We start from the raw sequence: 72,089 nt of genomic DNA on the forward strand, positions 1-72,089 counted from the left end.
TGCAATGAGTGGTCTCGGTAATTTTTAAAGACTTGCGGGGCTTTGGACTAAAACGAAAAGTCACGAAAGGTGTCGTGTCCACATGGAATTGGTACCTTTCTTTGTGGAATGGTGCCTTATAATTTGTTTCTTTTTTTTATGGAGTAAAACGATGGTTTATTGAAAACCTACAGTGATGATTTACCATATTGTAGTCAGTACACGATTCATTCGAATTATTCGTTTGAGCTATTTTCACGTCACTTTCAGAGCAGTACTCTTAAGAGAAGTTGAGACAAAAAAGCTGCGCAAGAATTAGAGGAAAAGTACAAAATTTGTTTATTTACAAGAAAAAACAGTATTCTCATATCGACAATACAAGAATATTTCTTACTGGACAAAGACTGAAAATAAACAGGGACCTTTTAAAGGTTACTCCTAACACACACCACAGACACTGTGGTCAGTTTTTGACCTTACCTATACATGGGTTTTGTTCACTATACCTTAATGCCGTTAAAATTTCATTGAGATTGCTCAATCTCAGATGATATTCTGCTACATTTACGCTGTCAAAATATCATCATAGGGACTGGTTTTCTGTGAGCATGCAACGATTTGATAATTTTACAACTACATCATCATTAGTTCATCACAGCGGGTTCGGCCCACATGGCAACTCGCTCGAAATGAAGGCTATCAAAATGGGACACTTTTGTATGTGTTACCGTATTACAGAGCATCTATTTTCTTTTTCAACGTTGTTCCTTTTTTATAAATTTGCCAGTTTTGTGTGTTGTACAGTCGTCTCTGAGTCATTCCAGCAACAATAAGAAGGGTTTGGTGTTATATGCTTGTTATGAGAGACACGGAACTGATTCTGAAAGGTATATTAATGAATGCCGACACTGAACATAGCTTATGTCACACTTATACCATTCATGTGTTTACAACTGGAAATAGTACTGTTTTGTTTGTTTGTTGTTCTCATGTTGAAATGTTTCGCATGACATTGCAACCGGAGCTAAAATGCTTTTCTACTTCGAGCCCTTCCACTATTCAAAGACATTTGATTTGTTACGACTCATGTTAAAATGTTGCTCTGGACAACGCCTACGTAGAACTGAAGTATTCAGCAATGAAACACAACACACCCAACAGAATACCGCGATGATGTAATATTTACAAATTGGTTTTCTTTTTTCTTTTTCTTGTTTCTTTTTTTTTACAAAAGGAGGAAGTATAAATTGTTGGCAGACATAACAAAGTAAAGCCAGCAATGACAACCACACTGTTGTGATTATTCATTTGTTCACACTATTTGCACTACCATAAATGACTGCCAATCAGCAACAACACAAAAATGACACTGATAAGCCATGACAATGACACTGAGCATCTCACGAGTTGTTACCACAAGAACACTATTTCATACTTTAATCAAGTAGCATATATACGCACAAAATTCATTAACACATACTACACTACTACTAGCCATTACTCCGTCATTGCATGTTAAATCGGTGGTATAGGCGAATGAATCAATAGAAAAACCAGCATAGGCGCCCTACTTCACGTCAATACAAACAGTCTCATTGAAATCATTTTCACTTTCTACAGTTTGGTCACGAATTGAACAGGTAAAGAGAATAGGCATAGAACATTGCAGACGTAGACGGAAAGGAATGCAAGCGAAGACATTCGGACACACTACATTATATTCTAAAAGCACGTAATACCTTGTTGACGAACAAACACACTTTCATAGTACCGACAGATATCACTGCAATAACAAATCTCGCTTTCGGCGAGCGTGTACAGTATCACGAATGCAACGTAAAAACTTGCACCACGTGATAGCGCGTCGCCCTATATACAATCACATGATTGCAGGAACGAGTTGTTGGTCTGTTCACTTTTCGAATTTAATGTACAACATATTTCAGTGCAGGTAATACTTTCCAAATCGAATCATTCGAAACGAATTTTTCTCGCAATTCATTTGTCATTGTGACCTCAGAGTCATTTGTGAAAAAAAAAACTTGCAAAGTATCTCAATCTATGAACAACGCGCACATGAGTGCACGCTGTTCACGTGGTGTTACTGATTGTCAAAAAAAAAAACAAAAACGCTGTGGATATTGGTACTGACATGCTTACATGTTGATACTGCTTCAATCAAGACGATTAAAGAAAGCATTTTCAAAAACAAGCAAAACAATTATGAAAACAACTTTATACGCTTGTCCACAAATACAAGGCAGACAATAAAAATGATGAAAGCTTTTCTTCGTCATTCAGAAACATTATATCACATGATCAGATACTATTGTTGCCAAAATGGATGCATAGTAGCTGTTATTGCTTTTGGTACATTGTACCAATAAGCACAATGTAAAAGTGCACTTCCAGACAAAATGCAATCACTAGATTGTTATATTTTAATCCACACAGATTGGTAAAAAAAAAAAAGATTGCATATTATCCACTAATCATGAGCGGTTTTCATGACTCACTAGTTTGTTTGGTTTTTTTTTTATCAAGAATTTGTCGACAACAAGATGAAAAAAAAAACAGTAATGATCAGATCTCTTGTCAATTCATATTCTTCGTTTTATGACTGGAAGTATGTTAAATGAAAGAGAAACTTCACTCCTTAATCAAGTTGACATTAATGAAAAGAGAGAAGTCAAACAGAACGATGTAAGTTTCATAAAACTCGATATGGTGTAGAAGACAGCATAAAAAACTATAAAAATTCAAAACTATTGCACATGTTTAACAAAACTGATATTAGTCCAAATCATATCGTAATACAAACCAAAACAGATGATAAAGTGTTCGACTCTCATTATTCACATTATTATAGGATATTAGATATTTCAGATATCATTTTAACTTAATATTTAGTACCTCCCCTTTAAAGCTCATCACTGCTTTCAATCTAAGACAACAACAACAACAACTCTGGAATAGTTTGGTATGGTGGATACTATATCTCCTTATTACAGTCACTTGCAACAACAACAAAAAATTATCAAAAATGTGAAAAAAAAGTCAGTATCACTATGACCGATATCACTCTTATATAGAAATATTTGAATCTGTCAGATTCAGTAGCTTTTTGACTTCTTTGTTCCAGTTTATCATTCTCTCTTTTTTTCACCATTCCGTTTGTCCGATTCCTACTATTCAATCAAGTCAACTTAATTACGTGGAGCGAAGTTTCACTTTGATACTTGATCTGGTCTGCCGCGGCCATACGCCAAATAGTGTAGGACAAATCGAGAAAGAAGTTTGTTTTGAAGTGTTGGACTGTCTGTAACCTGACGCTTACATAAAGTAATAGGGCAAGTTTGAAAACTTGCACATGCAGAGCCTCAAAGGAATGGAAACTGGTAGAAAGACTTCGTGGCCTGTCTCTCCGTTGTATCTGCTTCCAACCACACTTCCTCCAGTAATAGCCTCCGAAAATGAAGCAGAGAGTGCTCTATTTCCGCTTGACTTGGTGTAGAGCTCAATGTAAAGTAGATTGTTCTAGGAAAGTCGGCGCATTTCACGCTATCAGGTCAATTCGTTGAGAGTTCACCATGTCCCGGTATTTCCCCAGAAAAAAAAACAATAACGAAAACGACTTTCAAAATCAACCCTCCTGATTGCGTTGCCAACGAATGCGGAAAAACAACGAGTATAACAAAGTCGAAACAAAATGAGTGAACAAAAACATAGTTATCTTGTCGTAGAGATGAAATTCAATTCTTGTTTTAACAGGCGGTAAAACCGATGATGTCTCGTGCTCACAAAGCAAGAGTTCTGAATTCGGGATGTGCCTCTCCATATACTAGTACACGGTGTCCTTGAATAGGAAGCACAGTCCCACATCTCCAGGAAGAAATACGTTGAATTCACGATGGCCAAGAAATGGGCATGAAGGTCGGTGAGTCCAGGTCCTCCTCCGAGTTGTCTGCCGTGACTGGTCTTTCAGCCATCAGGACATCGGCTGTGACTCAAGACTGGAAGAGTGTAGATTGTTCGTCAGAGATGCCCATGACTTCACAGCTGATGGAATGTGTACGATGTCTGTTCGTACGGTGAACCTGAAATCCAACCACACAAAAAAAGGTTGAATTATGACACACGAAAATGCGGACTTGCACGAAGATGTCGCGACAGTAATCACATTCTACGTTCCCTTCGTAACCCTACAATATCTGTGATAAGAACTCCCCTTTTGCAACAACATCAGGCAGCTTTTCAGGAAATGTATGACCCGCTATAATTGCTGAATTCCTTTTACAGCCATGCACTTATAGATAAAGCCCACGCAATTGAGCTCTTTTCTTCCGCAGATAATGTCAGCAAATTTAGGTAAGACAGGATCTACAAACGAAACTTTTTCACTTAGTCTAATGTTCCTTTCAACAGGGGTCCAGAGTGAATGACCAAAACAGACTACCAAATGAAGAGAAACAAAGGCTCGTTTGGATGTTTTCTGTAACTGCACAGGCCATTTCGTGTGCTAGAATTACGTAACCATCCTTTCCTTATGATTAAACTTGAAACGCATTTTCAAAACACCTGATTTTATCAATTACGATTTGTATACGCACCTTGATCTTGGATTAACGGGTTCCCGACGTTCGTAGATAGGACGTAACTGTGACTCGCCATACTGTGGTTGCTTGGGCATGTCATGCTGCTCATAGAGTCGTAGGTACCTGGCTCAATTTTGATGTATTGGCTAGGTGATGGGCCGTACTCTACCGCTGAGTGTGTTCTATCTGTTGTCAGCCCTTGAGAGAAAGCAAGATGAGGAGTAGGTTATCTTTCAGTGAGTCCTGTCTTTAAAATCGACGCTATCATGATTATTTCTGCATAACGTTCTGACCTTCCTCAAGTGCAGCGCAATTTTTTATAAACTGTAATTTAGCATCAATAGTGACGTTATCGTCTTTTTATAGTACCTTTTCAAAAGGCCACGTTAAGTTATTGAAACGTTGGCATATGCTTGACCCACTCAAAAAACAACAACAACAAAACAAAAGGGATTCTTCCACATGATTAATGACACGACCTGACAAAAAAAAAAATCAGAAATAATCCGATATTGCTCATTTTCATCTGCTGGGGAAAACTACAACATGGCAAAAAGGTCTATTATTATTTGACTCAGGATGCGCAAAGGGGGAGGAAAGACTCTGAAAGGCCATCATACCACTGTCCTCTTATACTCACTGCTGTTCTGGTTCATCATGTCAAACTCGCTACAAAAGGACCTCCTCATTTGCATGTGCTTCTGCATCAAGAGGTAATCACGTGACGGGTCGGGCTCCATGTTGTTGTTTCCATCCAGCGGCGAGTCGCCGCGCGGGCTGTTGCCGGGGCTCTCATCGTGCATGTCAATGACCATCTACACGGATAACATCAAAGCCAAAATGGCGCCATGTTAGACTCAATCATTCATTTGTTGTTTATTGATTTACTTAGTTTCTGACTGATTTTTTTATCCTATTACAGCACAGTCACACTATAACGAAGTCCTCGGGACAGGCCATTTTCTTTTGTTATATCGAAATTTCGTCATCGTTGAACGGTTAACTGTATAAAAACAACCATTTTAATATTCAGGCTGAAGAGCACCACGCATCGGCATGTCTTACGCTATGTTTCAGACCACAATAATCACCAAACTACTTTCATGTTCGAATGAAAGAGCTTATTAGTTTTCATTTGGCATTCAGGAACTGATTTGTCTGTCATAAAGATAACTTTCACGTTCGGACGAAGTAGTTTATTGATTCATTTGTTCACAATTCCTCCGACATTTGTTTGATCTCGGTGTGGGGTTTTTTCCACAAACGTTTTTGCCATACGAGCTGAAAAGTGTGATGTGTTTACATGGTCCCTCGCTGTTCAGTAGAGAGAAATGTTATATTTTGTCCGTGAGCTTTCCATGCGGATCGATCGAAAGAATAGTGAAGGTATTTTGGACAATTTGAAACAAACACCTGGCAATTTAGAACCCTTAGTTTTTTGGTGATTGCTAAGCCTTTTCTGCCACTAGTCACAAGTGGATGTGCCGAACAAGTATTATGAAAACAGGCAGCTTTGTTTCAAAGCAAAACACGGTTTCAGGTGCAGCTTGGGAGATATTTTCTCTCACACGCATTTTGCACGCAATCTATTCATCACGACTGGTGTTCTACGCCTAAACCTGGTTTAAGTGGCCAATCAACTGGACAATTAATAGCGGGCTAGCCTAATTACGGTCCAAAGGTTTGTGTATGTTCGGATACTGCACCAGTCGCGTCCAAACAAGGCTCACCTACAACAACCTGTTTTCACTCTTATGGTGTCTCGCTAACCAGCGTTCACCATTAGACAACTTTCTCACCATTTGGCACCTGTGTTAGCGAGCCACTTCAAACTGTCTGGGTATTAATTACTCTTTCTTCCTCAAATGGGGTTTTCCTATTCCTAGCTGAGGCAAATGGCTAGTACGTTTGCTGCTACCACACATGGAGTAATTAGTATCAGATATCAGCTATAAAAAGTGTTGAACGGCATTAAGGAGCTCATGCAGCGCAGTAAAATACAGTGTACTGTTCACATAAGTACAGTTTCTGCGCTCAACAAATGATTCGTTATTGTTTGAGTCAATCAGATTTTAGATTCGTTACAGCTTAATATGTTTGTCATCTTTTTTTGTCTAATAGAAACAATAATAACAGTAATAGCAATAGTAATAATAATGATAATAATAATAATAATAATAATAATAATAATAATAACAATAATAATAACAATAATAATAATCATCATCATCATCATCACCATCATTATCATTATTATTACTATTATTATCATTACCATCATTATTATCATTCTTATCATCATCATCATCATCATCATCATCATCTTCATCATCATCATCATCATTATCATTATTCACTGCCGATATCCGTACCTGTGCGACTTCAGAAACCGTCATATTGCTGCAGTCACTGTCACTTAGATCCTCTGTATATAACAAAATTTTATAGAAGGGAGAAAGAAGAGAATACGTTGAGTAAGCGAAGGAGAGGGGTATGAGTTGGAGATCACCAATAAATAAACAGTCATGGAGGAAGCTACGGGGTAAAATTATGCTCGTGGGAAAATGCTTTGAAGTGGAAACGGTAGTGAACACCAAGGTGTCCGGGGATCCAACCAACACATGTGGATTGAACTTTCCGTGCTTGGCTGCTCCTCCTCTCACAGTATGAGGATTTGAGCTGACTCTGTTTGGATTGCCACTGCCAGTGTTATACGATTAGAGGAAGAGACGATGGGACTCGGCGAAAAGAAGCTTCCTTTTGGCGTGTTTGTCTAGGCCGGATCGCGGTCATGGGACAGGAAATTTCGGAGAAAAAAAAATCTGAAGCAATTGCTTTGCAAATTAACTATTCGAACTGTGGAAAGTCTGGGATTATTAAAATACCACAATGACCTGGAGTGACGAAAAATGGTCAGAAACAGATTTTCGACGACGCAGTATTTCATGTCAAAATGAAGTCGTGAGGGTAAGAAAAGCTCAGCACCGGAATGGGACTGGCATTATTCTCTTGCAGCCTAAAGAGAATGCTTCGTTTCCCAGTCATACTGACTCTATCAGTCGATGCTCGCCTTCCCATAATATTTGATGATATTAATTATAACATTCAACATTTTAATCCATGTTTCCCAAGCAGATGGTAATTAATCTTATCAAAACATTCCCTACATTCTAGGAGGAGCTACCTGACGACAAGTTGAAGCTCTCATTTTTTTCAATGTTTTTTTTTTCATTGTTTGGGAAAATAAGAGGCTCTTAACTAAGAAGCTTCTCACCTGAATATTGGTCGTATGTGGGGTGGATGTGGTGGTGATCATGGTGATGTGCCACGTTCAAACCCATGCCGCCCCAGCTGTTGCCGTGCCTCTGTCTCATGATTTCGGGGTAGGGTGGAGGCGGCGTCTGGGGCGTGGTGGCTGGGGTGGACGCTGTGGTACTGCATGGTGACGTGCACGCGCTGTGTTGAATCGTCGTGGTCAGCGCTTCCGAGGGTGATGGCAGGTACGGAAAGCCGTTCTGTGACGCCAGAGCCGGGTAGGGCGTGGTCGGCGAGGTGACTGACGACGGGGAAGAGATACCGGGCGGTGAGTGCGTCGTCATGGCGCTGCTTGACGTGGTTAATCCGTTCGGACTGATGACACACTGCACGTTTACGCTGAAATCTAAGAGATAAAACATTGACAAAAATTTTGCCTCAGAATTCTCCTTATACCAATAAAATTTAGAAAGATGTCTTAGTAGTCCACGAAACAAGATCATTAATCGTGAAAAAGAGATCTCTTTAAGAATATATAGAAAATATAGTATGCATCATTATAATTATTTTTTTTTTTTTGAGGGGGAGGGGTATGGAAATCAAGCTGTGCCGCATTGAACACATCCGCAATGATTTCGGAAGGTCAGCCAACAACTACCTTCCGCGAAATGCGAAAATCGGACATTCCCTGTTGCCATTTGGAAATTAATATGATGTCTCTCTAAACAAAGACCAAAGAAATATTCATTTGTTTTATTATCAAGGAAGTATCGCAACTTCCTACCCACATTGACCCTGTTCTAAATCAAGCCTTTGGGCCCAGACATGATTGCACGAAATCGGAGAGTTCTCTGAAAAAGGCCAGAAGTCAGCACAGTTCCGTTATCGGCACAGATCCGCTGTCTGCACCCTAGGAGCTGTGTCCATCCTGGCGGAAACAAACAAGAACCCGTTTCTAAACTTCATTACTATACCCTTTTATTACTCTATATATTTTCAGGATGGTTTTTGGACAAACCGACCGCATTCTAATCTTTGGTGCGACCTAGTTTACAAAGTTCGTCGAACCATGATGTCCTTGCTTTAGCCCTGTAACTTCATCTCAATTGGCCCATTACTTGATTAATATCATTAATATCATTCGCAGTGTGCCTCAACGAGTTTTAAGGAGATAGTACAAGCATATCATACCTGGTATTCTCTTTCGTAAAACATCATCGACAGAGGACTGGTTTGGGTTGTATGTCGTCGGAGTAAATTGAGAAGACCCTTTGGTTGCGCCCTAAAAAGAAATATTGAAAATAAATAGCAATGTGATTATGATGACGCAATGTCTCGGTGTTTGGAAGACATGGCAATGGAAATGTAATCATGTTTTTACGAATGTTATACGGCATTTCGATGGATATGCAGGAAGATAAGGTCGTAATAAAGGATATTTATACGCCGGAGGTTTGGTTGACATTCTCATATACGGCTAAAAACTGGATCTTTGATTGTTTGGCTGTCTCTTGTAGAGCTTCAACTTTTATGTCGACATGCATGGCTTACTCCAGAATTCCTGCAAGGATTCACAGATTTACAAAGAGAGTCAGTTTTCATGATGGTAAATATTGATTCCATGTATAGAGTAATGTCCTTCATAATTAAAAAGAAAACCTTTCATCCAAGTAAAACGAATATGAATATTCTTCTTACGTCATTTCCCGGTGGACAAATGACCAGGTTCTTCTTGCGTTGTCTCCGCTCCTGCCTGCTCGCTCTCGATTTTGAGGAGCTCCTTTGTCTCCTCGTTGCCTTGGAAACACAAGCTGGAGAGGGAAGTAGTTGTGAAAAATGCGGAGGAAACAATGAGAAATTAATAGTGGGAATATGACAGAGACAGAGAACATAGGAAACACAATAATACAGTCGAAAAGCGTTTAACACGGATTAAACGAGGACGTAAGATACAAATTATAATATCGAACAATGGATCAGGCTTGCAATAGATCATGTACTAAGGGAGAAAGTGTGGTTGTTTGGGAGATTATCTAAACCCCCTGATTTGATAAATTATTCAAAGGCAATCTCCCACCTGGGAGGATACCGCAGAAAATTATGCGAAGTGTCATATCTAACTATGTAATATCATAATGATATTCATGCACATTTTGCAAACTATGCATTAGTCAAACTTATCTGTTCTCATAAAATCATTTGATTTCTATATAACTTCACAAATCAAAGCAGGTAATTGGACATTTCTAGGTTACTACCTGCCTATATAGTACATGGAAAAGTACAATACACTGTTACAACACAATGGGAAAAGGCACAAAAATACGCAAACATTTATACAAAGATTATACATTTGATGAGCTGATTCAAAGCAAAAATAGAATAATGCTGTTCTGCCATATAATAATCTAATTTTACATCACATTCCGGTCACTCATTCCATTACATAAAACTATCAAAACACATTACAGATAAATTCATACATTTAATCTGTATAGTATTACATATTATATCATAATATTATGTCATATTATATCATATAATATAATATCAAATTATAGTATATTATATCATATCATATTATATCGTATTGAATGATATCATATTATATTGTACCTTACTTTATTATACAAATAGGGAAAAAACATTCCAATCTAAAAACTAAAAATAACAACAGACAAACAAGGAAGTTATCCCGGTTTTGTGACATGGCCGAATGTCTCACCATCGCGCATGTTTCTCCTGGACTTCTTGGGATGGAGTCGGTAGACCTTGTAGGCATCGTTACCCTTCGATTTCCCCTTCTCCCGGAGCTCCTCGATGTCCGGCAACGAGTTGATGGCGCACCGGAAGTTGGCCTTCCAGATCTTCGGGTTGGCGCGCGGCGAGTCCGTCGCGGGGTCGTACTTCTCTGTTATACAAGCAGACAGAAGCACGGATAACACACAATATTATTGAATGTGACCATTCCGATTAGATGTAGATAAAGCTAATATGTATAAACAAGAACACTGAAGAACACTTAAAGTTTCGGGAATAGAGTTGAAAATATTTTGATGATGTACGCGTCAATTTTCACGTCTTTCTTTTCCATACTAATCATGCACACATTCATGTACTGTGCATACAAAGCATTGTGTATGTGTACAGCTATCTCTTTTAGTCCTTCTGTCTCTCTTTCTTTTTCTTTCTTTACATACACGCACACACAGTCACATATGTATGTGATGTGTATTATGCATCAAACTGCATACATAACAATCATGTACTTATAGAGAATGTATGGTTGATCGTATACAGGGGCATACGCCCATTCCGAGATATTTATATACTTATATACTGTACTGAAATGTTCGTGCCCCTGTATGCTATGTCTACATGGAGTAAGTCTGTAAATTGCAAGATCTGTTCGTCTGCTTGCAGAACAAGAAGAAAAAATAAACATCAAAAAGCTCCATGTCGGCGGCACCTAGCATTGGCGTGGACTTAAAACTCGACTTTATAACAATTAGGGGTGGTCTTTTTCGGTCAGCTTATCTTACCACAGCCTTTTGTGTCGGGCTGGCAGTTTGTCGCATTTGTGCCCCGCCTAAAAACCATGGAGGTATGCGGTTAACTATCTAGGGTCCATTTTCTAAGAAACCTCGCCATGTGCCCATGAATAGTCAAAGGACCTTTTTGTTGCTTCATTTTTTGTTGCTTTATTGTTGTATATAATATACTTTCTCTTCGGGGAGAATTCAGAATTTGACGGACAATCATGTACTGGCAGATCCACTTCATCTGATGGAAGTATGATGAAAAATTGACGGTTAGAAGCAGCATGAAACTGACAGAACAATAATAGAAATGTACCACCGTCAGCATCAAAGGGACAAAAGAAAGAATTAGATAATACATGTGTATTTTGTATGTATGAATAATGACATTGCGGATATTTTATAATGTCTGGTCCTCCGATAGCGAGATTTGTGATACTTGTTTTGTTCGTTTTTCTGCATAGCATTATCTTGATGGAAATGCGTTTCACCTTTCTTTCTAAAAGTAAAAAAGGATATAATAAATGATAGGAATAGATAAGTACATTAATCCGTATCGCATAATATGTATGCACCTACGAATGCACAGCTCTGTCCGGTGACAGGCAGTACCCGGCGAGAGGTTCCCAAGAACGGTGTCCGCGAGCGGCGCGCCACCACTACCACTGTGTGACGTCGATCTGCACAGCTGCGCAATGATTCCGCTTAATTCGAATCTCTAGGAAAATGTCACGTCGGGTTAAGGACTTAAGCTGATTTCCGACATGTGGGTCAAAATTGTGTCTTTCAGGATCTTCTTGGTGTTTCTTTCTCTCCCTCAAACAAATACAAGTACAAATCAAATACTAAGATACATCTTAACCACTCTTTCCCCTCCATATGGCTTAAGCGTCAATCGACAATTTCCGTATAGTTTTCAAAGTGTACTGACATAATTGGAGCAAATTTGAATAAATTAATAAACGTACATTCTATAGTGATTTCCTGGTACGAGATGCGTTTATCTGCAATTACTTTTTATTGAAGGTTGATGACATTCTCAACTTCAAAAAAAAAAAAAAATCTAATGTACATCGCCAATGTAAAAAAAAAAAAAAAATCGCTACAAATCAGTTACGACGAACTGACGAATCAATATCCAGTCATGGTATACGGGTACATCGGGGTAAAGTGTTTTAGATCACATACATGCTGCCCCTCAGGTCTTATTTAAGATAGGCGGAAATGCAGTGTTTTTCTATATGCATGGATCTGTTGTTTTCGAAAAAAGAAATCTCTATGAATAATGTGTCGCCTATAGTCAGACACAGCTTATGTCTTACCCCAAAGCCCAAATTTAGCGCACTGGTGAAAACGTTTACATCTGCATGCCATACACACATACCTTATGTACGAGGATCGAGTTGACTGCTAGCTAATGTTTTGTAGTTCACACTAAAAAATAAAGGTTCAAATTTGCACCCTATTTGCCTCTATAGCAGCACCCTGGGCTCACAATTGCACCTTTTATTGTGCAAGTAGTAAATTAAATCTCTTAATATTTATATTCGTACCTACAAAGATGCAGACATATCCATCAGAGTGTAAGTTTGATCTTACGAGTAAAACCTTGGTACTCGTGGTCCAAATTTTTAATTCACAATGTATTAATGTTTATGGTGCATGTTTGCACCCTTGATTAGCACAAAACTGAGGGTGCAAATGTCGCACCCCTGCAGGTTCAAAATTCAGCGTATTGCACCTCCAAGGGTGCAAATTGCTTATTGGGGTGCAAAGTTGCACCCTATAGAATGGTTGTATAGGGACAATTTTGGGGGTTCAAATTTGAACCCGTATTTCTTAGTGCGTTCCATGCGCAATCACTTGCGTGAACACTTTCATTTCTATCAAAAGTGTAGGTCATAAATCGTCCATTTATATCCGTCTAGATTCAAAATTGTCAATGAATACAGTTTCTTGCTCCTTGGTTCAGGCGATAGGATGGCAATGAGGACAGTAAAGTCTTCTGATAAAAGGTCGGGAGTGATGTACGGAAAATCATGAATCCGCCACCTCCCTGCATGATCGGGCATTAGTATTTAGGGCCTACTGTGTTGTAAAAATGCGAACGGGGGTCTCTCGCACGTCGACAGTCTTCTGAGGGTGTGGGACTGTTGCGCGCACTTGGCTAATGTTTCTTTGTTCAGGAGGTAATTGTCAGCATACCACAACGTCACGGCAAATTGGGCAATGTCAATTTGCAGTGACTCGTTCGCATTCTTCCCGACAGAAGCGCTATTGTAGCTATATCTGCACCTTCAAGGACATCGTGTCCAAATCCACTTGGTTAATTTACTGCTTTGCCATGTTATGGTATTATAATATCGCAGGTAGCACTTAGTAAAGAGTCTCTGCCATCTTTCCCCGTATCTTTCTATGTAATATGTATATATATATATGTATATATATATATATATATATATATATATATATGCTTTCATTTCGCTTTCATAACGATCTGAAATATGTGTACCTGAAGTGCTCCTGTGTGTGCTTTACACACCATGCGGAGTATGTATTACCAAGGAGCTGAAGCTCCTTGGTATTACGTCCTCCTTGGTAGGCACAAACTTCCGCACGTACGAACTCCGCTCCACAGCACGGGCGGTAATAAATGATATTCCACCCACCTCGAGTCGTGCATGTGGCGACGTGCGCATCACAGAGGGTCTAGATTAGTCACACTTGACCATGCTCCATGATTCAACATTCTCCTCCTCTGACTCCCACTTTTCCTAAGAAAACAGGTGTGGTCGTCTTCCCTCCCCAGTGGATGCGGGAGTGAAGGAGAAGGGTGAGAGGGGAGAGCAAAAAGCATCTGTATCTGGTCTGAAAGTGATGCCATTTGAAAAAAAAAAAACCAAACAAACAAACAAATGGACGGTTCACTTCCATTTTTTTTTAATTGTCTCTTCCTTTATGATGGACGAGAAACTAATATATGATATCGAAGGTATAGAATGTGTTCGGAAGAACATGTAAGCATTATGATTTGTTAGAGAAAGATCCCCGCGAATTTCGAGGATGACACTAGATGCACTTCATGCAGCACCGCCCAAAAGTCAACTGACACATTTGTCAGCAATTTACCCTATGAGGCGCTATACCGAACTCGGGTCTCCATGATTATTGTATTCAGTCGTTCTATACCCCCCCCCCCCCCATCCCTCTACTCACGAAAGAATGCTACTTTGTTCGATACCAGTGCTGCAACAAAATCAGAATTCGCTGGAATATTTCGTCTGACCGCAGAATCAAACATGTGTGCGATATTCCAGCTGCTAAAATGGAATTTAGCACACACAAAGACAGACACAGAGTGAAAGAACACAATAAACTTCACTCTCAGACAAGTTTGTTCGGGATCGTCCATCCGTTACTTAGAAATTGGTCACGAGACCAGTAGCAAAGATCGCTGAGCTTTTGAAGACTAACGTCTCCTTGTGGTACAAATGACAAAAGCATAGCAGCGTATAGTCTTTATTACTCAGACTTTGATTTAAATTAGACCACTAATGTAGACCAAAAATTTACAGGCTGGAAATACTGCTCAAACGGAATTGAAAAGAAAAATACCCCATTAGAAAAAAAATAACTTTCTTCGTGTTTTGATGAATCTTCCCCTATTTACGAAAACATTTTTATGGTCGTCTATTAAGTGTTACTGCAATAGGGACTGCGGTTGGCAGACTGGTCGAGTCACATGACATGACCTAGCCACCCACGCACTCGCACACTTATATGAATGGAATGTCGAGCCGCGATCTCTCCCCAGCTCTGATTGGTCGATTATCGACGCATAATGATTTGTATGCTACAGTCAATGACAGACTACTTAGTGACAGCTGAAAAAGAAGGCGCAGAATCAAAGGAGAGTAATGACACAGTCTGTGAAGACCTTTCTTATGGCTTCACCATTATTGCAAGCATAGACCACAATCCAAGGGAAACCATCGATAAAGAACTACCGTTGTCATGATAAACCCCTCGTTGGCTACTACCAGAAAGAGATATGTTGGCAGAATTACCGGTAATATCAAAACGCCCAAATTGTTGTCTCATGGACGCATTACCGAGACAATTTCGTTGAAATTATTCCTGCGACAGTGCCCTTGTTAAATCGATAAGAACACACAAAAAAAGCAAAACAAACACACTTATGAATTATACAATTCATAGAAACTTGCCTTAAAATAGAGTAGTGACAAGTTACGTATATATGAAGGCATATTTCATGCAATTTTAATCAATGTTACAACTCAAGATAAAAAGACGGTATGCTCAGAATGAAAACAGCATCGCAAGAACTTTGCTGTTAGTATTACACGGCAAAACGATCGATCGACGATCAACCAAACAATAAAACTAGATGCATACTATTACGATGCTGCTAAATCATTTTACTTGCGTACCCCAATGTTTCCCTTCTAGCTATACTTGACTTCACTTTTTTTCTTTTTTTTCAATTTTTCAGTGATTTGAAGCAAGGAAAATATAGAATATGTCGAAAAATGAACATAACTCAAGATGGTGCTAAAAAAAACTCTAGGAAGTTTGTAGGCTTAGCTGCCTTTACATGATATACGACTTTCAGCAAGAGGTACTTTCTCTTTGACGCCAGGAATGTTGCTTTTCCAAAACGCTGAATTCCTAAATCGTGTCTAGTCAACGCCTATGGAAACGCCTGGAAAAATAACCATATACTATAGCGTTTAAGAAAGTAACGTTCAGTTCGGTGGGTGACTCAATTCTTCCCCACGTGGAGAAATATTGCGAACTGAGATAACCTTGGCTTCGATGCTTCCCGGCAAGATTATTATAATTACGTTAATGATAATAGGCGACGTCGTAGGTACACCGCAGCGAATTCTCTCGCCCACGCACTGATCTCGCACTGCAAGATCCTCGCGGGAATGAAAGGGGGCACAAAAGTTTGTTGCACCCGTTGCTGGGCAAACCCCTTTGAGCCGCTCTTTGTGTGCGTTCGCTGCATCTCGCTGCCCAGGGGATTTGCACAGTCATGTGATGAAGATTGCGTGGGCGAAAACACGTGCGTTTTCCCCAAGATGCTAAGAACGATGAAACTACAGTATACAGTGCCTCTTCTCCTAACTTCATATCCCCTCCGAGCTCATGAAGATTTTGTGCTATCACCATGGTTTTTTTTTTTCAAACTTAATAAGTTTGAAAGTGATTGGTAAGATAGTATCATGAATATACAAGAGGTTCAAGTTACTTATTTTGTGTCTGCTTCTTCTCTCAAAATTAAGGTAGAATCATGGATACCATACTATCTTCCAGAGTCCGTTATCCCATTTTTAACAGTCTCCTCCACACAATATGTGTGCTTACACCATTAAGATACGATGCAATTTGTGTTTTTTATATACGTAATGATATCTATTTCTTTAAGTTCTCTTTAAGTACTCTTATACATCTTCTGATATGAGTGTTGTTCAGTATTTGTCAAAATGATTTCATTTGTACACGTGGAGAAATTTGATAAACCAAACTGATACTGAAACTTAAATGTGACCATATATTCATGGCGTCTAATGTGTAGTGTGTTTAGCTGACTTTGGTGAATAGATGTTTTGTGTGCACATGTAATATAATGTATAACCCGTGTCAAACGATAGGGAAATCACAAGTGGATACTAAAACTCTACTGTCAGCTTTCAACTATCAACTCAAGGCATACCAGCCTGCGCAACACGGGTTGCTCCAAAAAACTAGAAAATTTGCTCCACACTTGCGCAATAGAGCAACAACTAAAACCCGCAAATTGGAATCCAAAATAATGTTGACATTATACTTTGTGGTATAAAACGGGTGCATTTCTAAGCTTTTTGCTACAGACTTTCAGGGGACAATATCCATGACTTTGAATAAATTGATATCACGGCGTAATCATTGAATAACTCGCTACTATTATAATAGGACCTTCGAGCGAATATGAATATACATTGGGGTACATCAGTAAACCCTTCTCTAAAATGTCACATATCTCTGCGATATGTCATGATAGCTACATCTGGGAGAATTAATGAGCGGACCGTCCGGGGGAGTAAGGGAAAAGGCATGTCCTCACAGCTGATGATGGGAAGACGGAAGTACAGCAAGGAACATGCATGTAATATGGGACCGCCCATCACACCCATGCATCCACAGAAGATGTCCACATCAAACGCCACTAGCACAGTGCTGCATGATGCCAGTAAACCCGAGTTAATCATCCCATTCAATGCGTGATATATAATGAAGATACAGATATAGATATAGATATAGATATAAATATAGATATAGATATAGATATAGATATAGATATAGATATAGATATTGGTATAGATGTAGATATAGATATAGATATAGGTATAGATATAGATATAGATATAGATAGATATATATATATAGATATAGATATAGACATAGATATAGATATAGGTACATAATAGGTATAGATATCTAGATATAGATATAGATAAAGATATAGAGATATAGATATAAGAATGTATATAATAATGAGAAGGAAGCACGGAAAAAATGATCATGAATCCTTTCTGGTGGGACTGGATGGCTTGAATCGTCTTATTATCCTTCTGTCAAATTGTGACCTAAATTCTTCCCTTGTCATTGGTCACCGTTACCCCTATTCTCTACAGGAATTGACCTCAATAAAATGACTGACAGACGGCAGTGTCAGTCGCGGAAAGCGCGGTCGACCACCGCGCGGGACCCACTACTGTGTCTGGTACCGAAGTCTGTTCTTGAGTTGTGGTAAATGGTAAAAGGCACGGCACGAGTTGACCCAAGTCCAGATGGTAATATGTAACGGGGAAAGGTGTAGGGGGTGGGGGGGGGGGGGGGGGGGGGGGCTCGGACCCCAATGAAACATGAACAGCCAGGAAGCAAAACAAAACAAAACAAAACAAAACGACAAAAGAAAAACTGACCAGCTGCCCCCCGCCAACCCCAAAGATGGGCAGGTCTCTTCTATTACAAACCTTCAAGATTTTTGACAACACTAACGACAAAAGCTAAAACAGAAAAAACGGACCAACAAACAAGCAAACAAATAAACAAACAAAATAAGAAACAAAGCAAAGCCAAACAAATTCAAAACAAAAAAATTAACAACATGAAGAAATATAAGATGAACAAGATAACAAGCAAAATCACAAGTGGATAGTCACTGCATGTCATCAGAACAGAGAGTATTAGAAGTTAGAAAAGTTGATTATACACATGTACCGGCTTCTTTGCAGGGGGGGGGGAGAAATAGTTCCTCAGTACATTTTGTCTTCTCTACATTTCCATGCGTCTCCCACTGCCCCCTTCATCAAAATCATCTTCGTTAACCCCTTCCTCTATGTCTCCTCACGTATAGAAATATAGGTTATGGTAATTAAACTGTGTTGTGCGTATGCATGTGGTGACTGTTTTTTTTTTCTGAAGATAAATTTCACCAAATGTTTGAAGTTGACTGTAATGAATAGAGTTCAATCAGACATTTAAAAGTCTACTATTGAAGTCATGACACATTCACCTCCTCCAGTACTCAATATTATGTGGTCGCTCCTCTGTCACTGTCTTGTGAAAAACATGTCACATGTCGCAACTTTTAAAAAGGAGAATAATATATATACTTGTGCCGCGAGAACTGAAAAGCAACACTCCACTTTTGTAATTGACCAAATTTAAACTTCGCTGCTATGTCATGTACTCCAATCTATCTCACATTGAGTGTCATTTGATTCTGGGCCTCTTCAGAGCCCGTCATTAGTTTCAAGGTTTCTGGTGACCTGCATGAGTGAATGGAGAGCGAAAGCTGCGACTGGGTTGACATACTTATGTTACTTGAATTTTTTAAAAAGATTGTCAAGGGCCTCGGAAAACATATAAACCGACTGAAGATTTTATCATTTCCGCGTTGGACAAAAAGACAATTGAAAGTTGTTGGAACAATTTCAAAATGAAGGGATAAATTACTGCACTGCAACTTTCTTGTTGACCGCGACGATGTTGAAGATCCGCAGTCGATATTCAATTGAGATTGTCTTCCTGGGCGTGTAATAAGAGCTGTATATTTTTCTATCCAAATTTCAAGCTGTCACGGGAACATCCTATTGATCACTGACAACATTGTTATGTCTGTTAAATTCTTGCTCCGTTTCGGTCATGCTCTCATTATTGATTTAAAAAACAAGAAAAAAAAAACCCCGGAGAAATGAAAATAAAGATATTTTGTGGCAGTCAATAAGTGAAGGTCAGAATGGTTTCAATTAAAGTCGCAGAAATGTCCCATCACAATTTACCGGAAAGGGCAATACTTTCAACAAGGATGTTTTTCAGTTGATTCAACGGGGCACCAATGGAGCTTTTTCCAAAGAATTAATTCGAAGCGAAAGCGATAGAAAATGATTAACCAGGCTAAAATATGCAACAGGCCCGAATCATTCGATGTCTTGAATTTGTAAACAGGAATTGAACTCTTGGACGTGTTGCACGGTCTGACTGCTGTCAAGTCACATGATTCCAGTGAAATGATAATAATAATAAAACATAAAAACAAAAATAAACAAAACAAAGCAAAGGTTAAGCGAGATTGAGTTCTCTCCAAACTGGTAGGAGGAAGGAGAGGGCGTAGGAGCCAAATGGGAAAGGGATAAGTGCTTCACTTCCGGGAGGTTTACTACACATACTGCCATGGCACATTCACCCACTGCCACCACACGCTACCCTGGGAAGACAATGATGAAAACTGGGTGGGGATTCTATACTGATGGGTACATTCGAAAGAGACAGATTTTGTCTGTTGCTAGGCATCACTGGTGGCTTTGAATGAAATGTTGGTCTCGTGTTTTAGGTGGAGCAAGAATGGAAAATTTCACTTATATAAGGCAGCCAAAACATTAGTTTGGAACGGGCGATAGGATGTATCCCTAAAGATTTGGTCAATTTGGCATTCACAAAGCGATTTTCGCTTCACTCTCAGGACAAACAGATGCAATTCACAAGGTAGATGGTTTATATATCCATAAATTGATCCCAGTATCAGCTTGTCCCTATTTTTAAGACCACAGAAGATATTTTGTTTTGGTTTTTTTTTTTTTTGCAACAGAGGACGACTAATTTTCCCCGTTACAAAGACCACGTATACTTTGGGTTACTGTCATTAGTTTGGAGTTGAACTGTCGTCGCCTTTCTTCCCAATGTACTATGACGCAACCTCCCAAACATGGTAGGATTTGGAAGAGCAGAAATGCTTTGAAAAACTATTTTGTATAAGGTGCACTTAATGTTAAAAAGTTGATGTGACATAGATGTGAGTAGACCACAATCGGACTGACAAGATTTTGAATGATGTATGAAAGATAACAAATTTATATTGTCTGAAACTTTGGCGTCAATGTAATTTCCCATTCTTACCCTACGTGATTATTGATTTTTTTTATTAATACGTTTTGATCATGAGAAAAAGGTCCATATACAGCGCGCTTTACATATTTTACTCGCATGCTTATGTCTTTGATAATTTTAGATGACTGTCTGAAATCTGCTATAATCTTTACGGAAACATATTTTCTGGTATAGGTATGAAAAAAAAAGAAAACAGCGAATGCATTTTTTTTCTTAATGTAATTACTGCTCCCCTCATTACCAGCAACATCGAAAAGACCACTATGCAATGCACTTACTTGTATGAATAGCCCACTCCCTGAACAGGCACGCGTCCTTGTCCCGGCTCCAGCCGTGGCGGGCCGCGTGTTTCCACGGAATCTTGACGATTTGTTTCTCCTTGTCCAGCCAGTACAGTCCCGGTATGGCGTCCTTCTCGATCATCTTGATCAGCCAGTCCCTCAGCCGAAGTCGTTCAACACGGCTGGTGCCGGGTCCCGACATCAGCGCGCTCGATACAGCTCCGTGTTGAAAGCAGCCGACGGAGGTCGACACCGCCTGAGTTGCGGGGGGAATAGTCATCGTCTGCACGCCGTGCGAGTCTTGCGTAGGAACGAATGGATTGAGTTCTGTGGAGTCGGTGTAATGTGCACCACTTCTACACGAAAACTCGGACGGAATGTCTGTCATTATAAGTCCAGGCATTGTATGTTCGTCGTTTCTCGTCGGAAAACGATCGGTCCTGCAGAAGACAGAAATGCGAAACATATTGTTTTGTTGTTGGTGGTTTTTTTTCAACGAACATTTAGCAGAGAAATCATGGCAGACAGTATCATGACGGATACGCCGAGTAGGTCCCGCCGACACACACCTCTCACAGCACTAATGAGGCGAACCACGGCTCATTGTGTAGTGTGCGGAGATACCAGATCGTCACATCTCCACCATGATTGCCATTGACCTATAAACTCGATTAAATGCGAACCTGCAATGGCGACTGGAAGGAGTGTCATTTATTTAATTTACAATAAGAGGTTTTACTAAGACTTAGCTGTGCATTAGTCTGAATTCCTACCATCATAATCATGATAGGTCATCTCCAACACGTCAGTGCTTGGTTTACATCAACTCTCAGAAATGCGTGATTTACTATCATCCCAAGTTCATGCTCTAGGGCAAAGCGATTAGGCGTACACCGTGTGGGCTATCGACAAGTTTTTCTTATGAATCACGAGTGGTCGAACAGAGCTGACGATTGGCCACGACCAAACAGCAGAAGGATTGCGCAAGCGCGCTATGTAACGTTACCTGCTACCCTGTTTAGCAAATGAAAGTGGTTTGAGTTTGATAAATAAAGGCCCAGTGTGGTAGGGTGTGAGGTGAAATGATGAAAGCGTTTAGCGACAGGAAAATGTACCATGCTGTGTGAAATTGTGTCAAGGGTTGTGTTCCTTGCATAGTTGTGGTAAACGATATATTAGAGGTTTGAGTTTACGCCTTAAAACATTTTGAAGTGCAGAGGGAGAATTAATGATAGAGCAATTTACTGACTATACCAAGGAGCTTCTTTGATATTTTGAAGTGACTTTAGCAACCAGATTTTCTTAAATCCACCTAACCTTTTATCAGTTCAACAATTTTGTCTCCATTTAGACAGTTTTACATAATTCTGTTGTTTTGTGATTAACCAAACGGATCCATGATTTTAAGCATCCACAATACTTGGCAAAGTATATATTTTAATGTCATGGGTCACTTGCAACTGGGTATGGCGTTTTAACAGATGTTCTCATACTTTTGCAATCATGTTTTATAGGTTAGTGTTGACACTATAAACGGTACCAGGAGTTCTTTCATATAGATACCTGTAATATATACCAAAAAGTGACTGCCCATAGAAGATTTTGTCCTCTGTCACTTAGTTTACAAACCTTTTGTGTGTATGTGTGTGTAAGTAACAATACAAACACATCATCTTAATCATTTGTAACATTTGGAAAAAAAAACCAGAAATGCCATGGGTCATTTGATCATAGCGTTCATCAATAAAAAAAAAAGAAGTTCACATTCTTTCGTGATGATTTCGCAAATATTTAGACTATACATTACAAGAAATTCTCGCAAATATATAAGAAGTATAGTGTATGTATTTCAGTTACAACCCATGGATCAAACACATCTAAATATTCGATTCATGACGTAATAGCATTAATACTATTTCACTAACCGAGCAATCAAGTATAATTCATAAACAAGAAGAGCTTAAAAAGATGTTCAGGACGTCTTTGATGGTTTTAATTCGTATAAAATCATAAAAGTGTCATGCTACATTACTCGTGGTCAATTTTTAAGGCCACCTTTTACTTTACATAGACAAGCAACCGTGTACATTTTGATAGCCAAGTATGTTACCTTGCACAATTTATACGAACATGTCATATACGTACAGGCTGCATTACACACAAAACATTAGTTGGTGAGAGAAAAAAATCCTAAATGTCTCCCTTGTATTGCGTATTCACCCCATAGTAATTTCAGAAGTCTTTCAATTTCAAACGGCATTGCGAACCCAATATTGTTATTAGCGCTAGCACATCTTTCATATATACGCCTGATCTCTTTGGTCTCCGAGAACATCATCGTTGTCGGCCAACTAGTATGACAAAAAATCCCATAGAATAACTTGACAATAGAATGGAAACAATACAAAACAAAACAAAAATGTGACGTGCAGTAGATTGTATAGTGTCTGTAAATGTTGTAAGTTGATTTGACGATCCAGAGTCACAATTTCGAATGAATCTTCCCAGAATAGCCGTCAAAACATAATACATATGGGATATAGAAACACAAAAATATTACTGTTGCCTTCTCAGTACTTGGTACATGACCACAGGACCGCGGCCACTGGAGCTACGGCAACAATTTAGGGTGAGCCTGAACAAAATGGGAACAACATAAAGAAACACGGTGATTCTACTTCAAAATGGCGGATCTTGTGGTTGTGGTTTCCTTCACGTACCTAGAAGAGTAGTAGATCCCTTCCATTCTCACACAGTGCCGAATGCAAAGGGGCCTTTGACATCAATGAAGACGAACAGATCCCACGAAGCGACACCCTAAAAGATGCCGACGGTCTAAGCTTTGCTCACATATCATGATATCATAAATAATAATTCAAATTCAGCATCCATACTATCCCTTGTCTGATTGATTGTACGAATAAACAAGGAATTTAGGACAGCGTCCGTCTGAAGCAAGGGAAGACTTCGAACGTATCTGTCGGGGCGGAGCTGGGTGGACAGCAACAGCCAGCAAAGAAGGTCGAGAATTGTCGACAGTGTACGAAAAGATTGCGGTTGGACGAGCGTTGCCGATCTGCCGATATTCTTCTGTTCGTCGTTTGGGCCCAGTTGTGAAAGGTAAAACCAACACCTTGTCGCCAAGTTTATGATAGCAGTGTCTTCTGTTCGACTCATAGCATGATATTTTCCGGGTGTCGAAGGCGGATGGAAACATGTCATATTTCTCGAGTTGTGCCAATTCTCGGAGAAGGCCGAGTGCAACCAGTTCGGAAACTGCTGCTGCAAATGGAACAACCACACCACACCGGAGCAGGAAGAAGGTTGCTCATCATTTTTAATTTCTGTCACAAGTCATTAATTAGATAAGACAAATGCACTCAAACATGGCGCGAGATAATTCATCGCCCAACAACAAATATCGCACGACGAAGCAGAATGAAAATAATTCGGCAGATCCTCAGTACGGCTTCCGATCTTCATGAAAAGGAGCACGAACAGTTACAAGACATCTCAGTCAATCACTCCGGGGTTTTTTTTCTTTCACATTCCTGCAAAAAAATTTGCCGCAAAGAATCACAGAATTGTCTTGAGCTCGTCGGAACGTGAAGTATATGTCAATGACATGATCGCGATTGAGTAATGGCTGCATCGACGGGTTGACGAATTGGTAATCGAATGTCGTGCAGAAAGAACGGTCATAAGGAAGGGCGAAGCTACACGCAAGTTAAGAGTTCCTCATAGGAGTGAGAGGTACCAACTATGAAGAGACTACATGGAGGGTAAAAAACGAAAGAGAGGGAGAGGGAGAGAAAGCAACGCACGTGCTAGCAATGTGACGAACGCCGAATGACTGAAATCGTTTTTGCTTTGTGAGAGAGAGCTTACAATATGGCGACCAATTACGAACGATGACGAATCCGCGCGCAAAATCGAAAGAGGGAGTAGAAACACACGAAAAAAAAAATGGTGGTCTGTCCTTATTTGCCTTTGTTTGTGAAGTCCGTTCTAACCCCCCCCCCCCAAAAAAAAAAAAGCAATAAAAGCTGCCTCCCAGTTCTTTGTCCATTTTCCGTTCCAGAACTTGAAATAGAAAGTGTATTTCTGGTAATTACCTCTAAAATGCAACGCTGCCTTGGTGGACAGACCTTTTGTCCATTTTTGGTGCCAAAAACTGATACGAATCGTGTTGCATAAGAGATGGAGCACTGCACACATGCACCGCAAGAGTGTGCCATAATATAGAATTTATGCTGTAACAAAGAAAAAACATTTCAGCCGTGATTAGAATACTTTAAAAGCTTACGAATGTATCTCTGAAAACAGCTCTTCTCCATTTCTAGAATGACAGTCGTTCTGCTCAGCCAAACTTGTGCCGTAATAGTACTCCATGGTCCCAGGTGATTCGCTCAAATTAAGTTTGGTGGAATCAGGTTGATGGGATGCAGTGCTTATTCTATTGATTGTGTCTTATTGAGATAGACTGAAAAGTGATGTTTGATTTATAGTTTAAGTCCACCCCAGACCTCCCGGATGTAAGGTATACTAATATACCTTGCACAATATGTATTGTAGTTTTTCATCTATCGCGCGCGTGATAATTTGGGGGAAAACTCACTAAAAAATTCATCTTTCATTTTCAAATTTCACTATTTATATTTTGTAACTTTCCAGTGTTATGCCAAAATTTTGCCATCCTTTTAGAGTCGAAGGAGACTTCCTCCTCATCCGGGTGGGAATTTGAATTCATCTAGATGACTTGACAATTTTCATGTAGAAAACTAATGACACAGACTTGTACAAGAGAGAGAAAAAAGAAAGAATAAACTAGCCCACGCGTTTTACTGCTCAGACCATTATCAAGACGAGGTAAAATCAAGATTGATCGGATTATCACGAGACAAATAAAAACAATCAACTCATCATCATTATTTACGTTTCCTGTGTATTGCATCAACGTCAAGCTTTACTTCGGCACTAAATTTACTCCTGTGTTTGCAAAGCATCAAGGGATATGTTATAGGCGTTGCAGATTCAACTGACGACCAATCAGAAAGAGTATTTTAAAAAGCGCATGACTTGACCAGTATAACACAAGTAATTTAGTACTTTCCAGTTGTCACAGTCACTCAGTAATTTGAATTGAGTTTTACCGTTTCATAAAGGAGTCAATCTCTTGCAATATGTACTATTTTGCTTTTCGCGACGTAAATGTCACCTCTTCAGAGAGAGAGAGAGAGGACTAATACTGGTAGAAAACAAATTTCCGCACTGGTTGAACCGGAGGCTGAAGTAGCCGTTAGTATAAGGAACACAGTAACGTGCTTTTCATCTTGTGAATTATGATTTGCACTCAACAGACACACTTAGATATAACAAATCGAATGCGAACACCCCTCTATCACCCTCATTCTTTTTTTTTATGTGTGTGTGTGTGTGTTTCAACAACAAATCGCTTCAACGCCGGCCAAGACATATTTTGTACAAACACTAGTGCTGTTCACTTGCCACCGACCCCACAAAGGGAGTGTCATTCGGCACTTGTCGGTGACAGTCGATTACCATTCGACTCTTTTTCGGTGACAATCGATGAACCACTAAAACTAGAAGAAACGAGCGATGATGGCTTTGTCACTGTCATTTCGTCAAAGTTAGCGTGCACTTTTTATTAATAATGATGTCATAAGAGGTCAGGTGGCTTTCATCTTCCATCTTACAGACGTGCATCTCTTGCCGAATGTTACGAACAAGGCAAAAAATGGTATTCATCATTAACCAGAATGACAACAACAGAAAATTCTGATATCAGTTACTTTCTTCCATTCTTCTTATACCATATCCAACTGCGCAATTAGTACACGTACGTTTTTTGTGTGTCAATTCTTTGTGATATTGACAAGGGTTATTAATTTCCTATCTCTTTCCTTGTGCAATGTAATTTACTTCTCTTTCACCTTGGGTACACCAAATTCCCTAAAAATAGCTAAAGTAGTACCAATATATAGATATATGATTCATCAGTTGTGTCTAATGTCCAATTACTGCGAGTATGATATGAAATTGTATCAAAACTTTTTTTGTGTGTCGCGCATTTTCGTCTTTATAATTTTTTTAGTTATTCATAATAACTTTGTACGAAATCAGTTTGGTTAAAAAAATCAAGCTATAATTCAACTTTATGATCATGTATTTATATTATTGGTATATAATAATGTAATTATGGTATTGGTATATTTATAAACTTAAATAAAGAATTTGATATAGATCACGATATATAAATTCATAAACACCGTCATGAAGGAGTGTGAGGCAATGTGTTATTACAGTTCATAGATTATTTGAAAATAGACAGGCAACATTATGTTCAATTTAAAACTGCACAGTCACAACGACTGAAAATAAAATGTAATGTCCCCTAAGATTCCATGTTTGGAACGTTATTATTAATCATCTTATATATATGACATCGTTCATACGGCTCCATTATTGCATTTTATACTTTTCGCGGTTGATACAAATATTTCATTTTCTTACAGAAATTTTGATACATTAACAACTACTTTAAATTCTGAATTATTGAAGATTTATTAATTGTTTAAATGTAATAAGTAATATTTCGGAAACCAATTACTCAGTAAATGTATCTCAATATTTCATATTTTCAATCCAATGAATGCAACATTCGTAAAGATGGCATATTGCTATAGGACGAATGTCGAGTAATTTTGAATAATAAGTTTACTTGGCACGGGAATATAACTAGTGTTATATCCTGACAGATAAGCACATCATAAACTGCAATACTTATTGTCGTCAATATCATTATATATGCTTTATAATGCACTTTTCTTCCTAAATGCATTATTGTAATATTGTCTGGGACCATAACGCTTTACTCTCTAAAAAAATCGAGTGAAAATATTCACTCTTGAAGGAGTAAATAACAGAAAAGAGTGAATTCAGAGTGAAAGTGGAGTGAATTTTGAGTGAAAAATGTTCATTTTCACTCGTTGGGCATGGGCCCAACACAAATATCTAATGCACAACGCGCACAACACTACCTTCATGGAACTACTACAAAGCTCTAATATCACCTTACATCTTTCTCCCACTACATACTATTGCAAAAATCTAACTTTTGTGAGAGGAAAACTTGAACTAAATCCCCCTTTAGATAGGCCGTCAGCCCAGTCAAGCTATGCCCACGCTGACGGTCTTCTGCTTCCTTGTTGAATCAACTTATGTGCTGCCTTTTATGATTTATACACCATAAGTGTTTTACCGCAATTATACTGTAGTATTACATGAGATTGTACTATTTATTTGCTCCTTTCCAAATAAGCTGTGATTTGTTCAATCAATTACAAAAATGTAATTTTATTTTATTTTGAATTGAGAAGCAGAATAAATGTAAATTTAAAAATATATGTATATCTATAAGTACTATATTTCTTACCTGCTAAGCATTTATACTTTTACAAATATACATTTCCCTTTTTTCGCAATGCGCTTTGGATATGCACAGCTTTGTCTGAAATGCACGTGATCATCTTTCCTTTTAATTACAAGCGCAGGTAATATATACTTTAAAAATGTAACACTGTCAAAGTGCCGACATGTTTTATACAAATTGACGGCTACGGAACAACAAAGAATACAGTCCCTGATTTGACGACATCTTAGCTTAACATGACATTATTATTCATTACGATATACTTAGTGAAAGGTAACCTACATGGGGAAAAATACAATTTTTTGCCTTTCAGTATTTCATTTTGTAAGTTTGGGGCTACTTTTGATAACTAAGACTTCGATTTATCATTAGAAAAAACCTGTCATGAAAAGTACGTAAAGGTACGTTAACTGCAAAAGTACGTTAACTGTAAAGGAAACACAGGTCATTATTTTGGGGTTCGACGAACGCTTTCTCCCGCAACGATTTGCATGACTTGCGTGATATATAATAGGCTGATGATTTTTCAATTTCAATGTCAAGTGAAACCGCATTTAGAAATATGATATCTTAAAACACAAATCTATTTCACTAAATCCTATTTTTGTGTCTGGTGGTACATGTACTGCCATATATGATGGTATCATGACCTTGTCCTGATTACGTACTTCTTCCGAAATTCAACAGATACAGATAATGTATCGGTAGAAATAATAACCATACTACATACGTCCACTGATGCCAAGATGAACTCATAGAGAGCCATGAGTGAAAAACCTCAATGCAATCGTTTACGTGGTAAAAAAGCCGAACATCTAAAGTCATTTTCGTTGAAATTGTCATTTTTTTAACATGTTATCACCATTATGGATAATGCAAAGTGGTAAGCTACATGTTGCAGGGGACTACGTTCTGTTTGAAAGTATATAATTTGTTTCTGTTTTGCTAGTTTTCGGAAGTGTCATCGTCCAATTGGACAAAATACACAAACACATGCAGGCGTGATCCCCTAACAAACGATAATACCGAATGTGTAGATTAAATCTGTTCGATCGGACTTGAAAAAATCACGGAGAGAACAGTTCCGTGATTCGTCCGAGTCACTTCTTCAGCTCTGGCTGATTTCTACAAACAAGTCCAGTCGAATAGATTTAATCTACACACGTTTAGCATACTACCTGGATGAATCAAAATCTACATCGAGATGCACCTGTAATACCTATAACCTTTATTGCAAACACGTATCTGAAAAGAGGATTAAAATGATGATGAAAATGGTGATTTAACACAGCATTTTAGGGGAATACATGTCCATGATAAATGAGACAATTTTGATATTGGACCTTGCTGTTACCAAAAGCAAATTAGATAAGAAATCATGTCTGAACGAGGACCATGAAATAATTCAAATTTTTCTCAAGCATTGTTCCTTCATCTCAGGAAGCGCAGTGTTGAAAACGAAATGTGGAGCTGCGTCGTCACAAGTGCTTTGTATAAAGATTTAGACTTTGCGCGTAATAATTACAGTTGTTTTGATGGATTTATTTCACTGGTATATTTACATTTCAGTGGCCTTCAGGGTCTTGTTTATTGAACCAAATCTCAAGTAAGTTACACTCCACAGAACACCAAAAATCACCACTAATCTAGAGGATGTATCCAGTGCACAAATGACAATTTCACAAAACCGTTTTGCCGTTGCCATCTATCTAAATTAGCTACGAGAATAGGTCAGCACATACACAAGATTTTTTTTTTTTTTTTTTTTTGGGGGGGGGGGATGTGTCATGCATAATGCTGTTCTCATGAGCAGGCGCCATGAGCGCCTGACTTGGCGGATACCGGCGCTATACAAGACTTCATCATCATCATCATCAATACAATTTAATTCGTGTATTATCTCTTGTACGTAACGCTGGTGGAAGGTGCATTTCCAAATTCATATTTATGGACACTAAAACATTCAATACAATTCAACTGAATTCAATTCAGTTCAATTCAATTCAAGATGAGAAGTGTTTACAACAGCTATACAGACCTTCGATTGATACTTTGTGAAATATACATACTTATGATTTTTATTCAAATGCACTTCATGACAAGAGTTGTCGTGTACATGACAATTATCACAAAATATTTACACACGCACACACACACACACACACACACACACATATATATATATATAGGCCTATATATATATATATATAAACATTGAAACATTGGAACAGAATGCGCACTACAGGTCAAACTCATAGTCAGCGACATGATAAAACCTGTTCAACCCTTTAAGTGCTTGTGATAAAAGTTAACTCTTAAAATGAAGAAAGAACGCCGGAGATTCAATTTGCTGAAAGGTCAAATGTCAATATTCACTGGCAGATCTTTGGACTCAGAAAATGGTGGTAAGGTGCACGAAGAACTCAAAAGTACACATACACACATTAATAATAACATAGTATGTGCGAGTGTGCATGTTTGTGTGCGTGTGCGTGTAAAGCAAAACATACTAATAAGACCTACTTCAAAAGTGGTAGCGATTACGTTGTAATCCATATAACAAACGTTTCTCTAGAGTGGACAACTGTAGAAATCTGATTTAGAAATATAGGCCAATATTCACTCGCTCACTACGAATTAAAATGGCCAACATATCGCAAAGGAAATGGCATCAGTCCCTTTCAGATTAAAAACAAAAACAAAAACAAAAAACAAAAACAAAAACCGATGCGTTCATGAGCCCAAAGAGCATTGCAACATTCAACATTTTAGTATGAGTATCTTACTAAGACAAATTTAATGGCCTTTGTATCTTCATAAATAGGGTGTGAATATGAGATGATAGATATAATGGGGACGTATATTACAGTCATTGATAAGAGACCAAGTACCATAATACTGTCCCGAACTCATTTGTACAACTGCGTGGATTATTGTGGTAAACCATACATTAACAACCACACGTCATAAACATTATTAACAACATGACCAAAACATCCACTTACATGCTCATCAGTGAAGTAGTGAGTGAAGCGTTATTTGGGATGGGTAGGAAGTCATATCCTAGGCGCCGTAATCATTCATTAATGAAACCTAAATTAAATTGACATTTCATCATCAAACTCCAGTGGCTCTGCGCTAACTGCAGTATCGCTCCTGCTTCGGCAAATCCGCCTGACTGTGCAGGCTAGGCAGGTTGATAACTCCGAAGCGAGATCAGCTGTTCTCTAACACGCCCACGATCTTCTCGGAAGTTTTTATGAATGAGACCCGACGATCCATCCCCTCTCCGTCAACCAAACCTTCCATAGCAGTTACCGTCTTACACATGTGCACACACGCGCACACACAAACCGTATACGAGAATATCTCAACATATTCTTTGAACGAGTCTTTATAACATGTAATTTCATTAGTTTGTCAAATAAAAGTGGATTGGTGTCTTACCGATTTCCGTTGTGAGTGATGGGTGGTCAGCTCACAAGTTTTAATTCCACGAGAGCTGGTGAGATGAACCCGTGTTCGATTTGCGGCACTCCCTGATCACCGATCACAGAAAACCACAAGAGTGAGTCACAGCGAGGAGCAGTTTTATACCACCCTGTCTCAGCTTGTCCTTGAGCGACTTGTCAATCCAAACTTCTCGGTCTCTCCGCCTCTCTGGTAAAACCCAGTCGCCTAAAATAAATGGCCAATGAACGTACTCCGTCTATCTCTGGTTCCTCACGGCACGCCTATCTAATGCATAATGCAGATTTCTATGTGGTGATTGGCTATTCACCGGAAATTGGTTGCCCAAATATGGGAAGCGAACGCTTCCGCGCTTCCGGATTACCAGGAAGCCGTTATGAATGATTCGGTCACATGACCGAAACGTCATAATGGCTTCTCTGCGGGGACAATCAGCATGGCATTCTTCGATTGGCTTTTCCGTTCTTATGCAAATAAGGGTTTTTCCAAATTTGGAGCGTGAAATTTATCAATGAACTCTTATCGCGCGTCCTTCCCAGCGGCTCCAGCTGTGTGTACAGGCATTGTGCGTATCGAGCCGTGTGAATTGTCGAGGCAAAATCCTCGTTTGCACGGGAGGCCCTTGTTTGGGGAAGCCATTGAAAACCATTGAAATCGATGAATGGTCTACTGGCTGTGACGAAACGTCATAATAGACTCACAAGGGGTGGTCGCCTTCAAGTGTCTATTAATATATCAAGCATTGTGCTTTTTGACATTCCGTCCGGACTTAACAGCTGCAATGATACAATTGTGATTATTGTACCGCATTTTAAATCGTCGAGTCTGTTGTCAGACATGCAGTCGGTGGTGCCATTAGAACTCCACGGTGGATTTGTAAGAAGTATTTAAGGGGAAAAAAACACTCATCTTCCTTTCGGTCCTGTTTTTTTTTTTTCTTGTTCTTTTTTTCATCTCTTGTAGAACTGACGATTTTGCTCAATACATATTGTTCAACTGTTGTCCAATTGGAAGATACATCAGCATACTTCGCATTCTTCACTTTTTTATTTACAAATATCTCTCTGCCCTAAGCCGGACAATATCTCTGTATTCTTCTACCTGTTAAAACAGGTTGTCCTGCCCGATACCTGACTTGGCAGGCCTTCAACAAATTATTGAGCATTTGCAATGGCAAATAGATCAAAGTATATAAATCTGGTTTGGTTATAAGAATACATATATAAACACCATATCTTGTTACATAATTATGCCCACACAAACACACATATATGTATATATAATTATGTATATGTATAATTTGTTAACTGAACTGGCAACTTTTACATCCCTCATCCCTTTATAGGATAGGATTGTCACATTTCCACTCTTGAACAGTACACAAGAAATCAGGTAGGCCTACATGTTATAGTCCCATTCATTTCACATGTGTGCTCTGAAATGCGTTGCTATCAATTTTAAGTTGCACATTATTTCACTGGTTGTATGACCATTTATCATTCCGTCATGATTTAATGACACTGTTTACGATTGGAAGCAGTGATTGAAAAAATGTTCGAGTTGTCACATTTGATGCATGTATAGTTCAGTTGCGTCAAAAAACATCCTACCATATAAAAACTTCAAATATAAGGAGATATTACTGGTTTTCTCAATAAACCATAACTGGTTATTCTAGAAACAATCTTAATAAAACTATTGTTCACGTTTTGTATACATTTAACAATGCTTAACATTGATTAGGCCCTATCTTGATTAACATGTCTATACATTGGTTGTTTCTACACGTAACTCACATTTTAGAACTATTTTGAAGCATCAAACTGGGGTCTTTTTTTTTCATCTACAAAATGATAGTTCTGTAGGCTTCATCTGCTCTGTCCCTATACCCAGGTATACCAGCGCTGATACGCCCACGCGATTAGATCATAATCTGGGGACCGGTAGACGGTGAGTAACCACTATACCGCTAGCCCCTGGTCTTTAATGTCCTGGGGTTACCTCTCTGCTTTTGTTTTGTTTCGTTTCCTTCTTCTCCTTCCTTTTCTTCTTTTCAAGTTCGATTACCTCTTCGGATGCAACAACTTTATTCGTGATTGGTAGACCTACACCAAAAAGCGACGATGGAGGATTAGTCTTTTCATTTGACTCCTCCTTTTGTTGATATTGTCATTTTTGAACAGATCTATATTTACCATTAATACTCAATATTGTCATTATAATTTGACTTTATATGTACCACGGTGTGTTTTTTTCCCCCTCTTTTACTTTTTGTGGTTTCTTCTTCCTTATTTTCTTTTCTCGTCTCTCTCTCTCTGTTCTCCATACTTACCTTCTCGTGTCTCTTTCCATTTTACTGCACTTTCTAACACATTAAAACTCACGTTCATAATCTCTCCCCGCTAACATATTGTCTGATAACGAGTTGCAACACCGAAAATTATTTCTTAATCAACGCGCAACTTGATCATGCAATATCATGAATATCATGTAATGTTGCACTGTGCTCTATATACACTACTCATGCAATAATTCCATGGAACACATGTTTATTACCTTGGACCGACGTAACAAATAATGATTTGACACGTATTACACTGAAGTCAGCTCATGCTGTCTACCGTCTTAACTATTCGCAAAGTGGAATATCAATGACAGCGTCACTCTTGATACAAAGGGATGCATTGAGCAAACATGATCATCAACTAGATTAGATTTTGGAATCTGAGCGGAAACTTTTAACTTCCTTTGCATTAACTTCGATATGATATATTTTTGCACTCCGTTTATTTTCCGTCTGAATTCCCCTGCCAATAACCATGGCTAATTCGAGGACTCACCAACACAACGAAAATGTGCATACCGCGATAGGCTTCAACGAGTATCTCACAATAGCAGTAAGAAAAGAAAAGAATGAAGAGGGGGGGGGGGTGGCGGATGAAAGAGTGAGATATTATCCATACAGCGTACAATAAATTAGGCCCGAGGAGGCACGATACGATTCGAATTGTTCCGCTTTGCATGCCGAGAGATCTTTGACCCGGAAGTTCGGGGTTAAAGGCCCGGCCTATCGAATGAAACAGATCAGACACCTGTCAATGATTCTGACTAGTACTAGTAGTGAGCATCGTTTTCGTCAGTGGTGATCGAAACGCATTTCTGGCTGTATACGCATCTCTTCTTTTTTTTTTCTGAAACAGTAAAGGGTTATACCATTGATGAAGTAAGGTACGAGGTCACGTGGAACTTATAACACTGCAAACCTGGTACTCATTGTGCTATCATGATGGTGATGTTGTCTATGAAGAGTTTGTTCGCAAAAACCGATAAGTCCATATTTGCCAAATGGAGATATTTGCGATTAAAGGTCAAGAAAAATAAAGAAAATAATAATAAAATCTTTGCTTCTTTTGACCATAACTTCAAAAATATACCTTTATATGTAGTGACCAATATATCATTTAAAAGGTATTATTTTGTACTTTATGACAGAGACCGCACTTCAAAATCTTCAAAAATGGACTTATCGGTTTTTGCGAACAAACTCTTTGCATTTTGCATTTTGCATTATTGTTATCGAAATTTGTTAAATATCATCATTGTCAGTATCATTTTAGTATTAGGATGATTGTTAGTAGCTACACTACTGCTGCCACTACCTAGTACTTCTGTTATTACTAATTTACCATCGACATTGTTGTTATCATACTTGTTAACGTTGTTAAAAATACTTATTTTGGCATTATCTTCGTCAGTGATGGCAACTTTTGAACATAGTATAGACGTCAAAACCGAAAGCGTTCACTTGATTTTCCTATTTATATGTAATGTATTATACACACGTATTATTAATATCTATTATGTAGGTCCTACTAATAGATTTATTATATACTTATACACTAAAGTATGCTTTCTCAGCATTCTATATCACACACCACAGCTTGAGTGACCTAGGCTCATCGCCATATCTTGAAAAATGAACATTTTCGATTTGATTTCAAATGTCGTTGATGGCGTTAGAACATATTGACTTTAATGTCCTCTCACTGATATCGTCATGGAACTTATGTTGAATGAGGAACTTAGCACGGTTCGATTGTGAGGGCTTCTAACAATTTGAAGGCAGCCTGCGGTAGGGGACTATACAAACACCTGTTCGTCGGCGCCGACGACGTTTCTAATAATGTATAAAAATAACTTAATATTTCAACTCATAAGTGCCGTCGACTAGCTTTGCAAGGACGATGGCCAGAAGAAAACCGACCCTTTAAGCCCACATGAATGTCTTCTATTGACAAAACGAGAATCAATATATATGCAAACTCGCCGTTCCGTTTGGGTGGATAATGGAAGAATGGATTTCTCTTCTTCGTGCCTGCATGCTGAAGGTGAACCGAACGAATACAGCAAACAGCATACACAGTGAGTACATATCTCTTTCTTTCCGTCATTGCACAGATGACAATAGTGGTGAAGTCACGAACCGTTTCACACGTTTTGTCAAGTCGCCAGCGCTTCCGGCTGTCATCTCTCTTATGCAGTTGACTCTGAGCAAACTTCTTTTCTTTGCTGGAAGTCCCGTTTTGTGTTAACTCAACCTGATTTCTTTCACCAAATGTTTGGTGTTTTAGATGCAAATCTCACAACCCATGAGCATATAGATAATTGGTGATTAACAATTATTTTTTCAGTGCGTGTTTTAATTCCAAGATTGTCAAAATCTTTACATCGGTAGCCATTGTGCATACTACACACCTCCTCTTCAATTCTATTGATGTAAATAGCATATAACGTGACACTCAATAACGGTGTTTTCATGGTCAACATGATGATGTCCCCCTCTGATTCAAAATTATATCTTATTTCATTTCATTTTATTCTATTCTATTTCATTTTATTCTAATGTTCCACATCTCAAACACAAATGTTAAGATACAATCGATAGAACACAAGACAAGACATAACATCATTGACAGCCTGTGGGCTTGGTTCCTGATTGAATTAATAGTATAATGTGGAGAATCTGGACAAGTCGTGTCAGTTATACGTGTGAGAAGCAGAAAGGCGAACATCAACTACTTTGATCATTTCAGGTACTGTAGTTTTTTTCCACAATTTGTACGTGGTTGTTTTATATCACGGGATCTGCGGCTGTACAAGCCTGCTTTTACGCAGGCCCCATCATATTTCTCGCATTATGACCGTAGTTCAAGTCTAACGTATACAGACCTTTGTGTTTATAACGAGACAAATTATGGTACATTCCGTTGAAGTTTTATCTACTGTAATGTAATGTCTTGTACAATTTTTGTATTATATGATTATATTTTTTCTGTGCTATTTGTGAGAAATATGAAAATTGAAATTAACTTGAAATTGAAATTGAAATGAAAAGAAAAGTAAATAAAAAACAAACAAACAAACAAGCAAACAATGTACGCGACCGTGCATGAACTCAATCCGTGACGATACTCTTCAAACCGATTCGTTAATATCCGGGTCACTGGACAAAGTGCTACTCGTACGTGACTAGTAGATTGACTTCTATCGATGAAACGAATCTTCACTCATTTATTGTTCTCTGTTGTATGTGTGTGATTTTCAAACGAACCCACTCCCTTAAAGATCTGTCAGATAGAAATGGTGCTGTTTTGGCATCTTACGAACGCTGTCTTTTTTTTTAACTTTGCCTTATGAGTAAATCAACGTGTATACACGTTGATTTACTTATAAGACAAAGGGAAAAAAAAGACAGCGTTCGTATAGCAAACCAACCACGCTCTTATCAAGCACATGTCTTATCGTAGAAATGTCTTATGACCGATGGTTCAGAATCTGTCTGCATAAGTCAAGAAATTAGTCTCGTGAGATTTTATTTTTGATGCTGATCACTTTTATACAGGTCTGTTTATCATATTCCTAGGTTCTATGGGCATGTGATGGGATAGTTTCGAATGAGCGAAGCTACAGTTTTAATACCCACGACATGCTTTTTTTCCCCTCAACATTTGTGTTTCTTTCATGACATATATATATATATATATATATATCACGGTTTCAGTGAGGTGTCAATTCACATGTGATAACAGTTATTGTGACCACTAAACGTTCAATGCACTTTGTCACAAAATGAGTCGGACTAGAAGAGAAAGAGAGAGGGGGTGGGTATGAAGATTGTACACGTAGAAATCGCAACCTTGACGGGACAAAAGGTATATAAATAAAGTTTTGCATTTGCAAAACCAAAGATCCCAACGAATATGAGCAACTACCTTTACCTTTGCACAATATTTCCCCACGGGGGTGCCTAAAAGTAAACGCTCGACATCGACATGATCTAATATTGACGACTCCTTTGAAATGGTGGGTATTTGAACTTGGAGATATTGTGTTTGTGTGCTGACAAAGAGCAAGGTGTGGGTGCAGTCAATTATTGACGGATGGCAGAGACACAATATTCAGCCCGATAGCGTGAGAGCATTACTCTGGTTGTCATGTGAAAGACCACACATAGATTGGATCATTCCATTGTTAGGATATGGGTTAGGAGGGTAGCCGTGGAAGAAAAACTTCATGGAGTGACGATTGCATAATGAACTCGTAAAATAAGAAAGTATAATGATGTTGAAAGTTATATACCGAGCGCTCAATGCAAAAATCCCGGAAAGAATACTTTTTTATGTTCGTTTCTAACGGCAAGAAAGGACCTCCTCAAATCTGTAAATTACGAATTGGCAACTATGGAAATGATGCGAAGAGAAACTTACTCCGCAAACAATCTGAAAACTATTAGCTGCCGATTTTTAAGGTGAAATTGTAAAATGTGACAAATAAACAGTGATGAGTATTATGTAACCACCGCACATTACCTAAGAACATGAAAATAGATTCGATTTGAAAGGTATTACAAAAGTCATTTACATTGAAACTCAAATCAGGCTGGGACGAGATAAAATGAAAACAAACAGACAAACGACAAGAGGCAAATGAAGAAAAGACACTCATAAGACTTGCTTGCACAAAAAGAAATTTGAGATACTGCTGCACTGTTTTAAAGTTTTTCATACAGAAGAGTAAAGACATTATATTCCTCACTATGATGATACTCACAGCTTCCCTTCCGCAAAGAACGATACTTCATCGAAGTCGTCGTCAAAAACGATGTCATTCCTCAATTCCCAAGCATCTGATTCTGAAACCACTCTCCTCACTCCCAACTCCACGTCTGCCTCCACGTCCCTTTCGAAGTCACTCTCTTCGATTTTGTCTACATTGAACTCCGCGCCCAAGAGCTCAATGCTCTCGAACGTTTTGACCTGTTCGTAAAGCTGCACATCGGTAATCTGCTTCAGAGCACCCTCGCCTCCGAACTCCATTTCAGCGATGACCGCGACGCGAAAGTCTTTCCCGAAAAGCTGATCGCTGAGCAAATTTTACCGGGTCGTCCGCAATCGTAGATATTTCTGGTACACGTGCGGTCAGTCTATTGGTATCAGAATGGACAGAGAAACTGCATGAAAAAGATCCTTTGATCACACCCTTTCTTTCCCTCTACGACTACGACTACGGTTAAGGACAAGAAACCGACACCGATGTTTGGTGTCAGGAGCATCACACCTCTCCCGCAGGTTTCGACAACGCTCTGCCATGAACTTCGGCAGTCCCTGCCTTATCGATCTCAGTGAGAATTTATGTGCAAGCAAGACCAATAAAGCGCCTTTATGAGGACTGAGTGACGTCATAACAAAATACAATATCTGATTGAATCTGGTTATCTTTGGCTCGATCGGCCTATTCATAGGACTATGTTCGTCGTCACACACACACACACACACATATACACAGACACAAATTACACACTATAGATAAGTAGAAAGTCAAAGGGTAGTCAGCGGACTTTAGTCGAGACTTATAGTTACGTGACCCTCTATCCAAGATGTACGCCGAATTTAACACGACAGGGGCTTAGTCTGGTGTATAGCTGGCATTTTCAGAATACGAAGTCATATTGACTGTCATTCCGAATACTAGTACATCACTGATCTAAAAATTGTGTCTTTGCGATGAAGCCCATCAAAGATGTCAAAGGTTGAGATCTGCCTTTTACGTTTTTCTCTCCCTTCTCTTATTTTAGTGACGCTCGTCTGAATATCATGCGTCTAAATGGAAGGTAGGCCACCAGAGGAAAACGTGAGTGATCGGGCCGTTATGTATGTATATGTATATATTATGAATATGAATATTATATATATATATATATATATATATATATATATATATATATATATATATATATATATATATAAGGGATGTCGCAGGATGCCAGCCGGATTAGTTGAAGCCTTCAACATGAGCATCATACCACATCATACCACTAATATATAACATATAGTGGTATGATGCTCATGTTGAAGGCTTCAACTAATCCGGCTGGCATCCTGCGACATCCCTTGTCATCATTTGTCACGATTACTCAGTATATATACATATCCTACGAACAGTTTTAGAAGACTGGCAACTAGTTTCGTAGAAAGATAAAAGAAATCTAAATATATCACGAACATTAACGCAAACTTGATATGGATGGCATCGACAGCTAAAGCATGATTGCCAATTTGCCTGTTTATGTTAACCAGAACTTTGTATTACATTTTCTAAAGGTTGCTGATATCATTTTAAAAGTCAGGCTTAGCACTACTTAGAAGGAGTTCCTCAGTCGAACGATGTAAACGTAATTGTAGACAAGGATTTGGAGCATTATTTTGGTTTCGTGTAGCAGTAAAGTGGCATTAGGGGTGTGATTTTCATTATCAACTACAATTTTTATCATCATCTCTATTGTCATAATCACCATCACCATTGTCATCATTTTATCATTGTTATCATTTTCATTACCATTATCATTATCATCATTATCAATGTTATTACAACTTCCACCATCATCTTCAGTAGTGTAGTAGAAACAAAAGCAGTATTACTAGTATACCATATACTTTAAAACTTTCTGTACGGCCTCCAATATATTAATGACACCACTGCATAAACATAGGGACAGGAAACGTGGGTCGCAGTTTCCCTCATTTCTCATTAAAAAATACTGGACAGCTAAAAAACAAAAATGAAAGTTCATCCTCTGGTCATGGGAGACTAACCATATATCTAGATTGCAGACCATGAGCAACTTTTTGCCCTCGAGAAGAGGAGCTTCTACTTGAAGTCTCTTAATAATTGTTTATCGTTGTTTTATATGCCTGTTTCTTTGCACGCTCCATCCCAAATCCCTCCCGTTTCAGGCGATGATGACAATTAGAAGAGAAAGAGCACAATTTTATGTTACCCATTTATGGCTTCGAAAGTAAAAAGCAAGCAAACTAAATACTCTTTTGAAATTCCTACAGTTTACTTAGAATGCACAATGCAACTACCAGTCACGTCATGACATAGGATTCATATTTTAAGCAAAGTTTTTTTTTTTTTTATTTGTAGTTCTCACCATTAATGAATGATATAAATGTTTAATGAACGAGACGTCATTTCAGCTCTAAACATCTTGCCCTCTCTTTCCTCTTTACAGAAACCTTTACACAATCTTGCAAGTTTATTTTGATAGCATGTTTACATGTTTATACAATTAACACATGTATAGATCCTTGCCATCTGATTGGATGAATGCGGGTCACATGACATTCAGAAGAGTCAGTTGTCCCACGCTCACTCTTAATGGCAGTGCTATAGATGTCTATTGAACAGTAAATCAAGCGAGTCAGCAGTGCAATAGATCCTATAGGACAAACTGAACTTGTGTATCGCAGAGCAGTTTCGAGTGAGCTGAAATAGCTACCCTGGTCAAAGAAAAAGGAATGAATGAATGAATGAATGAATGAATGAATGAATAAGCAATTAAATACATAAATAAATAAATGAATGAATAGATAAATAAATAAATGAATAGATAAACAAATAAATAAATTAGATAAATAGATAAATAGATAAATAAATGAATAGATAGATAGATAGATAGATAAATAAATGAATAAATAAATAAATAGATAAATAAATAAATAAATAAATAAATAAAAAATTGATGCATACGGGCACTCAATTGCGTTGCCAGCGAGACCTAGAGCCAGATCTATTTCTAGGCCTAACTGATAGTCCTCCTTCTAGATATAAATCTATTTTGGTCTGGACCAGGCCTGTATCGTGTGTTGTATAAAACAAATATTCAATATCTTACCATTCTTGGGACGGTTCAAATATTACATTCGGTGCAAGTTTTACCGTTCTATTCAACTCCTCTTCGCGCCGTTGAATAGAACGGTTAAACTTGCACGCTCATCTAATACTTGTATTCGGAATCATCGCACTCATAAACATTGAATTTTCGTCGCTGGTGTGACGAGACCTTGTATCTCAAATGTTGGTGAAAATTACTTTTTTTTAATTAATGGTCAGATAATCAACTAAGTGATGTCCTGTCCAGACCCTAGCTGTCTTACCCCAAAAATGAAGCCACCACGGCATGTCAAAGCAAGGGTTATTCCATTTGATATAGTGTTTTGGCTGCCATGTTTTTTGCTCTCTGGAACATTTGACATTTTGTAGATACAAGGTCTTGTCGTCCCAGCGAACAGTCTGGAGGATGGGTTCAATTCATGATATTGTGAAATAGGTCTATGTTTAATTGCTGGAAAAGGGGTGGGATTCCAGTATAGTTTTCTGTTTGTCTATCAATTCTTATCGTGGGACAACGATGAAATAACGCAGTGATTCTTCTGTATACATTTTGGGGTTGTGATTTTCGTTATCATTCCAGTAGTTGTTGCTCACTATACTGCCAATAGGTCCTTGTGTTTTTCGTAGTGTTTTACCTCCTTAAAAATCCCTTGGACAGATTTCAACCGGAGAGAGGCAATTATAGGCCTATACAAACTTGGTCATATTACAAGAAGTATTACAAGGGAGAGGCCAAGAGGGGGGGGGGGGTGGAAGAAAGGAAGGTGGATGAATTGAAATTGCCAAATAATCAAAATTATCAACAATCTTCATCAAAAGTATGACTTGACCCTCATTTGTTGTATTTTTTTTTGCTCCAGATTTGCAGAATCATGAAAGGGTTTTTTAGGCTCGAGTGTATTTTTTTAACTTTGTCATTGCAACGACATGGTGATGTCATGATAGGCAAGAGGTGTGACCAGAAGGACAAGCGCCTAGTATGCGCGTGACAGGATATGAGCGAAGGTTTAACCATATTGTACACGTAGGTAAACATTACATCCCGCGGAACTTGCGATACAATTATAATATACGACTGTAATATTAACTGAATCAAATTTACTTTAATTAAGAACGCGTTATGTCAATGGAGATTTATCATAGCACTATTCTTTCTTTTTTATACGTTAAAATGTTAACAGTAACATACATATTATGTTTAGATTAAAATTAATCGCATAGACTAATTGAATCGCGTCGCAAGAACTGTTTTTTCTAAACAATTACCTAAACTTTACAATGTCTTCTCTAGTTTTTATCCAATTTCGATCAAAATATTCACTGTTATGGTAATACAAATTTTTCTCTTTCCTTTCAGATCAACTTTTTTAATTTGGCTGGAATATCCCTTTAAGGTTCATCAAAAATGTATGCAATCTGGAGCCATCCCCTCCTCCAGCACTCATTCCTCGTTATTAATTACTAGTATTACACCTCGGTCAAACACGGTTTCTCGGTTTCTACATTTCTTGTGTCTAGCTGTAAGAAATAGATAAACAGAGATCCATAAACCTGATCATACGTGGTGTATCGTGCATCGGGTATAAATATATGTTTATTCGTCGTGATAGAAATTATGCGCGGGAAATCAAAGGCTGTACACAGGTAATGTATCACAGAGTTAAAAGAATCCACTGAGGCATTATCACATAGCGACATCCCTACTGAACATTTTTTTCCAACGCAATCTAATTTGAAATAGAGTCAACACGTTTGACGCCCTAATCCCCTGTGAAATTTATAAACAACCGCTGGATATGGCAATGAGGTCCTTCTTATACGTATTTAGGAAATAAGCGTATGAAATATGATTATGATATTATATAAATTTGAATAAAAAGTTCACTTCAATTCAGTTCTATTCTATTCAGTGTATCTTGTTTTTCTTCCACAAAACATAGTGATTATTAAAAAAAAAATACAAATGATCTTGAGTGCACATTGATTGACTGTATACCCATAAGATGAAAACTAGAGGTGATTAACGAAAGCATGTATAGGCCTACATAGTTTCAAACCAAACTTGTTACACTAACAGTGTTCTAAAAAAAAACAGCACGAAACAAAAACAAAATTGAGGGTCCACTGAAAAGTATAGTGTTTGTAAATTGTGGACAACTTATGCAATGGACGCATAGCAACTAGACTTTTTTCAATTTTAAAGTAATTCATAAAGCAATTCGATACAGGGCAGACTGGGCATAAAAAAAAGAAAAAAGGCCAACTCAAACGCAAAAGCACAGCAACATAGCATGCCTGTATGAATGTAAACGTAAATGTGAATGCCTACAAGCTGATAATCAGGAATTAGCGCAAACGGTCATATGACATATAGGTTTTTTTTGAAGACCTCATGCGTGACCGCTCCCCCCCCCCCCCACACACACAGAAACATAAAAAAAACAAACACTACACCAAACCAACAAACAAACAAACAAACAAACAAAAACACCGGAGAAAACAAATATTAAATTCAATGGACAACATGTAATCAAACAGGAAGAGTAACAGATGTTGGGTGGATAGGTCATAAAGCACGTGCTTAACTTCGGGAAATTACCACCGGAACAACAAAAACTAAGGTTGCAAAAATTTCCCCATATTTCCCAGTAGCCGTAAAAGGTCAACAGACACGGGCTGCGAATGCGATCGGTGACCATTATGTAAATCAAACGAATGATGTCACTTTTGTCATCATGGGGGAAAACAACTCACTCTCTCAATATTCGTTGCCCGACGTATACATATAAGTCTTAATGGTTAGTTAGAGTACATGGTCTTAAGAGAAAAATTCATGGCGCCTTCAATGGATTGTTATCACACAACATTATTTTCTTTTTAAAAACTCATACTGAGATAATGATATCCTGGTCTCGTTGAATTTGTGGTTTCCATCAATGCAAGCGACAATGTACACTTTGTGTAAGACAAGACAATATACTCAAAGTGAAGAAATGCTGAGAGCTTTTTCAAAAACAAAATCACTTTTTACCAATAGGTTTCCCCTGAGAAGGAAGTTTCATCGAGTGGTTTCGAAAAGGCAGTGATAATGTTTACCGTCTGAATAGAATGTTTGATGAATAAGTCACATACAATTCAATATGGAACACTTTGCCGGACATATTTTATGTGTATGTGTGTACATTTGTGTGTGATGCGAAACTCGTTGGTGACCCAAGAAGTATTAGCCAGTTCGTCATTAGCTCAGATGCACATTTACCCAAATGACTATACATTTTTTCTCAGTTGGTTAGCCACTTCACTAATTTTCAAAGCGACATAATGCATAAGCTTGCCCCACGTTACAATATGTATGGAATTCATTTTCAAACAAAGAATAAAGTTGGGTAGACCAGAAGATGACCAGAATGACCAGTGAATTAACAGTTATATGACTGTCATTTCTTCAAATTAATAAAAATCTTGAGTCTATTTTTTGTTTTGTTTGTTTGTTTGTTTGTTTTTGTTTTTTGTTTGTTTTATCAAACAAATGATTGACAAATGGCCCTACATCGACGTGAATGTATCAGTCCGATGCAATAAAAAACAACTCGACGCAAAAGTTTCCTCAATTTGAATAAATACGCAATACCCGCTGCATGCTGTATAAGGATTACAACTAACACTGGCTGTCGGACGGAAGCTCGGTGGTATAGTAGATAAAACGCTTGTCCGGTGATCGGAAGGTCATTGGTTCGAATCCAGCCCGTGTATGTACACCAGTTTTTTCATGGCTACTACTTAAACACTAATTAATCCAGTACTTATTGACAGTCATTTCATTGTTTTGCATTGAATGTATTACCAAACCTTTTTTTTCTACTACCATTGCCAAATAATAGGCTTTAATGCACATTTTATTGGTATCAGGTGGCTGTGCTGGCAAGCACCATTTATAAGGATTATTTGAATAATGTTTACATCACAGATGCTTATTCTCAGTGAATTTTAAAACCATAATTCCGGTTATCGTAAATGACCTTTTCCTCCTCATGGGCAAAGTGGAAGTACTAACTGGGTTATTAGAATAAACTCTTCATGCAAGGCAAACAACAACTTTTCATTGAAGCAAAACTATTAAAAGAATGACACAGTACAATAATATAATAAGTGGGTCACATGTGGCATTTTACCTTTAAAGCCACTGTTTACCATTTGGACCAGTGGTTGAAAAAAAAATCGAATTATCACATTTGATGCATAATGTGCAGTTCAGTTGTAATCGCACAACATCATGCCATACAAAATTTTGGCAATAAAGCTGCAAATATAAGGTATCACTAGTTTCTTAATAAACCATAACTATCGACTGTATATTCTAGAGACTGTTTATTCTATAAACTATTTCAATTAAACTATGGATGGTTCACGTTGCTTATTTTGACTAATACTTTTATGTTGCTTGGTTTTATCCCCAACTCACATTTTAGAATTATATTGAAGCATCGAAGTTGTCATTTTTTCCTATCTGCAAATGATCAATAGTGTCTTTAATCGCCCCTCTCATCTCAACCCATCCTCTCATCCTCCTTCAACGTGCATATATCAAAGTTGGATAGTCATATTGTCAAAGTGGCGGATATCACAGTCAGGTTTGCGCAATACACCTGATGTCAGGCAATAAGTGATTCGGTTTCTATCCCATTTTAGCATCATCCGAAACGATCATGATATACATATATACGTATACGTATATAACCTCTATATAATATATAAATAGGTAGGCAGGTGGATATAAACTATATACAATATTGTAGATATATCCTACCAAGCTTATTAGAATGTTTTCCTTATACTCGTTGCTTTTATCTGTTGCAGTAATCCAACAATGAGTGTTGGTTGGGTGCCATGATAATACGTTTTTTCTTCATATTTACCATATTTTCTTACAATGATAAAGTGTCCATTGTTCTTTTTTTTTGTCGCTATGATACCATTCGTAAATACATTTTGCACTATATTCAATGATTTGTTGACTTGTTAAATGCATCACCTTGTATTATGTGTTTCCTTTTATTGATGGAAAAATAATAACTGAACTGAACTGAATTAAATTTAACTGAATTCTGTGCAGCTTAACACATAAAATCGAGTGTGCACTTGAAAGTGCAAACAAAGCAAAGCAAACAAACAAACAAAGAAACACACAAATATTCATGATCCTGGTTTGGGAGATGCATGGCTCTCTTGCGAGTTTCCAGACGCGACCTTTCTGATTGTAATTAAAGCACAAGTTCATCTTCAAAGACATAATGGGTTGAGTAAACGCAGCAATATTAGTATAGAACACATCAGTGAGAGTTTGAGGAAAATCAGACAATTCATTCAAAAGTAATGAGTATTCGAAGTTTCTGCTCAGTCATGGCTAGATGAGAAGACTACTATAGCTTGTGATGTCACTATAAATGTACAGCGATATAAAGAAAGTATAAAGAAAATTCAACATGTTTTCACTTTTCTCGCACAACAAAAGATCACTCAACTTCTCTCTTTCAGAAGGCAAGGGGATTTATATTACCATTAACATACCTCAGTAACAAGTCGAAGAAATGTGCACTTTATTCAAAAGGTAAAGTTTTGTGAAATTCTCTTTTTATTTTCCTTATATCGTTCTACGCATGTGACATCATACACTGTAATAGTCTTCTCATCCAGCATAAGACCAATTGCGACCAATTTAATTGTTCCAGGAAATATTGAGTACTTGAATGGATATCTGCATGGTTGATTTATGAGGCATTGTGAGGGCGTGTTCATGAGGACGAAAGTACGATGTTGGCAGATTACCGACTCATGACACAGAGTGCAGTTTTCTGACACACCCCTAATGTATAGTATATTATGTAGTTGCTCATCTTTTTCTTGGATCTCCTTCTTGGCATATGTAGTGTAGATAGTATAGTATAGTATAGTATAGTATAGTATAGTATAGGACAGTACAGTAGGGCCTTTGGTATAGTATAGCAAAGTATAGTATAGTATAGTATAGACTGAAAATGCCATTAAACAAAACAACAACTACGGCAGTCATAGTTTTCTGAAATTTGGCATTAGGGTGGAGTATGAAGGTTGGTTTTTTTTAAGAGTTTAAACTTATCTCCAGAGAAATTGCGACAATGTTAGTTTCTGCCACTGTTTCTGTTCCTGCTGCTGCTGTCATATGCTGTTATTATGGTTCTACATGACAAATACTGCTAAAATCAATTGTCAGTAAATCACTCATATGTATTCTTTTCTTTGCTCTGTACCTTCTCTTCGTCATTCATTTGATTTAGTTTCATTTTATATCATTTCTAACAATACAAAATATCTACATACACATAATAATACAATATCAAAATAATGAAGTAACCAAGAAAAATGCTGTGCATCAAAATAAAGATTGCTGGAAATGGAGGAGACATGCCGAAAAGGCAAGATTGTATTTGTTCAGTCTCCTCGAGGATAATATAACTTATTACTTAACTGAACTTAACTAATAACACAATGGAGGCAAATTGCTTAGATTAGATAATGATTAAAAAAAGTATACACACATACATACCTATATACAAAACAAAAAACAAACAAACAAAAAACAAACAAACAAACAAACACAAGGGAGCTCTCTTGTAAAGAGAGATAGAGAGAAAGAGAAAGAAAGAAAGAGAGAAGACAAAAGAAGGAATTAGCTCGGAAGGAGCAATATAGAAAGAAACATGAGCTAGAAGGACAGGGAAGACAGGAAAAAGGCGCGAAGGAAGACGAGTTGAAAGGTCAATCATACCAACACACGCGAGGCACAAGAGGATCACCGAGACAAATAAAATAAATTAATGATTTTGACAAGAAAGAAAAGCAACTCAAAGTTATAGAGCATATGAAAATATGACCCATTCAGCTATATAAGAATTTTTTTTTAAATCAATTTGAATGTGAATGTGTTTAAAATTAAATCTTCTTTCATGCTTTTTTTTTCATGCTATTTTATGGTATTTCTCTCTCTCTCTCTCTCTGTCTCTTCGAGCTATTCAAAGTGCAAGTCAAAAGCTATACCAAACAAACGTGTCACGGATAGAACAACCTGTGTATACAATTGTATATACATACATCAATATCTATCAATTTTATCATTTCATTTTGTTATTTTATTGCGAATTTTCGGGGACTTCCCCCTCCTTGAAAGGCATAATTCACAATTTCCAGATGAAACAAAAACCCAGCATTAGTGCTTCAAAATAGTTCTTAAAGGTGAGTTAGGGATAGAAACAACCAGTGTAAGAATTTGAACCAGTATAATCGATGTTAAGTATTATTAAATATACAAAACATGAACATCAGTTATGATAGAAATGATTCCAGACTAAACCGTCTTAGTGATATCTCCTTATATTTCAGGCTTTATTGCAAAAATTTGATGTGGTAGGATATTTGTGATACTACTGACCTACACATATGTATCAAAAGTCATTTTTTAAAATCACTGCTCCTAAAGGTAAACAGGACTTTGATTTATAAAAGTTGAAAAAAGCAATGCATGTATATATATATATATATATATATATATATATATATATATATATACATAATAAACAAACATACATATAATATGTATGTTTACATGAAGATATCATAATTGTACTGTACACATCATGCATGTAATTGTACGTGTATGTGTACGCATGCAAACAGAGAGAGAGAGAGAAAGAGAGTATGTGCGTAAAGTTCTGTGGGCTTTTTTTTTTGTAAAGCATAAAATGCATGTATTATAATGTATATATGCCGTTTGTGTGTATATCTGTGTGTGTGTGTGCGTGTGTATGTGTGTGTGTGTGTGTGTGTGTGTGTGTGTGTGTGTGTAACTTCGATACATGATAATCTCTATACTTCCGGTAGTTTACACGTTATAATCATTGTTGATATCATAATGATAATGATAATTTTTTTCCTCATTGGGACCAAGAGTTTGATAATCTATCATCATCAATGATTATATCAAATTCTGTGATACTTTATACTCCCATGTCACTTGAACTTTATTGTTTGCAGCTTTAACACAACTGCAACTGAGCGACTAAACGGACATTAAAGCCGTAGATATGTCACCAACTTTACAGATATCAGTCTCTCCTATCTTTTGATGACCGCCATTCCCGAAGAAGAGCAAATATAATTTTGTGATAGCACTCCGGAAGCCCAAATTAATGCCGATATATGCCCTTCGGATACAGTAGCTTCAAGCAAATCATTCCTAGATATCCTTGAGATCCGGTTTAACAAGGCAAAATGTGGTATAGAGCTGTGGGCCGAATCATGGTTCTAGAGAGAAATATTTCTTATTATTATCATGAGCTTCCCTGCAGTGTAAGCGATCTAAAGAGCCACCACTCGTTTGCAGACCACCTTGCAAAGCCACGTCATACACGCATTCGTCGAACCATATATTTTGTATATAGGCACTTCCTACATTGATAGATTAATGATCGAGAGAGCATGTCTGCATTAAAGGGATGGTTAGTATTGGTTGAGGTGAGGATTTAGCCTTTAAAATTTTTTGCAAGATACTTAAGACAACTTATTAAATGTTAAAGAGCATACAATTCTAAGAGGAATCCAAAGTTTATTTGGTGAAAAGCGGTTTTGAAATGGCTGAGATATCCCCAAAGTAAAACAAAGTGATCCTAGTGAAAGGTGGGTAGGCCTACCACCTTTAATTTAGATCGCTTCGTTTTGGATATCTCAGCCATTACAACACCAATTTTCACCAAATAAACTTTGAATTCCTCTAAAAATTATTTTATATGCTCTTTTATATTTCATAACATGTTTCTCATTATCTCAGAAAATTCATGATCAAAAAACGTTGAAAACCTGAAGCCCCATCTCAGCTGAAACTCTACCCTCCCTTGAAATTGCCCCCCCCCCAAAAAAAAAAAGACACCCACGACGACAACAAACATATGGTCTCATATTCAAGTAATGTGCAGTTTAATGTTTCCAGATTAGCATGCCTGTACAGTGACGGGGCGATCGTTAACATTGAACTGCACATTACTTGAATATGAGACCATTCTGAAGCAAATAATTTTCACACAACAATAGATATATGATGTACTCTTAAATGAATCCCACAAGGATTGGAACAATCATCCCCCAGCATTCCCACTGATTACCACTGATTAGTTACTAGCCATCCCCTTTAAACATTGGTCTGTAATTATCTCATCTAAAATGCCTACGTATAGCATTTTGAAACTGATGTGTTAAATAGGTGCCTGTGCTTCTGTGTTTGCCTGTGCTCCATAAAGCGTATATAATTTCTCTTACATAAAATAATATAATATAGAATAATGTAGGATGTTGTAACTTGATTGTGGTGTGATATGATTAAATATATGATATGATACCATATGATATATGTTAAAACATAATATAATATAATATTGTATGATATGATATGATATGAAATGATATGATATATGATATGATAATTATGATATGATATACGATATGATATATGATATGATATGATATGATATGATATGATATGATATGATATGATATGATATGATATGATATGATATGATATGATATGATATGATATGATGTGATATGATATGATATAATGTGATATGATGTGCTAGATAATTATCAATGAAACATTATATCGGTAACAATCGTCATGATATAATAATACGTAACATCATTATGATATTACATAACACGGTGTAAGAGAATACATTGTATCTTTATCCGTTCTTTATAGAAGAGCGGCTTGAAGGCGATGTAGTCAATTTGTCTTTCTGTTTGTTCTGAAAGTAAATTGTACAAAGACAAAGAAAAAAAAAAACATGGTACAGCCCTTAGCTCTCCTAATGGTTAAGAAATGCCATCAAAGTATGAGAAACTAAAGAGCAGCGCTATAATTTTTGGTGATAAAAGATGTAGGGGAATATATATTTCCAATCTCCACGGTGGGAAAACGGATCAAAGCACTTGCCAGCCAGTCGCACTCATTATTTGTCCTGCATTGTGTCTTTAATGTCAACGTCGGTTCCATTGCATACAATGGTAATATTTATCTACCGACTTTGTTCAACGAGCTGTAGTTAAACCTGCCAGCTGACAAGGAGGACATTCCGGGCAAAGTCCGGTCTGGCCGGAAGAGGCAAAGATAGTAGCCTTATAATCGTATTCAAATAGAACGGAGTTAGGACTGGAGAATGAGATAGAAAAGATATAAAGAGAGCGAGACGGGGGTGGGGGGCTATGAGCTGAAACTCATTCATAAAATACTCGTGAGGAGTCATGCCAGGAATACACTTGTATGTAGCAATCTCCTACGAGAGACAAGTTTCATTGATGTCATTGTGGGTCGTCTTTTTTTTAGGTGGATCGTCGTTTCTCCATCACTATGTCCTTGCACTAATTTGAGAGAAAATTAATGAAGAAACCTTCTCGACTCATAAGAGAACTTTGACTTTGCACAACAACCTTTACACATTTTGAAGTTAGCGCACAATGATACGACTGATTTTACTTTTAGGGTAGCTTTTGATGATTGTAATTCTGTAGTGGATAAGTTAGTACGGCACCTGTTTCCACTTCTTCCTCCCAGAGAGAGAAAGAGGCTGCATGGTTATTTTTTTTCCGCATGATATATAAGTGTGTCTGTGTATGTTTCACTTTGTTTTAAACATGGAGCATGAAATACTGTTATTTTTGCTTCCTGCTTGCCTGTATCATAAAAATGCATGCCAAATTTCAATCATTAATCTGTACATTCTGCTGAAAAGAAAATGCAAAAAGTTTGAACTTTGAACTTTAAAGGTGACAGTATAGAAAAAAAAAAAACTAACGATAATAAATGAATAAAACGAGGATTGGGCCAGCCAGAAGTACATATTTTAGAGAAGACATTTCAAAAGAACATCCTTACCAGTTTTTTTTTTAATAAATAGAATTCGAAGATATAATCGAAAAATAAATTGAGCTCTACCTGATGTTCATTGATCAAAATGGACTTGCTGTGAATTTGGTTTGCCAGGCAGACGCCTAGGAAATAATTAGAATATTGGTTCAATAAAATATAACTAAGCATTTGAATGAAATGAATAAATCTGTGAGAGGCGTTCGTTTATTTTCAGAAGACAGTAATATATGAAGAGTTTGTTTGCAAAAACCGATAAGTCCATATTTGTCAAATGGAGATATTTGCCATTAAAGGTCAAGAAAAATAAAGAGAATAATAAGAAAATTTTTGCTTCTTTTGACCATAACTTCAAAAATATACCTGTATGTGTAGTGACCAATATATCATTTAAAAGGTATTATTTTGTACTTTATGACAAAGACCATACTTCAAAATCTTCAAAAATGGACTTATCGGTTTTTGCAAACAAACTCTTCATATATTCTGTTTATCAAAACAGACGGAGCTCTCATTTTCTCTTGACATGAGGAAATATGTCTCCGACTGAGTAATTTGCTCTCTGTGTAAAACTAAATATGCGTTAAGTGGAAATCTAAAGCATGCAGGAAACCACAGATGCATTACAAGAACGCATTTCAAGAACACTTGATACCTAAAATCAGGGAGGTGGGATCCTACCGCACACGATCAGCATTATCATTCTTCTACATTTCTACAGAAGAGCCCAGGCTGTGGTAGAAACCTGAAATGCAGCGTTGAACCTCAATCTGGACATATTCGGATATGTTTGATCATTACTTAATGCAGTGATTTATGTCACAATCACTTCCTGCCTTGTAAGAGAGTAGTCCTTCCCGTTTCGATCGGACCATGGCTCAGGACGTTCACGCTCGACCACGACAATTCTCTACTTTCGTTGCCTAGACTTTCTTTGAGCTTCAGACAAGGGGAGAAAATGGTTTTCTCAACATTTATCGTCTAAATCACAGAGCCAGCTCCAACTGACTATAACAAGTGTCGTGGAAAGATTACTTAAAAGCGGAGTTGCACTGTGATGGCGGGAGGTATGTTCTAGTTGCGTTGGCTTAAAAAGAACGCATTATTCATTCATATTGATATGAATGCATTTTTCTTTTCACTCCAACGTAAGCAAGTTAATCTCATGTTGTATATCTGTATTGAATGAAGCATCCGTTGCTAAGGTTATTTTGGCTCAATCGGCCTGCTTTTCCAACAAGTCTTTGTGTTATTGTTGTTGTTGTTGTTGTTGGTTTTTTTTTTTTTCATTTCAAAATTTCGGCTGATTCGACAATACTTGTTGCTTTTAAATAGGTTATCGTTCATGGGCAAAAACTATACAGGGATATTTTGACCCTAATAGGTAAATATTTGTGTCAGAGAAAAAAACAACAACAACAAATTATATTGCATTCAAATACTTCTGCATTAGCCTACTATAATGTACTTGGGTGCTATTCTGGTTTTTTCTTATCTTTTTCATTTCACTCATTGATAAACATACCACTTGGATGTTTACATGTACAAAATAGATATACAAAACATAACATTTCTTACATGAAAAAAAAAAAACTACTTTGAAAATACAATAGAATGAAATGTTTATTAAAACCCCGACTTCACTTCTCCTACCAACACTACAACACTACTCAACAACTTTTAATCATTAAGCTATCAGAAGGGTGGCTACAAATATTATTCATTGTAATGAACAGCCGAGTGAAACATTCCTTTTCCGGTAACGATGTAAGCAGTAAACAAAATTGAACAATATTAGAATCAATATCACAAATCAAATTGAGAATCTCTTCCTTCCTAATCTATTATCAATTCCTCTCTTTAAGCTCTCCTCCCTGTAAACTTTATTCCTTTCTTCCTACCCCCTTCTTTACCTGCTCCTCCCTTGCACTGATTTAATCCTATGCCATATTTTCTATACCTTTCACATACTCACACACTCACACACACATACACAGTCATGTAGAGAACAATGAGTTAATACTGATCAATGCTCGAGCGTTGAAAGTACTGTATATAGCTAATTCTGCTTTACTTTTGGAGGCAATAGTGACACACTAACCACTTCAATGCCATGTCGTCGTCAAATAGCATCTATCGAGGAATTGGTGTTTGTGAGCATTTTAAGACTTGGTCTTGAGGTAGTAGGTCTACATGTTCAATCTACTCCATATTTATCACGACTTGCTATTACAGTTTGCAAGTAGGACTGATTTGTTTTGTTTTGTTTTTTCTTGTTCTATCTTTTAAATTAGATATGTAGGAGATATGATGGCCGTCCATATACAATGTACTAGTTTCATTTTGACAAAAGGTTTATGTCATTCATTGACTCGTTTAACCAAGTGAGATGTATAAAAAATGATACAGGTAATATATACTGCCAGTGCTAGAGCAATAAAGCAACGTGAAGTATGAAGGCCCTGAAAATAACAATTATAACAAGTTTCAAAAACGAGACAGATCGTGCAAGTGACTATAGCCATGCTCAACATTCCCCACATATATTAAAGATTGGAATAATTTGTTAAGTAAACGATTTATAATCATGATCGCTTTTGGTCGCAACTATGTAGAATGTGTAAATTGCCTTTTTGTGTCAAATATTTTGTGCACTTATATTCTTTATTGAAAATGAAATGTAAAAAAAACGAAGTCAAATCAAACTATCTTGATAGGGACAACATGATTTTCAAACAGCAACAACAAAACACGCTTGGGTTAGATTTTAGCCATTTTTAAAATCATAATAGAGCTCAGTCTGGAAAATTGGACAGTGTTCAAAATTGAAATAGGGACAGTATAATTTTCAGACAGCAAAACCAACAACAATAACAACAATAACTACTACAAAAGAACACTTGGGTGTAGTTTTCAGCCATTTTTTTTAAAAACATCATCACAGAAGTGAGTGTGGAAAGTTGGACAGTGTTCAGAATTAACTTGATTTGAATGTATAAGTTTTTTTCCCTTTTTTCAACTTTGTCGCTAAGACTAGGCAATGAGGAGGAAGTACCATGTTTAGGGACACAACCACCGCAGCAAGGGGATTCGAACCGGTGACATCGTGATTGACAGCCTTTGGTCTTAACCACTGAGCCACAACGGCTCTTTTATCCAGTGATGGTCCCATTGCAACAAGTCATCATTTGTTCCTTTTTGGGGGGATAAACATAGTCACTCTATCTAATCATTGTATTATTACAAATCACAATATTACACTAAACTGTCAGCACTGCTATAATAACTGTCAATCCGTCACGTGGTGTATTTGTTCTCCTAAGCTATACTTGAGCAGAATTTATGCTACACCCGCTAGTACTTTTGTCTTTTCTTTTTGTTTTCTATATTTTAGTCCTATGTTGCATCCGTGTTCGTTATCTTGATCTTCACACTCGGTTCATTAGGCCTACTGGGACCTACGCTCAACAAGCTTGCATTTAAGTGGATTCCATCATATTTCTTTAGCATTCATACTTAAATTCAAACTTTCATAGATTGACTACCATGTTCTGGATGTTTACGATAATTAATTATGGATCCTAGCTGGATATTTTGTGTCATTTTTCTTTGTTATATTTGATGTATCAAATCACTATAATGACGGTATACTAAGGATGTGTTTTGGCGCCCTGCATGATCGTAGATTTTTCCCAGATAATATTGTTATTATCATTATCTTCTAGTTGATATAAACATGTGTTTAGCTGCTTATCTGTAGCAGTTTTTTGAACATTTTCGAAAATACTTTGTTTCTGCTTTTTTTTTAAACTTGCACTTTTAGATTTAGATTTGACAATTATAGGTTATTGTCTAATTTTCGTTTAAATTACTTTAGGCAAATACTGTCCAATGTGTTTTGACCATGAAAGATGTTCATTAAACTTAGAGAAACACATCTTTGCATTCAGAGCAATTCTGCATTGCTATTTAAAAAAATGCGATACATATATATAATTGTGTATGACACAACTATGTCTGATATAAGAATGTCTTATATCAATCAGTCGCATGAATCATCATTAAAAGTTATACAGTAGTGACGGAAGAGGTGAATTTGACGAAAGAAAAATGTGATATACTAAAATAAATTGTACATTACAACTTGCATGGCAGTGTAGCTCACGCATACAGGTGTGCCTTCTGTTTCCACTTGTGTCTGGGTTATTTTCCCCTCAACTTTGCATACAGTAGTAACCACAGGATAGAGCCGATAATAGACTGAGCCCATTCAGTAGCAGCTTCTTTATCGTTGCATCGTACCACAAATTACTTTCTCCTAACACTGTATTTTGTTTATGTTTCTTCGGGCATTACAAATGAAAACTGATGGTGTTTTTACTGTTGGAAGATATCAAAACAAAGGCTGTTGTATAAATAGCACGGATGTTGACACCACGATGATTCAGGTAATCTGGCAATATATCTTCGGATTGTTATCAGGTATAGTTAGAACCATGTTACTGATTAGTAACAATGTGCATCGATGTGACAGTGAGCTCCAAAATAACAGCACACAAAATATTTGACATGATGATAATAATCAACAGTGCTTATATAGCGCATAACACATAGAGTGCATATGTACCTAGAAATATGCGCTCAAAAATTGAAAGATTATACAAAAACATACAATTTCAATTACAATGATGGTACCAAGCTTATGCTGTAATAAAAAAAAAAGATGCGTTTTCGAAGCAGACATGAATCTATTAATATCAGTGATTTGTTTTAAATTCTGGGGCAGATTATCACATAGGGTAAAGGCGTTATACGCAAATGTTCGTTCTCCATAAAAATTTGGTTCTTCTGTTCGGAATGACAAATAAATCTTTGCTTTTTGAATGGAAGTTCCTCTCTGGTGTGTAGATTTGGATCATAGCTCTCTTAGATAAATGTAGGACATTTATTTTATAGAAACATCCATCTTCTAGTAAACCGAATACGACTTTTGACTCGAAACCAGTGTATATAGCTTCTTAAAACTGATGAAATTTTTTCATGTTTCTTGATTTTGGATACTGCTGCATGCGCATTATCAGTTGATGCTTTTCAGACTCCCTGCTGAACACTCGTTTGTGTTTGTTTGTGGGTTGTTGTTTTTGTATAATTCGGCAGAATCTCAAATGACTTTTTGCAGACAGACGACAATTAATGAAATTCACATGATTTATGAGCTTATCTTGACTATGTATAGTATAATGTAATAGCGCAATTCAAATTACATTGTAGATCATAATGAATATCACAGTCATTGTCATTTATATTTGTACATGATTGTGGTCTATAATCTGGCGTGTTCAGCGTAGACTGAATGAGAAGATGGTAAAGGCCGTGTCACACCTTTCCGGACAAGCTAGCGGGCTTGTTGCGAATAGGGATTTTCCAGCACGTAGGAGAATTTTTCCGCGGGCGAACAAGAATGTTTGCGAGTTTCGCACTTGTGTCTTACCTGCTAGACGTGTGCTACTTACCTTCTACTTGCGTGTATTCCGTGTGACCTGCGTGAGAGCTTTGAAACCGATCCGTTTTCTGTTACGAGCGACTTATGGGTACTGCGAAGTACCTGCGTTGGAGTTGCCTGCGAGGTGCTGCCGGTAAGGATCTCCCACTAGTGTTCTGAGTGTACCTCTGCGAGCGAACCCCCAAGACTCACTCGGAACAAGTTTTGAGCATGCTCAAGGCCTTGTCATACTGTATCTAGGGAAATTTTGAGGGTTGACTTGCGGGGGAAACAAATTTGCTACCCGGAGCTCTTCGCAATTGGTCCGCACCCGACAGTACCTAGCGCGTATCTCGCCCGTAGTTGCTCGGAGGTGCACACGCAAGTCCGATTTACCAGCAGCCAAGTTTTGAGCATGACCAAAACTTTTTCCCGGTGAGTCGCGGGGATTGCTCGCAGAGGTCCCCGCAGAACACCAGTAGGAGGCCTCAGCGGCAGCACCTGGCAGGCAACTCCCATGCAGGTACTTTGCAGTCCTCGTATGAGGCCAAGATAATGACATTCTGTGGGACTTCTGCCATTCCTTCAGAGGAATTCCTTCACTGAGTTGTCAGCCCCACGCGCCTGGCACACAGGTCACACAATATACCCGCAAGTAGAACTTGAAAAGTAGAACGCGTCCAGCAGGTAAGACACATGCACTGACTCTCCTAAATCCTTGTCCGCCCTCAGAAATATGTCCGGTATGCTGGAAAATCCCCACACGCAACAAGCCCGCGTAGCTTGCCGGGAAAGGTGTGACAGGGCCTAAACATGGTTGCGGGTAAACAGGGGGGGGGGGGCATTTCATGAAGGAACTTGTCGGATAAAATGTCCGACAAGTCAATTATATCCGACAAGTTCAGAGAAATCAGCCAATCAGACGAAAGAATTTCTCAAAACTTGTCGGATATGATTGACTTGTCAGATATTTTATCAAGTTTCTTCATGAAATGCCCCCCAGATTTGAGTGCGCACCTCCGGGCGAGATATGTGCTAGGTACTGTCACGTGCGGGTCATCTGCGGGGATCTCCGGGTAGTAAGAATTGTTCTTCGCAAGTCGCACGCAAGGCTTGCCCGGAAAGGCGTGACACGGCCTTTTGATGCAAGGATTTGGAGGGAGAACAAATTCTCTTCTTCTTGACAGTGGTTCATTTTGATGTACATATCTTACGTCTTCCTGACTCCTTTAACCATCGGCAACAGGCTTGTGTCCTATTAAGTCAAGGGCGTTATGAGATGGTGATATACAAGAGAGCACATACATATCAGGGCCCTGTTGCATAAAACCTTTACCGTTGGACTTACCGCTCCTTTCTAGCGGTAAGTCTTCAAATTAGCGGTAAATTTTATAATCCTTGATGCTGATAGGCTGTGACGCCTAATTTTGACGGTAGTTACCATTGAAATTCAACGGTAAGTTTTATGCAACGGGCCACAGAACTCTTTAAATGTCGTCTCGGTCATCTCCTGATCAAACGGCCAAAAAGTGATCGATTGACTGAAATTTGTGTGACGAGTCTTTAGAGCTACAAGGTACTATGTCACTTGTGATGTACATAACCTTCTTTCACTTTATGCTGAACACATATATTTCAGTCTGTCCACAATTTACTCAGAGATCGCCGAGCCACCTGTTTAACCAGTTTTTCATCCAAGCAATATTTATAGTAGATGTTAAACATACATACACTCACCCCCCCCCCCCACACACACACACTATATTTTCATTCTATAACTAGCACTGTTTTGGGGTATCATAGAATGAATGTCAAATACACAGACACACACATCATACAAATTGACAGACCGACTTGGTTCACTGAGGAAAACTGGGTAAGTTAGATGTACTTTCTCGAAAAAGAAGACGTACATGCATTACATGAATTTTGGTCACAGATGCGAACTGGGATGGTTGTTTGACCTCTGATGCGTCATGGGACGTCCCACGTACACTTCGCCATCAAGTAATGTTATCTCTACGAATCGACAAAAACCTGTTTTCGACCTGTTCGTTGCCTCTCATGCTGTATCAGTTTGCTGAGGTTTTTGATTGCTTGCATCGGGTTAAAAATTCTACGAAACTCCCACTCTGTGTATATGTATAGCTCTGGAGACACAACATTAACGGTATGTGATCATTTTCTGGCCACATCGCGCTTGATAAGCGTGGAGCTATGTTTGCTGAATGGTAACATGACTACAACGCGTGGTCCCAAGCACAAAGAGGTATGGGGCGTATCTCTTTATTTTCCTATAGGCAATGGTTACATCGAAATCAAAGATTGGCACCTATGTAATTTAAAATATAGTATCAAGAGGATCTTTAGTACCTGAGAGTTGCGATTCTCAAGTACCACTCACAAAGTATCAGTCTAAAGAAGTAACATTTATCTAGTTCTTATTCACTTTTGAAAGTGCGTGTGTTTGTTTGCTGGCTGCTGCATAGAAGAGCTGTTAAGTGTCCATACATGCTTGTATGTGGTCTACAGATACTGAAGATCACCCCGTGCATACTTAAAGACAAAAAGCAAGCAAGTAAACAAGCAAGCAAAATATTCTAGGGTTTCAATATCCAGCAATCATGATGGAAGAAGTTTTCACAGGTGCATAATTAGAGTTCACACAACCCTTCTTTTTCTCTAACTAAATGATTTTTTTTTTGTGGACACACGTCTTTGCCGCAAAAAGTATTCTTCAATGTGTATATTATCGATGTATTCATGAATATAATGTATTTAAGTGTGAAAATATATATTCACTTACTCTCCTATTAATTTGATGGTTAACATGATGGTTAAAGTCTATTATCTAAATCTCTGTTCTGTTTCTCTACATTGTATTATATTTGTTTCTATGTTATACCATTCGATCGCGGTCTCCTGCATTATTTTGCTGTTTTATACATATTTTTTTTCAATGGTGGTGAGATGTAGTGACTTTGTCGTGATATTATGGAGACTTTTTAACAATTCATCTCATGTATAGTTACGAATCATAATGTTCAGATAATTATATATCAGTAATCAGTTCATTGTTAAACATTGGTTTGGTATGCTCGTTTGAGAGAAAAGGCGTGTCTCTTACCTTTGTGACACGCTTCGCTCATGCTATAGCGTTCATCAGCAAAAGAGGGACAATTTTCAAATAGCATGTCGTGTTAACTTAGTAATTTAGATATCAGTTGATAGATGATATTGAAGGGAAATATAAGAGATTCCATAACTATATGCTTTGATAGTTTTTCTGGTAGTTTACAGGACGACTTTCTGACTTATCTATTAGATGTGAGAAAGAATCTGCGTTTCATCATTAATCATTAGTTCACAATCAACATTATTTTGCTGACGAATTGCACGATTATAGTATTCACAGCGAGATGCTCTCATAGTCAAGTAACATGTTCATGAGTTAGTTAGGATGAATAGAGACGGGCAACGTAATATTATTAAGTTTGTAAATGCATTGCTTTAACCAGACGTCATAGCCTATTTGAATGAATGTGATATTTTCAGCAGTGTAAATCGATATACAAACTCAATGCGACACGTCTCTTGCGTTTTGGCTTGCTTTGGTTTGGTTTGGTTCGTTTCTGCATTCAAGCAAATTCAAATTCAACACAAATTTCAAAGATTCAAAGAATGACAAGCGCAGTGATTAATAAGATAACAAAACATTAAATAAGTGGATAAGCATAAAGCAATAGCATTGTGCAATACACATACATACAAAACTTGTAAATAAGATAAATATTACAGTAAATTTCTTTGCCAGTAAATGAGAGAGATGATTGAACGCATGAGACTGTCATCGTGAGCACTTAGGCTGGAAATGGACGGGGCCTCGTAAACAGAACAGTCGGCGCCAGAACTCTCTCCATCAAGATAGTTATGACTCTCGCTTCTGGCACGGTTCTTCACAGTCTACTCGTGTGGCACGGTCTGCTCCACTTCGCCGAAGCCGTCCACCACGGCACGCTTCCTGGCTCTGTTCGGCGCTATATACACGGCTAGCTTTTGAAGAGAAACCGTAATCTGATGTGACCGTAGTAATTCATTTTCCCCAATTCAATTCAGTACAATTAAATTCGATTCAATGCAATTCAATTCAATTCAATTCAATTCAATTCAATTCAATTCATTTCAGTTCAATTCCATTCAAATTCAAATTCAGCAAGTTTTGCTTTTTAGTAGGTTCCATCGTATTTCTCTTTAGCATTCTTTTACTTTGATTGAAATTGACACATCGACCGCTATGTATGTTTGTATTTTTTTTTGTGTATATCCAAGCTGCACATTCTGTATTATCATATTTTGTTATATTTTATGTATTTTCCATCGAGAATAACGAAAATAAAACTGAAATTGAAATTGAAATTCAATTCATTTGTTTTCATTCTTTTTTCCCATAACAAAACATAACACAGAATAAATCAGGAGGTATATCGTAGACATAGTACATTCCATTCCATTCCATTCCATTCAGTTCAATTAGATTTATTTACGTTTTTCTTCTTCCATAGAACAGAAAATGATATGAGAAAATAGTAAATGATCTTGAGTACACAATGGTTTACTGCACGATAACAGTAGAGGTAATTAACGAATTTAAAGCATGTATAATTAGACTGTAGTTTCAACCAAACTTGTTACATTAACCATTCTCTGGGGAGAAAAATGAGAGGTCCACTTAAGTAAAATGCAGAGCGTGCATACTGTAGATAACTTATACAATCGACGCCATGAATGATTCAAAACAGGACAGACATTGCAGGACAAACAGGACAGAAAAAAATAAAAAAATAAAAACACAACCACATATGAAAAGTCACAGCGGCATGACATGACTGAGAAATTACTTCATGCTTGCAGTATAAGGCTGCAAAAATGGTACTGGTATTTCAAACCCGTAACATTTTCTTTCTTATTCTGTGTACAATAGTGGGCGATAACTATTCCCCACTATGCCATTTAGATCGCAAAACATTCCCTCCTTTTGATAACTCACCATTCAGATCTCTAAATGTTAAAAACATTTGATTAAAGCTTCTTTCTAATCTCATTTGTTTTTTTCTCCTTTTTTTCGTTAACTGGGAACCCCAGTATCTTATTTTGGAGAGAGAAAGCAAAAAAAAAAACCAACAACAACAACAACAACAAAACACCCAACAAACAACAACAAAACAAACCCCCCAAAAAATAAAAAAAAAACCCCGACCCTTCTGTATAAAAGTTGTTGATTTTATTATACATTGGATATAGCATGACTGTGCTAGTGTAGGATACAAAGTTTTGACAAGACATTTTCATCTTGCTGAGTCGGCTCATATCCAGTTCAAATACAAGTTAGTCTGATAAAAAAGAATACAATTCTACAAGTTCAATGGTAAAAATTTGAGTGAAATCAGACGAAAAATATGGAAGTTATGACATTTTGAAGTTTTGCTAATTTCCGCAAAACAGTTCTTGTATACATGCAGTGGATATGATAATGCAGATGAGTGAGCTTACCATGTCATAACCCTCACAATTTTCCATTGATCGTGTACAAAGAAAATGACAAAAATTCAATGTTTCTGTCATTGAAGTCTGAAACAATATGTTATTCCTGACTGAATAACTTCAGAATAGGGATCAGTAAGATATGCGGGGATTTGAGCGTCGGATACAATTGCATTTGAATGAAAAACTGGAAATTTCAAAATCTTATGTACAACTATATAATATGGTGAGTTGTGAGGGGATGACATGCTCACTTAGCCATTTGCATATTCATATTGACCGTTCAAGAACTGTATGTTTCCCACAAAAATAGAGAAACTTCAAATTGTCATAACTTCTTTCATTTTATCATCCGATTTTGATCAAAATTATACCGTTGAACTCGTAATATTTTACTCTTTCTTATCAGACTAACTTATATTTGGACTGGATTTCCCCCTTTAAGTTTTACCAAGACAAGATGTCCTAACATTGTACAGATGTTGATGTTAGTGACAGAGGTATTTTGTATTTCTATGATAATGATCTTTCTGCCACTAAGCACCTTGCTTCACGCGACTATGTAGTCGAACAGATCCAGTGTCAATGGTTTATATCACGGAGTCTCATGCTAAACGGCTGTCAGAGCCAATGGTCTGTCGGATAACGGCACAAAACTCTGTAATGGAGGCGACTAATGAAATAGCTCGCCAAAGTCCAGAAACTCACGTAAAATCTATCCCATGAAGGGAGATAGGGCCTACAATACTAGTGTGGTTAGCATTCTTTGGAAAGACATTGTATACATATGAGGATGATAATGTTTACGTTTCTTTAAGTGTAATTCTTTTATTTTCTGTGTATGTGTGTACATTAAACTGAGTGTACGCTATCATGTGTAGCTTTTAAGACTTTTTTGTGCAAATACACTCACGTTGCTTCAAACATTCAACTGGTCACGTTAGGCATTCTCTTAAGATCAGTCATATCCGCTTGTAAACATCACTATTGACCTTTATACTATACCCCATAGAGTAATATGAGTATGAACTTTGCTGCCTGCGGTGGAAATTGATAATACCTATGCTGGGAAATGTTTGCCCTTCTCTGACGCACATATACCAAAGTTCGCCGCTTGCTTCTTGATGAATAATGAGGAATTATGTGCGATCGAAGTCATTCCCCTATTGTTCTATACATTTTAATCTCAATGTTCTCCATAAATCATCTCGCAATTTAAGCTCGCATACAAACATACGTAGGTGATATGCAGACAGTACTTTGGTTCGGAGTCCACTGGTAACATTCAAACACCTTTACATTGATTCATTGTAGTCGCATGCAGGTCATTCATGACAGTATCTGTAGCCGAGAACACACTGCAATCATGCACAATGCGCTACAATATGTGCACGGGAATCGGACTTTCGACCTTCGACCTTCACCATTATGTAACATACATTGCATCACATTGCTGGTGTTTAATATTATGTATGCTACCTATCTACACAACTACATTATTTACCTTTTTTGTGTGTGAATTTAAAAAGAAATTCTTCCCGCGAAATAATGTCCCTTCTATCATAATGCGATAAACAGTAATTATTGAAGTTTCTTAAAATACTGTTTGTTATTGCATGGTCCGTCATTCAGCACATAAAAGGGACATTCCAGACGATTTTCATAATTTCAAATCATGTAGTACATAAATCGACAACTCTATGTACAGATTTGTGGAATTTATTGTGGTTCTTTAGCAGAGAAACAATGCTTTGAAAAACCTCAAACAAATTACACTGAACAAGGATGATGACATAGGAAGTTCACATATTTCAGAAATGTAGCAGTGTAATTCCATTACAATACCGCTTGCTTGCGAGTTCACCTGTGCATAATCTATGCATGCCTTCTTCTTTTGTTCTGTTTCCATGAGCCCCAACTCATGCATTCTTATGGTGACTCTGCCATGTCATCATCCTTGTTCATTGCAATTTGTTCTAAATTTTGAAAATACAGCTGTATTCTTATTCTTCATCCAAATTATCACAAATTCTGAAACTCTGTCCTCAGTATAACTAATTTATAGTTGTTCAAATGAAAAAATCTGAAAATCATCCGGAGGTCTCCTTTAAGCATTTCATACTGTCAATAATAACTGTCCAGGATAATGTGGAAAGCACTATTTTCAAATAAATCTGTTTTAAAATTGATTCATATTGTTAAATGTATGATACTTTAGTACTAGCTGGATGTTACATTAGGATCTCACGACATATCATGGTATATTGCTGAATAGATACTGAATACTATTCTAAATAGATAACAACAACAGAACAATGTAAAGAATTAAGGTTGAACTTTTAAATCCTACGACGAGAATCTCTGAATATTGGAAAACGTTATGATGCCAGCGTTGTTGTTCGCCATAAACTATTTTGATGAGTCCATTTTTGCACAGAGCATCTTAGAGCGATATGAGTGAAGCTTTAAACATTACAATACTGTGACAGCATAATTATCCATAAAAAGAAAAAAAAAATCAGTTAGGCCTACATTTATGTTTTCATGGATTTTGATAAAGGTTTCGTGTAAGGTACATTTCGGGCTGTCGAAGTAAATCATATTATCTGTAATTTCGTAATAGCACACACACACATACACACACACACACACACACACACACACACACACACACACACACACATACACACACACACACTCTCTCTCTATCTATCTATCATATCTATCTTTACAGAATGTAATCATTTCCATATTTCATCTAATCTGCTAAATCTCTTTGTTTTGTTCTATCAATTCAACTTTTCAATATATTTCTGCCATTAGAACTTTTTACTTGCTTTTTTTTTGTAATGTGTCAGTCCACCCGCTAGTCGTCTATTCTTCTTCCATTAAAATCGAGTTCAAATAGTTTCACTCGGCAGCGAACCCATTATTCCGATTGTTCCACTTTCTTTTGTCCTGCTTTTTTTTTTCAACAGGTTCATTGTTTACTTTGTTTATAAAACTGTCTACATATAAACCCTTTTTAAAATCTGATCACACGCTGTGCTCGCTGTTTATCTAAGCATTCATATCATCGTCGATAAAAATCGCCTAGCATCCAGCTGTTGGTACGCCATTGATTCATAAAATATGACGTGTGACTCGCAGAAGAATCCACTCGAGTAGCTCTATTTGCGATTCCCTGACGCAAGTCCTCGTGTGAGATGTTTGCCCGGCAGTAATTACGGCTTGTCTGAGCAGAGCTCTGGACAGTATAGAAAGATAAATGAAATCATAAAGACAGAATATTTGAATTGCTGCGATTATGTATCAAACTTATCTCTACAGTGTAAATACAACGTGCTTCATATTTAAATCTATAGTAGGTAATCGAGTATAGGCAAAAAATGTTTGTCATTGACGCTTCGGAATTTATTCTGAAAGTGACCCGTTATAGCGTTTGTATTTTAGACAGGCACAATAATCTACTGAAGTCAAATATAAAATTAACTCTCGTAATCTATAACTTCATATTGGTTGGTTGATGGTCATGTGACCTTACGAATGACGCAGGTAGCTGATAAGAATGATTTGTTTTAGATAACTCCATATCAAACATTCCATTTATAACTGAGAAGTATTGTAAACTATATATCTCCAAATTAATATGATTTGTGGAGATTATTACATGCAACCCTTGCGTGAATAGCCGGTATACAGTAGTACAAAAGTTTTTGTATTTGAAGTTAATCACATGATCAACTTAGAGAAAAGAATAATCATACTGCAAAAAGATCGGTGTTAGATTTAACACCATCTAACACCACAGGTGTTAAATCTAACATTTTTAATTTAATATTTTGTGCGAGTGTGTGTCTTAGACTTTGAAGCGGTCAATAAGTGCAAGGTGGTAAAAGTGATTTCTTATACGTTATAACAAGAGCAACTTTACAGATACATCGTCACAGGTCTTATTTGAGGATGAAACACGGTAAAAGCGTCTGATAATTGAATACAAAAGAAAGTAAGATTTTTGCATAATTCCAGACATCTTTGCACTTTTTAGTTGTCTAACATGTACAAAGCCTCTTTATTATACAGTACTAGTTTTTAAAGCTGTTGGAGAGATATCGACCAGACGCTCATAGCGAAGAAAGAAAACATTTCCAAAATTTCACAGCTGATTTAGGCAATATCTGTGTGAATGCATTTGCTGCGACTTCTTTTCATTTGGTTTTATATGCTTTGAGATCATAGATTGATTTCTTTACCATAAAGCTAATATCAAAATACACATCTCCTTTGACATAGACTTACGAGAATTAAATTATCATTGATATTGTATGAAGAAATCATGATTTGTATGGTACATAACCAAAAGTGTCTGACAAAGTGCGTGAGGGAAGGATGAGATTAGCGGGACACTGTGCGCGATACCCTGAGCTATCTGCCAATTCCCTCGTACTCTGGGAGCCCAAACAGGGAATTGCAACAAGAGGAAGAAGTCGGGCCACTTTCATCAGTGTGCTGAAGAAGGACACAGGCCTTGATAGTATTAATGAACTGGGGACAGCCATCAATGTTAGATAGACAGGTTTGGAGGTGCAACTTCGTTTATGGAACCCGAGTTGGCGCAGGCTGAAGCTAATACATGCCCTCGAATTAGTAGTATAGTTAGTAGTATAGTAGTATAACGAAATCAAAATCTACCCTTACTTTTATCATATAAACTGTTTTGCAAATGTAGGCCTATGTTCTATGCAAACAATTTGTTATGACAGAGTTGCAAAAACCAAAAGTTGAAATGAAATGAAATGAAATGAAGCATACAGTATTTGTAAAGACCAAAACAAGCGAAAGACACAATCCAAGCCATGAATAATCATTCAGGAGAGCTATATATCTTAACGAATGCTTGAGGAGCTTTCGGCGCTTTATGCATGTAGATTAATAATAATAAAAAAAAAACATCCAAATAGGGTAAAGGAGAAGAATCTGTTTTGATTAGGCCCTACTACTTTGTTTTTTCTTTGACGCTAAATCGTAGTGAAATGAACACTTTGTGTAACTTAATTTAAATGAATAATGAGAGCTTCAGTATACATCGCGTTTCATACACATATCATGCACGGCTGTCGGAATATATATTTAGGAAGTATACATGTACTTTTCACAGCTTTCTTGAATAAGTACAAGGATTTTAGGGTTAGAGAGTTTCAGACGTCGTAATCAGCGGGTCCATATCTAATAGATTTCAATAACCCTATGCACAGTGCTTGGGATTACATACGACCTGAAAACTATCTCACCACAGCTGAAAGTAGTATTTAAACTTAAAACTGAATTGTATTACAATATTTTTGTCTATATCAGCATTAACCATTGTTGTAGCCCTGTAATCATTATCATCATGAATAAAAATCTTTATGATCTTGAAAACTTTGATCATTCTACAGACAGAATTAAAAAAAAAGAAGATAAGTTAAGAGATAATCCTGTATACCAGGGCACTTTCAGTTTGCCTTTTCCTGGAAGGTCAAGGAAGAAAAAAGTGAAACTATTTTCCTATTTAGAAAAGTCACCATTTATCATTTTATAAACAAGCAAAAAGAATCGTAGACCTATCCGCATTATATCCTTCATCCTTGAAGAAAAAGGGGATTTTCGTGTTTTGGTTCCATGAGGATGCCTCGTCTTGTTATGGTATTTCAGAACGTTTAATCGTGTATCATCAGAGTGTATTGATAAATCAGTTACTGCACAGCGCGTTCGACAGTTACGCATGGTTATGCAAATTTGATCTTCGAGGCAACTTAAATGTGATATCATATTTTATGGGGATATTTTGAACAAAAAATGTACGTATGTTTCGGTCATTCAATTACAGGTCAGTATTGCAAAGCATGACATTATTTCAGTTTTCCGTCATTGGCTACTATGAAGATACCAACCATAGCCGGACTCCAGCGCGGCGGTGTGTGGGACATCCGTTGCGGAGAGCGGCCGCGGGAGTACACTGACCGACGAAACCCCTTGCAAGCTACACGGCCAAAACACGCACACATTTCATGTGTGCGCCACATGTACGCCTGTCATATAGGTGATAAGCTATTTATTTACTTTTCTAAAAGCATGGTTAAGGAGCATATGATCACCTATAATGTATCATGTTTTCATTTGTTTTGTTTTGTTTTGTTTTCTATTTTGTATATTTGTTACCCGATATTATTTGTAATTCGTTGATTTTGTAACCTTTGTATGTGATGCATATTGATGAACGGGACAACCATGAATAAATAAATAAATAAATAAATAAATAATACCTTACTGACTGAGTAGAAATCGATTTACAATGAATATGCACTTCCAAACAATATTCTGATGACATTTTTCCACCCCGCACAACCGCCCTTTTCGGAGACCACAAATTGCATGATATTGCACGTCATCGCAAACGATCTGATCCGGAATGGATATAGCTTCGACACCACAGCGGATTTTGCGGCTAGAAAAAAAATGGGTATCCCGTCCAAGACATGATATTATCTATATAGGCCTTCTTGAAAGTGCGTCATCGATCTGTAACTTCTGTGACAGGACTATCACGATGACGAAGGAATAATTCCATTTAGTGTATTCAGTATGTCAGTATAATAGAATTTGGGTGAAATCTGCGCACTTGAAGAGCTACGAAATATCTTCGCCAAGTATGGAATTCCATTGTTTTCTGGGACAAATGATTTTTGGGACTTTCTTTGAGATTCGGGACTTGATGGATGGCTATAGTTGTTGTCGCTGTTGTTGTATTCTGGTCCTACAAGCGTGGAGGCACCATGCGTATGTGATAATAATGATAATGATAATAATAATAATAATGATGATGATGATAATAATAATAATAATAATAATAATAATAATAATAATAATGATAATAATAATAATAATAATAATAATAATAATAATAATGATGATGATGACAGCAATAGTGGCTATTTGTATAACGCACAGGTCCACCTTTTGTAGCTCATGGCGCTTCGAAAAAAATATAGATATATTAGACACAGTTGATCTGTCCTCTCAGTTCATCCTCACCACACTGCGGCGGCGTAAATGAAGAAAGCTACCGCGGATTACCGTCTACAGAACAGCATGCAGTTCCGTGAAGCAATGGCGTCAATTCCAGTCGATTCAGCGCAAATAGACTTACTGATTTTAGTTTTCCAAATGAAAATTTAAATGTGTGATTAAGTTCACACCACCAACAATCCATGCTTGCCATATATTCGACGGCTAATTAATTCCACTTAAACCCATCATGGTGTATCTTGTACAAAATATTATATTGTATTCACACTTGCTTATACTATATAATATTTGCTTGATTCCATCTTAGATTGACTCATTCGTGTTGTACTTCTCTCTCTCTCTCGAAATAAAATGGAATATAAAATTGTATGAAATTTTGAATACGAAACAATGGATAAAAAAAGATCAACTTCTTCTTTTGCTGTTGTTATTGTTAGTTAAACCGACAGCTAATGGAGTGTTAATATCCCAATGTTCAACTACTTGCGGGAAAATCCCATATACACATTCTGAGTTAGAACAGATCTGATTTCCTTTTGTGCATTAGATATGATATGCAATGTCTCTATAATGTCACATTTCCCGGAATTAGTGTTTGTAGTTGTAACAATGATGATGATGGTAATTTTAATGATGATAATGATAATGACAATTTTAATGATAATAAAAGTAAGATAGCAGTAACAGAGTGTTATTCACGCTAGGTAGCCTCTTCAGTCTTAACACCGGTGATCATATCAACAGCTGGGCTCAGGTAGCTATTGCCAGATATACCTATTTAC

General features: G+C 37.4%; 1 protein-coding gene across 1 annotated transcript; it reads right to left on the bottom strand.

Annotated features, from left to right (window-relative positions):
• Positions 1-3,304: 3,304 nt before the first annotated feature.
• Positions 3,305-39,408, bottom strand: LOC139727125 (uncharacterized). Its single transcript, XM_071638106.1, has 10 exons — positions 39,143-39,408; positions 21,106-21,548; positions 10,555-10,740; positions 9,528-9,640; positions 9,021-9,111; positions 7,849-8,235; positions 6,947-6,999; positions 5,215-5,389; positions 4,590-4,772; positions 3,305-4,076 (listed from the first exon to the last, which is right to left on the bottom strand). Exons 1-10 carry the CDS (start codon positions 39,406-39,408, stop codon positions 4,033-4,035), a joined length of 1,941 nt encoding a protein of 646 aa, XP_071494207.1. The 3' UTR covers positions 3,305-4,032.
• Positions 39,409-72,089: the final 32,681 nt, after the last annotated feature.

Source organism: Diadema antillarum, unplaced genomic scaffold, assembly GCF_040938485.1.
Source record: "Diadema antillarum isolate AM-2024a unplaced genomic scaffold, OU_Dant_1.0 seq00000119_RagTag, whole genome shotgun sequence".
NCBI lineage: Eukaryota > Metazoa > Echinodermata > Echinoidea > Diadematoida > Diadematidae > Diadema > Diadema antillarum.

Bases quoted from the DNA above. Each gene is read 5' to 3' on its own strand.
- LOC139727125 (XM_071638106.1), bottom strand. From the start codon at position 39,408: ATGGAGTTCGGAGGCGAGGGTGCTCTGAAGCAGATTACCGATGTGCAG. The intron at 21,549-39,142 runs GTGAGTATCATC...TGTCTTCTGCAG, and splicing joins TTCTTTGCGGAAGGGAAGCT to GACCGATCGTTTTCCGACGA. The intron at 9,641-10,554 runs GTGAGACATTCG...TTCCCTCTCCAG, and splicing joins CAGGAGAAACATGCGCGATG to CTTGTGTTTCCAAGGCAACG.